Genomic DNA, 72089 nt, shown 5'->3' with positions numbered 1-72089 from the left:
ATCGATTTGCCAGAAATAATCTCTGACTTTGAGTTAAAGTATAGACAGGTAAAGTATGATTAGTCAAACGTAAATGCACGCGTAATAAATAAAAATGGTAACAATAAGTGGTATCGTTCATTTATTTTATTCTTATTTGAAGGATTTTGATTCGCGATGACTACATTCTCTTGTTTCTTAGATACAACACATTTTAGTTGCAATTGAATGTCACATGATCGTTCAAATGAGAAAGAAAGTAGCTAAAGATCACAGTTTCGTTTTAACTGAGAAAGTTAAAATCGATCATACCCTTCCTAATGATTTATGGCAAAAGGAGGTAAGATTACAGATTACTTATCTTGTAAATCCTGTATTATTGTTAAAGATTGAATTATTACTAAAAACTAGTATTGATATCACAAGATGTAACTTGATACTTATTAGTTAAGAAATTCACGAATTTATTAGGCATAGTATAGTGCATAATTTCTCATCTGATATTCCATTACGCTATAAATAGGGAACAGCTGAAACGATCATAATTGATCGACCTTACTTAGCCGATGACTTTGTTCGATGTTTATCCAAGAATATTAAAGATTCAGGCGATAATATCATCATTAGCAAAACCTATCTTTCTGACTGTTTAAGAAAGTTAGATTGTAAAGTAATGGAAAGAGAACGAATCTGCTACGAAAAGTATGTTTTGTTATTTAATTTTTAATGTAAAGTCAAAGTAAAATTAAAATTGGTTAGCAATGATACAAAGTCTACAGCATCTATATAATGCTATAGATAGTAAAGAATTAATTCTAGACACTTTGTAAACCAATTTTTACGTTTAATATTTTTGTTTATTAGCTATAGTTCATTTTATGAGGGACTGTTAAAACATCTCCGCTACCTATGTCATATAAGAGAACAGGTCAAAAATTTGATGTTATCACGTATTACCCTTAAATAGCCAATTGTCATTCGTTAATGACGTCAGCTGATATATATTATATTTTATCTATAGGAAGTAAAGAATCTCCAATCTACAGTAGGACAAATATCAGAAGAAAATTTTGCTAACGCTCACTTTCAGTTAGCAGATAAATTTTATCAGCTAGTATTAGGTACTTGCGTCTCTATCTGTAGAAAAATTTGGTTCTCTATTATACCAACTATATTAAAATTATCGATTTTTTAATAGAAATTACTGCGCTAAGAGCAAAAATTGCTGATATGAGAGATTACAGCTTAGATCAGGTCAGTATAAAAATGAAAATATCCGCAACCTCGGATAAAGTACTTGTTTTAGGTTGTAAGCCTCTATTTAGGGTTCAGCATTTACCGTTACCCTCCTAACAATTAAATAATAAACGGATTAAGTATAAAATCTTCCTCAATTTTAGGAACAATTCATCCGGAAAAACATTAAAAATTCGTTTGATAATCTGGTAAAAAATTTATATCATTCGTCTACCACACTAAAAAGTCGATTTAATGATTATAGGTAAGATTCTCGATCATTTAAATCTGAAGTTTATAATTGTTGGCGTAAATGTTTCAGCTTTTAAATATAGTTAAGCATTAGTTTTTTTGTAACGGCTCGTAATTTTTAAACCACTCTATCTTCTGATTAAGATGGTTTGTTTAAATCGTGCAGCTACTGTACATACTATGTTATATCGGTTACCGACATAATCTCTTCTATTTATGATTGTAATCATACTTTATTAAATAGCTGTTCCAGAATAATCGTTATGGAATATACCGCATTAAAATAGCAATTTAATGATTAGACATAAGTAGGGCTAAAAATATTACTAAGTCCATGCACTAAGAAATATGCTAAGATAACTAATTGACCATTTAACTGAATTTAGTAGCTATTCTTGTCAATAACACGTAATGCATGTTGCATATGTGAAATTATACCAGCAAATATAGGGTTTATTACTACATAATCATTATTATCTAAAGTAAGCTCTTGGAAGAGATACCAATCTAAGTAGAAAATTGTAACATGAAATAATTTCGTATTTTACTAGAATGGAATATTTCAATCGTGTAGGTTTACTACTTCTTCCCTAATACAATCTGTCTCATATTTTAAATTGCGGAGCTAGCTTCACTATAATTTTCGTAAACATTAAAGTAGTTTATTTTCGTACACTTTACATTTATGACATTAATTGTGTAATAGTTAACTAATTTTGATTATTTTCGTGATATAATCCTTTTAGACTACAAAATCTTATAGTAGGAAATCCTATCATAATATAGTTAAATAGAATTTAGATATCTAGTTGTAAATTTCATAAAGATTACGAAATAAGCTATTGCATATTTACCTGCATTGTGTTCTCTATTGCTTTATTTGTATTCGAAATCTTCGGTGAGGTCTAAAGCTTATTGCATTATCGGGCATTACTATAAGTTTAAAGTGAGCCAGTAAACAAAGCTATTATCATACAAGTTACAAAAGCGAGTCTATAATTATAATCGTTCGTTTATAAATACAATTGTAGTGCGATAAAAAATTACCTACTATATTTATCCTATATTAGTATATTAAACCAACCGATACATTATATGCAGATGCCACTTCTACAATGACATCCAACAAAATATTCAAGAGACCAGGAAAAAAACCATTCAAAAATTAAAAACCGTAAAAGATCAATCAATCATAAGTAAAGGTACATTCTATTACTATCATAGTAAAGTATTAATTTATGACATACTCGTAATTACGATATATGAAGCTGATTAATTAATTATCTCATTTAAATTCGTATTTACCTCTGTTTATGTCAAATGGCATATTAAGTAATAGTTCAAATTAAATTACGTTAGTGATTAATTTATAATTACTTTAAAAATGCTTATCAGCTCCATTTTTAAAACAATATAGATGGATATAAAAAACTAGATGCTATTTTGGAAAAATCGCAAAAATTTCGCGAATTGCATAAGGAAAATATTTATTTAAATCAATATGTAAGCTGAGAAACCTACAATTAAGGATAGGAAATAATTGTAGCATTTTAATTATTTGGTTATCTATTCATTTGCAAACTTTTGATAAGTTTATTATTATCACAGCTAGCTAAATTGAGAACGATGAATGAATGGAAGATTGCAAAGGATAAATTAAGCTTCACAAAAAACGTAAATCCTTGAAATGATCTAGATTTATAATTGTACTTAGAGAGATTAATTAGCTTTAGTAGAAAGTGTACATATTAATAGGTTCCTAATTTAATACGGCTGGCATATTTTCAACAGGAAGAACAATTGAAAGAAAAGGTTAATAAGATGCAAAAGGGAAATTTACAAATAAAGATGAAAGCTGACGAAGAAATTACATTGCTAAGACAGCAGCTGGAAGCTTTACGGAAGGTGTAGTATAGTTAGTTTTTACAGAAAACATAAAATTTAACAGTTGCAGAAGTAAATAAATCTATTATTATCCCTTATTATATATTGTCATACATAAATTTTATAAAATCTTGTATTTCCAATACGGTTACTTATTCAAGCTTAAATTTACTGCTTGTAGATGTATAGTTTTATGAGCACGTAGAGTAATAACGATTGCGTTGCTAATAGATTAACAAACTTTTGTTTTTTAAGTGCATCAGATAGATTATGAATAGTATAAACTGAAATCATATAGAGCCTTGTCTTACGTACACTTACTTTCTATTTTAATTGCTTTTGCAGTGTATAGAGCATTTGGAAAAGGATAGAGAATCGTTACAGAAGAAATTAGCTGCAGAGGTAAAATTTATAGTTACTTCACGTTTGCAAATACGCAGACTAGAAAGTAAAATTATTACTTGATTGTTGCTAACTTAAAACAAAATCTGGAAATTTTTTTAGGAATATGAAAAAGTACAAAAAACTCATGTTGCTCAACAGGTACATACAACACTTATGATGACTTCGATATGAATTTATTTACAAAGTAACATTAGATTAATTTCCTAAATATTTCATTACAGCAAGCTCAGAATAGGAAACAATTGGAACTTGCAAAAAGAGAAAATTTCCTGCAGCTGGTAATACGTTTATGATATACAGTATAATCATATTTTGCTAAATCCATCTTTAGATGCTCTCTATTAATCTACTCACACGATAACAAAATGGAAACATCTCACACTTAGATCGATGACTTAAAAACTAAGGACGTCTTATTGCAAGAAGTTACCGGTTAATTATAGCAGCCTAACTTTCAGTATTGCTAACTAATCAACTTACAATAGCGTACCTTTTGGTAACAGCGTTCTATTAATTTTCTTACTTTATAGGGAAATTCGAAAAGAATCAAAAGGAAGTTGCCGTAGTTGAAGCTAAAGGCAGAAAGGTTCTTAGTGTTAAATTTAAAGCTGTTGCTATATGTAAATGACATAGAAATGTAAGCTAACTAAAGGCTTTATTGCATATAATGCTTTGTTAGGCTGTAGAACATTTACAGAAGAAAATAGCGCACGAAAGATCTCTCAAACTTAATGCTTTCCATAAAGTAGACGATCTTCAAGTTCAAATTAACGAATTTGAAGAGAAGCAATACAGCCTCTTAAACTCTAGTGGTATACTATCATTAAAGATTGATTGACTCTCTGTATCTATTAATTTTTATTGTGTCAGTTGAACAATAATAATTATACAGCGTGATTAACGACAGTGTACTTTATATATCATGCACAGGTCGGGCACAACCATTAAAAGACATTAAACTTAAAACACGTTGTTTTAGCGCTATTCCAAGGGGACCCGGCAGTTCTCACATACAAGCAGGTTAGATCACCGTATCCTATTTATGTCCATTTAAAATTTCGGATTGTTATGAATACATGGAATTTGATTTCTAATATTAAAAATTTTTCACTATATTAGCAAATAACGATCGCATTAAAAGGATGACAAGGCCCAAAACTGTAAGTTAATTTGCTCAAACTACTATTAAGCTAATTATCAATAAATAAGTGTTTTGTCTTAGTTTAATGCATACCATATGTACTATGCGAGTATAGCTAACTGTTACCATAGATTCAGTATTGGTTAACTCTACTTCATATACAAGTAAATTTTAATAATGTGAATTCTTCAATCTTGGGTTAGTGTAATGCTCGTTTGCGAACTAGTCGATCTACTCGCGAAGAAAGCATTGAAGGAGTGGAGATACAAGAATTATAGTACCTAGGTGACTTTAAAAGATGATTACGGATAAACTTTGCCATGATACCCAATTTTTGAATGAAATTTATTAAAGCCATAGAATCTTTCTATGTGATTTTGATTTGTAGCCTACGTGCAATTATTACTTAAATCCTTCGAGTTTCTAGTATTTTATTATATTTCCGTATTACATTTTACGCTATCACTAACATTTTTAATCTGTATGTAAAAACATTTTAAGCACTTGTTGATAATAGTATTTTTTGAAAGCTAATTCCTAGTTAACTTGAAAGGGTTAATGGAAATCTATTTATTAAATAAACTTGATCTAAATTCTTTTGATGTGATACCGTGTTACGAAAATAATATTATTGAAGCATTAGGCATACTAAAATAAATTATGCTAATGAATTGCTACCCAATAAAATACTTGATCATTCCTTAGCCTTATTCCTTTCAGAAGACTAATTTTGTATTTATTTCACATTAATGTAGGTATAGTGCACAACATACTGATAAAAGATAGTTAATTGAGTAAATAATTAACACAAAAAATAATCGCAAGGTTAATTAGCTAGTATAAAATCCTCCATCAAATTTCCGAGAAAATCCATTATTTGTAACCGCATTGTGGTGGCCCTCTATATATAATACAAGTTATACACAATGTTATACAAATCATAGTAATTATACGAAAGTGCTGTAAAGTATGCTAGATATTTTATTTTAATTTCAACAAAACTATTTATAATACCAATTGCTCCTTTGACCCTATTCGGATTTTCTTTTGTACTGGATTGATACGTTTTAATCGGTAACTTCTTCAAGTCAATTTTAGCAGGTGTTGTTTTAGGGCGATTTCGTAATATTCGTCTATAGTGGAGTCGGATTGTATTAGCTAGTACTATTATAATTTTAAGAACTCAAACTAATAGCTATATTGTTACAAGGAACTCTTAAGAATATTCTATATAAATATTACTTGTGCGGTTTGTTAAGTGTCTCAGCTTGTAGTAATGTCTCATTTGTGTCTTTTAGAAATTCGCTGTGGTGATCATAATAGGATTTCAATGCGAAATCTAAGCTATCTTTTGGTTCCTAGAGAGAGATAGAAGTTGCAATATAAGAGTTTCGCTCAAAGCTAGCAAAGAAAGCATTCGAATTTAAATGTTTTTATTAATAAAATAACCTCCTCATCGTAACTGAAATAACTTCTTCTCATGCTTTGAAGGGTATGAGTTTGATGAAGCCGATCCCACGTCACATTATCGACAGGCTTGAAGTTTCTTGGAAATGTTTGCTGTAGGCGTAAATTTTATAGAAGTAGCATCGTTAAAAACTCATTAATATCTAATTTGAAAACTTTTAGAAAAGAAATGCTATATCACAACGTATTTACAGTCAAATTCTTTAAGACTGCGTATTAAATTAAATTAATTTTATAATTAAATGAGGTGCTAAAGCGCAGTTATTATCACAGCAGTTGGTATCATTATAATACATGAATAAACGTCAGTTCAGAAACCATAATAAGTTCTCCTATATACATACATGCGATGGTTCGTTGCCGTTAAAACTACGTTCGTTTTCATAGCAAGGAAATGGAAAAGGATTTCTAGGCATGGTATACAGTTTGCGACATTCAATATTAATGAATCTTAAAAATTATAATCTAGCAAGAGTCTCAAAGCAGCAAGAATGCATTAAAGTTTTCGGTCTTGTAAATTAATGATTTAATTAGTTGACCCAATATGTCAATTATCGTACTGTATTTTCTATAATATCAATCCAGCATAACAGGGTCCTACACCAAACTTAAAAGGCAGCATTGCTTTTCATTTGTTACTATGGCTATTAGTTACCATAGTAACGTGCATAAACCGGCAAAATACAGTACATTGATGATGATGTTGGTTTAGTATCCTTTTCAATTGTTCTTTGATACATTACGGTATACAGTACAGTATCCTGTATAAATTACATATATAAATTATATTATATTATTAGACTGCCCTCTGTTTGTGCAAAGGCAAAGTAATAAATATCAATAAATAATAATTTTCCAATTATTGTATACGCGTATACTTTTTTTGGATATATACTCGTATACATATTTCTAGTAATCTACGTAATACATTACGTTTTTTTAATTTTTGCAAATCTACAATCGTATGCGTTGTTTGCATATGATAAATCAATGTATTTGATAGATAATAAAGTTTGATGTAACTAAGTATCATTCATAGTTAACAAACGCAGTAGATATATGGAATACTTTGAAATATAAATCATTAGTATCTATATGTTAAAAGTCAACGTAATCTGCAAAGACTAGACTAGAGAGTAGATTCAATTTGTTAGATATAAAGGTCACAAGACAAGCATAATCATTCATTCCGTCTAAATTAATTCACTTCAGCATATGCCTGGGTATTACTATTATTAATTTGATTTAATTACTTGATCATAATATTACATTTCCCTGTTATAATATCAGGCTAAGACAGATTACTATAAAGCTATGATTAAGACATTATATTTTCAGAACTATCCCTTAAGATATTCACATATCAAGCTTATCCAATTTTTTTACATATATACAAGTAGATAAAGATCTTGCATTAAAAAGTATCTGGCCGCTCTACCTAAAGCTAAGGTAATCTATCTCAAAACTCAATAGTGTAGATTTAAATAGAAGTTAAAGGCTTTTATTAAGTATTTATAATAATAGTTACATAGTTACTACTAACAAGAATCTAAAGTAATATCCTAAACCGGAATGAATCAAAAACGGCTCCTATCCGTAGGTCTTATTAATCGTATTTACAGTAGCTCGCTCAATCCATTTATGGCAACCAAGCTGCCTACAATCACCACTGAATCATCCATCGGCAGAAGCAATTTTCCCAAATAGGCAATCTATCGTAATATCGCCCTCGCTGTAATTCAATGTCATTCGTAGCTTGTTACCTTGTATTGTAAGCGTCGTAGAACTAAGAAATTTCAGAGATTGTACTGTTTAAGTTATAGTTATAAAACATGGGGCATTTCATTCGTCTTATCTACACTTTAGCTACCGCATTAAAATCACATGCTACAAATATTCTTATGTGTTAGAATACAGTATACGTACTACAAGTAGTTAAGTTCATATTAGATCATTTTCAATTATTATGATTTCTTTGTGTTGTGTTGTTATCGTACGCGATGGCATATCTAGTTTGAGTGAACGAAATAAAGAGCAATTCAAAAACTCAATTATGAACTGGTAGTTTCGTTACATGATCAACAGGTAGATGTGCTAAGGGTTCGGCTCATAATCGGTATATAGTGCAAGTCTATCTACTTGATTTACGATTAGTTTTCCTTTAAAGTCTAACACAGTAAAGTAAAGTGTTGGATTTCTTCATAACTGGGGTATATTTGATTCACACAAGGTAATAACACCATGTCCCATACTTACACAGTATAATCAACTACCATTAGTAATTTAGAAATATCTAACATTAGTAGTCAACTGTTATCTAATAAGGAAATCCTGAGAATACCTAAATGTTAGCAATTTAACTACGCCAAACATGTAATCAACGTTATCGAATATGGACGCATGACTACAGATCTAGTCATTGCAATCTTCTTAAGGGCTATTGCTTTTCTAAACCAACTGTTAAGCAGTAGTAATGTATTACTGTAGTGCAGCATGAAAGTCGACCAACTTGGCCATATATGTACTGTACAATGTAGACCTTTTTCTTTTACCACTATCATAGAGGCTCTATGGACTGGACATTATAGTATCTACTGTAAATTATTTTGCATACGATCCCCCTTAAAGTCTAAATCTATCTATAGTTGGCTTAATTATATTTAGTCAAGCTATAGAGCTGAAACTTGGATCTAAACCTGATATGACTATATGTCTTTTCTGACTGTGTTCTCTTCTTATGCATCAACAAATCCCGTATCCTGATTTTACTCCCTTAAATAAAACTACGTTTCCTTCTCAACAATCATCGGTGTCGTCTATTCTACTGCGAGTCTTAGCTAATTATAATTCATAATTCTGAACGCATATTGCAAATACATTGCACACAGTACTGTTTTGACACTTGCAGATCTACTATAAATCACGTATATTCACTCACCAACAATCAAAACGCGTCAAGGGTTTCTTTACAGATGTGGGTACGTGAATTATGGATCACTTGTATATTCAGAACAATTATAAACTGTACTGATTACATGTCATAGTTCTGCATGGCACTAGCTACGCATTTGACAACAAAAAGGAGACCTCATAATTTCGTTAACAAATATCTATTGTACAGTATTTGCAACTCTTTTATTTTACCGCAAATCGCTCAAGATTACCACTGTCCATAACTGCATACGTACCCTAAAACATCTTTGAGCTGCGCTCTGAATTGACGTAAAGACATAATATGTAATCTCTTCAGATACTGTATACTGAATGTTCAATTTATGCTTGCATAGAATTCTGCGTACTGTCCTTGACGATTTGTGCGTTGTTTTACTTTAGTGTTCTACGTAGAGTAATGCAAATTTTTCTACTTCTATGGACATACGCGGCTATAAAAACAACGTGATTAAAATTTTAAAATGAGCCAATAATTATAATTAGACCAAAAAAGAGAATATTCCACTTCTTATAGCTTCCATATTCTTATTTAAGCGACTATTCGGATCGTAGTTCTAGTACTGCATCACAATATTTTATTTGAAAAAGTGATTTTACATTGAATTGCTATAAGTAGTCATTTCAAGAATCTCCGAGGCAAAACACAAGATTTAAGTAATTCATGATATTTATTATTATAAATAAGAATTCATCTACACTTTTAAGCTAGAGAGAACTATCTCGTAATATTTCGATTTGTTTACTATTAGTTACACCAGTATCGATAATATACCTTACGATCATTAAATCAATTTTTGGATCTTTCAGGGCACAAATGGCAGTATATGCAATGTAACTTTAAATTTTAAAACACAGATTATGGGGTAATGACTAACTAATCCAAACTGTCGTGGTGCCACATAGTTTAAACATGTGTATTTTTCTATCTTGACTAGGCGTTACATAGTGAACTGCTAAAATAACATGACAGTATTATTTATACTAGCTTGCTAGGTTATAGCAAAGAGTTTGAGCTGATCATGTGGCCGATATATTGTATTAGTTAAGATATTAATCACTTATTAGTATCTACGTTTAAGTCTAATTAATACTAAATAGCATAATTTAGGCTAGTAAATAAGCAGATAATCATAGGAGAGTGGCAACATAGAATGACGCTTACTTTTTGCCAGATTTCTTAAGTCCAGGTCCACCTAAAATCATGAAGAATCTATTAGATAGCAGTATCAAAATGGCTCTCTGATAATTTATAATTACAGTAGATATAAATTCTATTCTAAAATCTACATGTATACATTGTATAGTATGTGCACCACAAGATAACATGCCAATTTAATATTTTAGACAATGTTTATAGACTTGCTAGTTCATCTAATGTATACAATATTGTATTACATTATACAGTACATTTAACAGGAGCATTACAACACGTGAAGTAATTTTATAGTTAGCCAATTGATAAAGTAGTGAATTTAGTAGATAAAATTACGTATTCAGAAGAACTATCAATTTGTAAAATTTCACTTTATAGTCTTCAACGAAATAAAACAGGCAGAACTATTTGTGATATCAATCGAATTACCGAAAGGTCCCCGTTGGGACGCCTTTGCTTTTGCCTCATCTAATTTCTTCTTTTCTTCTCGTAGTTGTTGCTTGCGAGCTGCTTCATCCTAAATTATGATCAATATACGTACTGTATTTAGAGGGTAGGCTACATTGTAAAATATGATTTATTGAGCGAACTCTACAAGAACCGGCTGCTGGATGTACAAGTAGCTTTATACTTAAATTAATTACGTTATTTCATTTTTAGTTAATAACGAATATATCACGTACAACAATACTTTACATTATCTGCAGGATAATACGTTACTAGTAATATTTACGTATCAGCATAACGTAATATAATATACGAGTATTTAGACATTCGGTAATAATCTTATGATGATACAAGTTGAAACCGAATGATGTTGTCGTTAGTTTGCGTATGAGCTTTTAATTAATGTACATTTTCGAAGCAATAAGGTGAAACAGTATTGCTACTAATTGTTGATGCTGAAAGATTGTACTACAGTAGTTTCTTAAGCACAGAAAATGTAGATGAATTGTATTTTAAATTTTGTTGCAACTTAGCAGCCTAATACATTACTGTACTTGTAATTATAATTATCTTGTAAGATTGTTTAGTACTTACTTCGTCCATATCTTTGGAGTCTTTCTTTGGCTGTTTGAGCGGTTTTTTTTTCCCTCCTACAGTATAAAGTCAAAAGATTTTTACTTCATGATCATACTGTATGATGTGACAATTATTTTAATCAATTGCACCAGCATGATGGGATTAAAAGAAGAGAGGAGCATAAAGTCATACAGGAACTCTACTAGGATAGCAGGGCTGTGGCGGTTACATGTTCAAGGCCGGGATAGCCTGGACTGTATGTAGTATCTTATTTGTTAGTAACTTGGTATTACTGACATTTACTGTACTTACAATTTAAAGTTATAATTATTACTTGTGTATATTATATGTATTATAAAGTAAAGTAAAGTCATGATCGTATAGTAGAAGCTCTTTAGCATGCTTAAAATGCGATATATTGCGAAAATTGATAGGTGTACCTTCTCTTCCAGGCATTTTTTAGATTTCTACCAGCCTTGTGCGGAGTTGTGCGTCGACTTTTCAGTAATGGTTGTTAAATGATGATTGTTAGCAGCAGTAAGTGTTTACTATGGAGTCCAGTACAGTATAGCACACGTGCTACAGTACAATATTACAGTAGAAATTACTCGTGTACTGTACTGTATTTTTTTGACTGGTTATTGAAACTGCACAGTACGGTTACTACCGTACGCAATCGTACTGTACGCTGTACAGCACGTCTATTAACTTTAGTTATTACTGAATATACGAGTACAGTATACGAGATTAGTGTTATAATTGTTTATATGTATATATATATATATACAGTATATTGCATTATAGTTATCAAAAAACCTCTGCCGCATAAACTGGACCGTATGGGATGATACACGAGTGCAGTATAGCATACGAGATTAGTGTTATAATTATATGTATACTTCATTATAATTATCAAAAAACTTCTTCATTACAGGTTTGTCTGATCAGTCTCTGCCGCATAAACTGGACCGTATGGGATACACGAGTACAGTATAGTATACGAGATTAGTGTTATAATTATATATATATATATATATATTATTGCATGATAGTTATCAAAAAACTTCGTCATTACAGGTTTGTCTGATCAGTCTCTGCCGCATAAACTGGACCGTATGGGATACACAAGTGCACTATAGCATACGAGATTAGTGTTATAATTATATGTATATATATATACAGTATATTGTATTATAATTATCAAAAAACTTCTTCATTACAGGTTTGTCTGATCAGTCTCTGCCGCATAAACTGGACCGTATGGGATACACGAGTGCAGTATAGCATACGAGATTAGTGTTATAATTATATATATATTTCATTATAATTATCAAAAAACTTCTTCATTACAGGTTTGTCTGATCAGTCTCTGCCGCATAAACTGGACCGTATGGGATACATGAGTACAGTATAGTATATGAGATTAGTGTTATAATTATATATATATATATATATTATTGCATTATAGTTATCAAAAAACTTCGTCATTATAGGTTTGTCAGATCAGTCTCTGTCGCATAAACTGGACCGTATGGGATACACGAGTACAGTAGAGCATACGAAATTAGTGTTATAATTATATATATATATATATATATATTGCATTATAGTTATCAAAAACTTCGTTATTACAGGTTTGTCTGATCAGTCTCTGCCGCATAAACTGGACCGTATGGGATACACGAGTGCAGTATAGCATACGAGATTAGTGTTATAATTATATATATATTTCATTATAATTATCAAAAAACGTCTTCATTACAGGTTTGTCTGATCAGTTTCTGCCGCATAAACTGGACCGTATGGGATACACGAGCGCAGTGTAGTATACGAGATTAGTGTTATAATTAGATATATATATTTCATTATAATTATCAAAAAAACTTCTTCGTTACAGGTTTGTCTGATCAGTCTCTGGCGCGTAAACTGGACCGAGTACAGTGTACCTACCTCAGAGTTTAGGCTGAAGTTCAGTTTGACCAGGTTCTTAACCTTAACTCAGCGACTCAGTTAACATACATTATTTCGTAAAGCCTGATACACATCATAAATATATTTTAAATAAAAGAACTACAGTTATTAATTACAGTAAATAAATTAACTGTAAATTAACTTCTTCCTCAGTTGTGGAATCTCGTATCAATATATCAATTGCTTAATTAGTTTCATTTAGTGCTGTACAGTGTACAGTACGATTATGTACCGAAGCGTAGACTTTCAAGTCCTAAACGCATAATCTGCACGCAGAAAATCATAATTAGAGATCGCTATGTGAAGTACTATAATTATACATAGCGACGGAAAACAGATTTTATGCTTTACGATGGCAGTGTTGTCCACGTCTAGATCTGCAATCAACCTAAGTTTACAGCAAGTAAATTTTCGGACAATCTGGGTACTTTAGAGTCTGCAAGCAACAATAAATTCGCCCGGGCTACCAGAAATTGACCAAATCATTTCCTGTGCATCGCTATCACTTCGGTAAACTGAACGGGTGCCTACTGTAGACTGATTGCAAGGAGTACTTACGGCAACGAGTTCTACGGCGTTCTACTACTGCTTCACAATTAGTTATAACTAATCACTTAAATAAGCCTTTGCGGTAAGTGGTAAAGGTACATACCGTTCCATTACGTGCAAATGAACTCGACAAGTACAGTACTGTACATTGTACAACAGTCAATAGTATATCGAAATACTGAAAAAGGCCTTGCACATTAATTTACCACACACTCTACTGTAAATAAACCAAGGTGCTAAGGCCTAAGGGCATGCAAGAAATTAGTCACAGCATCTTGCGAATGAAACCATTCTCTTCAAGTAATAAATATATAATTTTAATTGAAGAAATCTTTCTGAAATTATTTATGTCAAACATAATACAAAAGCAAGCACCTCCGGCTTCATTTTATCCACGAAAATAATTAATTAAACGAACATTTCTTTCAAATATTAATAGAACAGGCATTTGATTCCTGTAGTCAAATAGACGATTGTTGCTATCATATATAATCAAGGTTGTCATGAATTAGTAGAAGTTCACCGCTAACCGTGACCAGCGATTTCACTTTCTTATTAAATATACAGTGAAATATTTATGGTACTGTATACGGGTGTAACCGTATGCTTAAACTTGATTGAAAAGTTTGTTGTACCGGACATATTTGAAGCAGTGGTACAGAGTAAAATATATCTGGTATTTTACGTTAGATAGCATCATAGTACTAATACAATAGCGTGCTAAAGCGTTAACTGGATCAAAAGTACTGTACCAAAGTATACATGATAATACATAAATACCAAATATTACAGCTGATAAATATTGATACCAATAATTACGTATATATTATATATACAATGGAGATAAATTACAAGAGCAGTGCAAAGGGTAGGAAAAATAAAGAGATATAAGAGAAAATCAAATTTCTTTTCTTAGATTGAAGGAAATTATATCTTTACCATCCAATGGTGAGAAGCAATATACAACAATCTATATTCACAACAGACGTAGCTAAAAATTTTACAGTCTTCTAAATCGTTCTACAGTAAAAAGCAATATCGTTATAATCGCTTGGCAAAGAAGTAGATTCGATTTGCCTTAGCGATAACGAGTAATTCTTAACGATCTCGGTTATCTAACAGATCATAAAATATTATCTTAGAATACTACCGTTCCTTAAAACTTTGATATTAGCGACAAAGAATATGTTAACTTTAAAGAGACAGCGGCAAGAAGATAGTATTGCGATTCAAAGATGACAGCACAAGTATCAAGACGCTATTCTCGTAAAATATGTTCAAATTAAAATATATTCATCAATCAAGTAAGTCAATTTGTCAGTGCGATACATTGAGTAAAATTTCTAACCAACATGGACATGACGTAATAAACTGCCTAGTATAATTACGACCCCAACCTTTCACAAAACTAATACGTATCGAATAAGGGTATCTTGGACCAACGTATGGCCTTATCTGCTGAGGCATATCAACTCTAGCATAGTTAAATACCTTTAATGAGTATCCAGGTTGGACCTTTTTAACTTCCGTGTTATGAGTCGATTGAATATTTTTATTATACAATGGGCTATTAACATATAAAGGATGCTCACTGCGGTTATAAATCCATACAGAATCATCTTCACGCGATAGTTGCAATCCGTAGCCGATACGGTGGAATACTCGGCTATCACACTGATTCGAATCAGTATTGGAAATATTTCCAGAAACACCATCACGGTTTAGGGCACCTAACCAAAATCCTTCTCCTTCAGGCAGTTGTTGAAAAATATTGACGGTTGAACTTTTAACATCAAATATTCTACCAACACGTTCACGAAATTCCCAATACGCGATAGCACACCAACTGCTATCGAAAGAAGCTTTACATATTGACGAATACGATGAATGATCATCTTTATATAGAAATAGAAACAAAAACGTCAAATATATACTACTACAACAAGATCATAATGCGAACATTATAAAACATGAAGTAGTACGAGTGCTGATCAGATCATGTCGGCAACAACCACCCTTTATTAGTCCATTAATTAAAGAATTCAAGGATTTACGGCCAAATCAAATACTAAAAATTAGGCAAATTTTATCACTAGTTTGTATCACAAAGACCTTAAAATGTCATGTATTATATGTTAATAAATTTCGTTCCATACAAATTCGATGAATAGAAGTTATCTTAGATTAGCTCTACTACAGTATAAGAATAAACCGCTGATAATGCTACATCAGATTTAAAAAGTAGAGCGTATGGTGCCTAAGTAATGGAGCTAGCAGCCGCTAGACATACTCTTTCCGCTACATTGATTGTTTGATGAATAGCAATTAAACACAGGAGACAGATCGATCTCAATACTGTAAACATCAATTTTGTCATAGACTCTTCTACGACTAGGTAACTGACTACATTACAGTCAGGAATAAAAATATCGTCGAGATCAGAAAAAGTTTTTAGATCTATCCCAACAGTTGGTAGGTGAGCTTGCATTAAAGATAATTCATAGTACCTGTAAGGTTTTATTTAGGCTAGCAGCACTAACGCTGATCTAAATGTTCAGTTGATTGATTTTATTTTATTTATTTATTGTTTTATTATTAATTCTAATTATTTATTAGAACGTTATAAAGTAAGCATTTGATTCTATGAAATAGTATGTACAGTGGTGTACTGTACCGCGCACTTAACTTTCAATCTCGATGTTATCAAAAAAGAATTTCTAGAGTAGAAGATCACATAATACAGTACTCAGTACTCTACCGTATAGTATGGTACTGTACGGTACATATCACTGTGTTATTTTGGTACGCTTTCAGAACTGTCCAGTACAGTATTTCGTATGGTGTTATTTATTAACTGGAAAGAGTTTTATCAGCGTAAAGTCCGTATAAAAAAAATATAATATAAAATGAAATCAAATATAGAAAAAATTGCGATGTTCTCAGACGGTATTTACAAGAAAATTGAAGGCGTTTTGTAGTTCCACGACACAATATCATCAAACGTAGTCTACTTAAACGTTTATTTCATAAACTGTAGAAGAATTATATAATTAGAATTAGGAATATGTTCACGTCTTATTTACTCTACGTACCGAAACTTTTACCAGCAGAATCAAATGATATTGACGGATTGCTCGAATCTAAAATAAGAAAATTATCTAAAATTAAATTCTGTAACACAAAATTTTGTTTTTAAAGCCGACGCGATAAACGGAGAAGTATTATCAAGCACTGGAAGATTAAAATTTAAAAGCAAATTTTAATTATAGCGCAATTCTTAAAATTTTCCCTTATACTAGACAAGACATTACTACACTTAGCCACTTCTTTTCAATCATTGCTACGTTCATTATTATATTTACGCTCTTTGAATTTTTTATCAAGTCTAACAGTAAATTAATTTAATGTTTACTGTCTGCAGCAGTACTGTAGTTCACTAACCACAGTATCAATGAGGTCTGTCGAGTACTACGGTACCATAACTTGTGTAACATGGCTATAATTCATTCGTAACATTAATAAACGCTTAAGCGCATTCTACACCGACTGTTCATATTAAGACAATGTGTCGGCAACAAGGTAAATCACAGCCATTATTCATCATGTTATGCTGAAATTAACTAACGGTGAAACTTTCATTCTTAAAATTGAATAAACGGTACCTAGCTAACTGCTAGACAAACAGAACAGAAGGTGTCGCTACTTAGAGAGAATATACCGGACGCTTAATTATCTCAATGAACGCTTACCTGCTTCAGTAGAATCACAGGGTAAATCATTTAATTGGTAGATAACGTAAGGTGATGGCACAGATTCTAAGAAATTAGAAAAGATAAGTAACGTAAGAGGTTGCATTCTTGTACCATCTTACATTTTTTAAAACTGTTGCAATTACTGTATGAAACAGAAAATAGCACAGTAAGGATAAGAGACGAAGATATTGTAAATTAAATTTACAAATCAACCAAAGTTGACGCTTACGAGAGCCTTCCATCATACCTTGTAGATTTATACGGCCATAATGGTGTGGGTTTATACAAACTAAGTGAAGATCTGAAGGTGCTGGAGTAATACCAGTTATTTCATCTAAATCGTTTTCAATGCAGGTGGTACATGTTGCCAATCTCTTTAGTTCATAATCCTCTCCTATCATATCGGGCCAACGAAAAAGACAAGACAGTAATACATGAAACTTTACGTCCATAGTTGTACCATCGCTGTGTCTAATTTGGACCTTGCTTGTCGTTACTATACAGTTCGACTTGATACCACCGCGGGATTCGATACATTTTACTAAATTCTCGAACTGCTTGATGGAAATACTTTTCAATAAGCCATAGACAGTGCGTTTCAGTTGTTCATCATTGAAATTTTTTAATAAGAAATTATTGATAGATTCCGAATTAATCGATGCCGAAGGTGATTGAAGTTGTGATGATGGCGAACGGGCGGTGTCATGATCACTATTCGTCGGGTCATTCACAATTTTGCTTGCCCGACACCGCCACAATCGCCTGAACAAGTTGTTCCGCTTTCTCCTAAACATTCATTTATTAATATCCAGAAAAATCGTCATGAAGACTTGACGGTAGCTTTAAGCGCGTTTCATCCGCTACAGAGTTGGAGACCAAATGTACAGCGTGCCTTCTTAACACGTCTATATTCCCAAACAATAATGCACACTTTTTCCGATAGACGTAAAAAAAAATGGCAATACACTTAGAATCTAAACCGTCGATTTGTTTCTCGCTACCCTACTGGTAACCTTGAATAAAAAAGCCAGCAGTCACTTCGGTCAGACAGTCTCCTGACAGGCACAGCTTTGATGAAGGTTACTCGTTAAATTTATTGGTTAATTGAATCACGTGGGGTGTCTAGACGCTAAGACGCAGTCTTCAAAGTGGTTTGTAGACAATGATTGGCACTTAAAGATGATGATTGGCTAGCTCTAGCCATTCAACAGAAATAGCACATCGTTGTCATTGTAGTACTGTACTGCATGCTGTAGCGCATAGTAATATAGCCTACTTCTGCTGATGAGTAGTACAGTCTGATAAAAACAGTAAATAAAGTACAATACTGTACACAGTGTAAAATTGGATCTATACGTTACATTATAGCAGAATATGACATCTGTAACTGTGTCAATTAGTCTGTGACTCCTTAGCCCTACGTCAAGTACAGCGGAGACTCCTAAAATAAAGTTCACAGTTATGGAAGACAAAGATCTACCTTGCACCTGGACAGAATACTCTTCGGATGGACAGACTTTTCTGAACAACTGTACCGTACACTGTACTCTACTGTACAGTACATACAGTAAATAACGCCAACAACTACTTTATTGAGTAACGACAACGGGTAATTGGTATGGATCTTCTGTGTCTACTTTTCTTTAATTGCTTCTACCAATTCAAAAAGCATTTATAACGCTATATAACTTCTTTCAAGCACAATTTAGTAAAATAGAATAATATTACTTCACTTTTGTTAGAAAAATAAGTGATATACTGTACTTAAGATAGAATTCGACTTAATGAATGTTACAGTATAACCATAAAGGTACAGTACTGTACAGTACAGTATGTCTAAGATATTTTAGCCGATAAATTTTAACGAGCAAAATCAAGGAACCCCTTTATTCTGCACAAATTATACATCAATCGGTAGAGAAAAGCTAAATAACATAGTTCATCAATTAAAATCTGCGTGCGACGTCTATTTTCTTCATAATAACTAGTTAAAGTCTTTGAACAAGGCGATATAAGGTCCAAATATCCGACCGTCCGAGACGAGACAATACAATACTGCAGAAAGAAGCGCGACTGCCAACGTTTGTTGACTGCTGTCTACACCAGTACTAATAATGTGGAAGCTGATTATTTTACTAGCCATTTCAATTGAATTCGTATATCTGTAAACGGCATACATACTATGCTGTCTGGGATTGATAACCAAATAAGCTGCTAGGTTGGTTTTGTGCAGTATGGTATACAGTTTTATTGGTACCGTATAGTAGAATGAGGGGAAAAATGCTAAGCCTCCGCAGTATTTTGCACTGGTGGCAGTCCCGTTTCTTTCTTATTTAGTAGTCCCTGGCAGTGCACTATGCAAAAAGAAAGGAAGGGACGAGAAACTACTTTCACTACAAAATAATGTGGAGGTTTATCATCTTTGCGATCATTCTACTATACTGTGTCAATGAAACCGTATACCATACTGCACAAAACCAACTCAGGAGCATGTTTGCAGCTAATTTGGATGTCAATTGAAGACATGCAATACAGTTGAAATGACCAGTAAAATAATCAGCCTTCACATTATTAGGATAGTGAACGACCGTTTTCTGTCCGCCTCTTTCTTTTTAATAGTTTATGATAGAGCACAGATGAGCACTGTGTACTTACTTACTCTGTGAACATTAAACAAATAAAAAAATGAAAAAGAGAAGTACAGTATACTAAAGTACATATGACATAAGACCACGAGTAAAAAAGTACGCTGTGCAAAGAAGCGCGGAGGCCTATCATTTTTCTGCTCATTCTACAGTACTGTACTGTACTGTACCACTGAAAGCGTACAGTATTCTCGTATGGTCTACAGTGTACAGTACAGGCTGGAAACGACTGTACTGTACACAGGTCTCTTGAAGTGATCATTCAAATGGTCGACCAGTCGATCTCCACATACAGTACAGTACAGTACGGTATTACCGTAGTACAGTATACGCACAGTATTAAATGATTATTTCCGGCCACCTCTATCTTTTTAATACTGTAATTCCTATAACAGTTAGCGTTGTGCACAATATACTGTACTATGCATAAATTTATCAATAACTAGCTTAAAGTTAACCGGCCACACGATGTCGTGCAAATGAATATAATATTGCCTCTCAGCTATCTCACCACATTCAGTAGAAATTTATCAACACGCTAATACACACCTATTATTCGACCGATTACCTGTTATTATTACAGAACATACATGAACTAGTCTTAATACCAGCGTACTGTATACTGTACGTACCTCTGCCACTGCCAGCGAAGTGAGCCAAGACCCTAGATGTACAGTACGGTGTACAGTACATTGTACAGTACATTATAGTACTGTACAGTACTGTACAGTACTGTAACGGAGAACTTCTCAAACTGTAAATAGCTAATACGCATGTCAGCGCAGAGTAACGAAGGCTTACTAGTTGAGTGTCGAGAGCAGACAGCAACTTGATACGATAGAAAGTTGTTTTACATGTACCACAGGTATAGTTAGTTTATTCGTACTATAGTTTACGAAAGAGTATTTGGAATTTTGGTGTCGATGTTTACTGTTAAAAACGTAAAAGTTTAAAAAATGGGAGCCAGTTGGTCAGGTAGTCTTAACGATTTGGATAGTAATCCCTGTATTCAAAGATTAATAGGCCAAGTTTCGATTGACCTTCATGATGGCTTTTGGTTGGAATTCCTAACGTTTCATTGGATATCACCAAGCTCAAGGTAACACATTGCGAGTGCACAGGTTTTCACTTAAATGCTGAATGATGACAATCTACCAATGTTATTTGTTAACTATAAAAGTAAATTGAAAACTGAGCCTTCGGTTGCACCTCGTAGCTTTCTTACCAGAAATATGCTACATTTTACCCTTAAAAAATATTACAGAAAATGGTCAGCATCTGAAAGTAGCCGAATCATCTGCACCTGGTGCTATCATAATCATGAATACGTTATGACACGTCCTCATCCATTTTTGCTCGAATGACACCTTCGTATCATATCATTATTCCCAAGTATTGGTCTTCAATTCCTTAGTATTATTAATTACAAACGTTTTTATATCTCTTCTTCTTCTGCACGAATAGTTAGTGGATAAGTAGAGCTACTGTATGATAGTGAGCTGTACAATGTACATTGTACACGGCAGTATTACAATATTCTACTAGTAAACAATTATACTATATGCTACTGCACTCTACACATATTGCATACTGTAAGTTAGTGCATACCGCAAAATACGAGCTTCAAACAAATATACGAGTACATTTCGAACCTGCGATATAGCGTAGACTACAGTGATTCCTTCCAGTGATCCATGGTTAAGGTCTTATCGATGCAATATAGTAATGTTACTAATGTGGGCTTAATTAATGGTCGAACCTAAACGTATGTTCGCCATTTCACAAATTTTGCATGCAGTACCACTGACTTAAATTAAATACGGTTTTGTAGCTTTGCATGCCAATATGACTGGTAAGACCTTTATTTAATACAATAGCCAATCACAATCTCATAGCTATATTAGAATCAAAAACACAATTGCAAGCACAGCGATTAAGCTACATTACTGACTTTTTGTTTAAATAGCTGTGCAGAAAAGAACGTGGAGGAGTCAATTCGATCGATCAACATTGTTTTTGGTAAGCTACGCTACCTTCACCTTATTAATTATACTTAGAGGACTCGCACCGACTACGTAATAGAATTGACTATAATAAATTCATTCAACTCAGCGCTACATTTGCTAATATTGCATATTGCACTTTATAGCAAGGAATAATCTGTCGACTGGCAACTTTGGTACGATGATTCGTTTCTTACTGAACCACATCCAGGAATGGATAAAAGTCGATAGATACGTCGAGTTAGTTTATTAGCTTAAAATATATACTTTATGGTAGTTGATAGCGTTGTTATTTCGTACTGCAAAGTACTGTAGTACTGTATACGCATGAATACTTCATTATTGGGTAGTTTCTACTTTCGTAGTTTACAATAATTGTGGACAAGTTAGACATTTCCATTACAGTACCATGCATTTTAAAATATCACAAGTTATATCATTGACCTATTTTTTTATTCTTGATTAAAAGTATCACGCGGGTATTGTAATGTAATGAATATAATTATTATTTTACTGTGCTATCTGTCATCATATCCAATTAACAATACTAAAAGAATAGTTACTAAACAGTGTATGGTGTGTTTTTAATCATTTTCTATACAGTACCTTTTAACTTTTATAAAAGTACGCAAAAGTTTACTGCATAAGATATACTGATTGTCTTCATATAAAACCATTTAAATGATATCACTATGTGTTCCATAACAGGATGCAACCATAATGAAATCATTTTCTCTATTACAGTAACCATAGCGCTTTAATTACGTACAACTGCTTGTTGATAATTCGGTTCGTCTGCAAGTATCAGTTTGAAGTATTACGGGAAGAAACAATTGTCAGGCAATTCTTATCCAGTCCGCGTAATCCTCAAATTAGATTCATTCATGAGGTAAATTTATGAATGATGGTTTCGTTACAATTGGAACTTCATGACTTCTATACTGTAATATTTGTGGATAGCTAAAATAGATATTTATCATTAATGATGTAATTAAACTTTTTAAATGCTTTTAGATGATTGCTTTAACTTTTAGTTTTACATCTACTGAAATGACAGATTTATTATGATTATCAAAATTTAATTTCCTTTAACTTAATTAGACTAAGGAAGATTCCGTTAATAAAAAGAAAGTATCTGAATGTGATGACGAAAGAAAGAAAGAAACTAACGTAGCCAAATTGACAGATACAATAATATCTGTAAATAGCGAGATCAGAGACCAAAATTTAAATGACGATGAGAAAGACTTGCAATCAAATAATGATATTAGACTGATACCAGAAGAAAGTAAGTATAACGATAAGGTTTGGATTTAATGCCATGCAGCATTAGGTTTTATTACCTTGACATATCGTAAATTATATGATAAGGAAGATTGATACTAGTTATCATAAATTTTTTAGAGTTACTGAGGGTCTTTATTAGGGAATTAATGAATATAATTATAACTTTTCCGATCATGTAAGAAAACACTGAATAAAACATTAATTCTTTGCTTTTAACGTATGGGTATGTCGTATCCTCACATTTGATTCTAATATAACACATAGAAAAAATACCTACTACATCCATTACGAAGCCATCAATATTATATTAAGTTTACTTTCGGCCGAAATCTATAATCCAAAAACATCGTGCAATAGCCCGTTTCATAAAGTAATCATGGCTCAAAAGAGGTAAACTTTTACGAAAATTCGTGGGTATAAGAAGCTATAAACTGATAAACTCTCTATTGCCTGTTTTTATTATTGTAGTGTGCTTAAAATCTGCTTGCATTTCTACTTTTTAGCGTCGCTCAAAATGTTGTACGGTCTTTACTTGATAACTTTACTCAGCAAGTACCTCCGCCAAAGAAGATATCCTTGTATCTTAATACAGGATTATTTTACAACATTGGATCAGCTGTAGCCTGTACGTATGTGGTAAAGCGGTGCTAACCCGGTACTTTTAGTAAATTGTAATATGGTGAATATTTTATGTTCTTAGCTGGTCTTTGGTCGATGGTATCTAAGACAAATGCAATTCCTGAAGATAATCGCAAATCACCTTTGGGAGTACAGTCTTTGCTACTATTATTAGCTTTATCTAGCCATCATATACAAGATGAAGGAAAATTTAATCCTTTCAGGCATTCATTATTTCGGCTTGGAGCTAAGGAATCTGATGGTACAGTAGTTACATTTCATTCCTCTGTATTATCTCTTTTATTTAGGAATGCATAAAATTTAAAGTAACTTTGCTTATATATATATATTTCAGTTAATGTTGAGATCGAATCTGCACATTCTGATGACACTCCTTCCAGCTCTCCGCACGATTCATCATTCAATATGAGTCAACTGTACAATACTATATGCAAGTAATTTTAAATCTAAACCTTGAAGCCGGTGTTTTTAAGATATTATCTTCTACTAAATTTATGTGAATGACTTTTTAGAGAATTACATGCCGATGAAACGACCCTTTTGTTGTATTTATTATTACATCGAAATCCCAGTTTTGCTTCGTATGTGCTTTCACGCGTTGATATAGATTCTCTGGTAAGTGACGTTGTATTTGGATTACTACAAATTTCGGACAGTTGATTTTGTGTGATTTGTTTAAAGGTAATACCTATACTAAAGTTACTCTACGAAGCGGAGGAAAAGAATTCACATCACATCTATATGGCTTTAATTATACTACTTATTTTGAGCCAAGATAGTGGGTTTAACAATTCTATTCATATTCTGGTAACTTGCGAGTATATAACAATCATTAACTTTACGTTGTGATATCAATTATTTGAAGTATTGGAGAATTCATAAAGAATCATGTCTTTTACTATAGGATTTACGATCGGTAGCGTGGTTTACTGAAAGGTCTTTGAATGATATAACGCTTGGAGGACTGTTAGTTTTGATTGTAATTAGAACAATTCAGTTCAACATGGCAAAAATGAGAGTTAGTAAAGTTTCCAGTACAAGTGTAGAATATGCAACTGTACTGACTTGCATGGTATTTATGTAGGACAAGTACCTTCATACTAATTGCTTGGCTGCTTTGGCGAATATGTCCGCTCACTTTCGAGCTCTTCATCCATACGTTGCTCAGAGACTCTTAAGGTGATTGAGCTATTATTATTAGGTCATCTACAGTACGTGGCACCTTTAAAACAAAAAGATTTAACTGATACTTTTCTTTTTAATATACATTGTGGTTTTTAGTTTATACGGAATCCTTTCTAAGAAGCACGCTAAAGTTAGCGAAAAGATGAGACAGTACGCAAGCCAGCAAAAGAATGATAATAAATCACATGAAGAATCAGAATCAATTTTAGAAGAATATCAGGAATCTAGCGATTATGTAAGAAATATAAATTAATTACATTTATTATGTACAATTAAATATAATCATAATCATATAATTGATAATAGGCTGCAGATTTAGCAATCCTTGAAGAAGTCATCCGAATGGTTTTAGAAATCATTAACAGCTGTTTAACGCACTCCTTGAAATATAATCCACATCTAATTTACGCAATGCTACATCAAAAGGAATTATTCATTCAGTTCCGAACTCATCCTATATTTCAAGATATCATACAAAATATAGAAACGGTATAAAAAGATGTAACAGTTTTTGTTATTTTTAAATACTCATAGCGATATTCTTCGTAGGTTTTAACCTATTTTAATACGCGCTTGGAAGAAACGGGCGAATCAAACTTATCTGTAGAAACGGTATTTAGAGTTATTAATGAAGGGGCTCAGTTGTGGCCTGGTGATAGATTAAAGGTAACAGTTTTAAGCTATGAAAGTCGAAGATTATTCTTATCATTATTAGAGTGATACATTGCCAATGGATTTGGATAATTTTGTTATTGTGAATCTTTCCAGAAATTTCCTGATCTTCGTTTCAAATATGTCGAAGAGGACCGTCCTGAAGAATTTTTTATTCCTTATGTTTGGTCATTGGTGTATAATTCGTCCAATCTCTATTTCAATTCTGAAAGGATTAAATTATTTTAACAAAGAATTGTTACTTATAACGTATCACTACCTTGCCTTGACTGTTGCGATGATTCTAGAATGAGCTACTATTTTTTACGTTGCATTCTATGTTTGATATACTCGTAAGCATGGTAGTATCACTAGGGCTGATTATAATCGTAATTCTGAAGATTGTAATTATTCCCATTAGTACGTCAATAAAGACAATGCCGACAAAGTCAACTCTATTTGATATTCTAAAGAATTGAAGATCTACTTTCTAAACTTTCGTGCTCTGTAGACTATTATCAGCAATGTAACACAAGGAATAAATCTTTCGTCATTAGGATTTCGTTACATTTCTGAGTAATTTATGAGTACTTGATTACGTTCAACTGGTATCTTTATTCTATGCTTCATTTATTAAATAATAACAAAATCTTAGTTATATACAAAACGTAATTGAAGTAGCTATACCTAGTCAAACTCGATATCAAACTGACTATCTTCAATCCTCTTTATCTGTCCAATTGGTAGGTAACTCTGAAGTAGTTCTGGTGTTTCTGTCGAACACAGTCGTCATTATTACTATATAGATGATACTTTCTGTGATCTTTCAAAGAAATTGTTAATTATTTTGGTAACAGTATTACTACAGTATATTTATTCATCATGCATTAGCATTAGCTCATTTTACGCAGGTGTTTTCCCGTAGAGTATGGTCACACGTTACGATGTACAATTGCTTTCGGAAGTATTTCTTGGTAGATATCCGTTTTATACCCGCATAAAACAGTTATCACTATATTTGTAATATGCGATCATAAATGTTACGGTACATCACCCAACTAGTAGCTTTCTTGAAGTAGTTACATTAATGAAGTGTAGTAAGTCGCACTTTGCAGCAATCACAATTCTATCAAGTAGAGTGACCAGGAAGGTCATTGATTAAATTATAAATAACAATCTGTTGTAAGTTGTTGCAAATTTTCTTCAATTCTAAAAGGTCCAATTCTGTTTATTTCAGTGCATAGCTTACCAAAACAACGTAAAAATTTCTTTATTAATCTTACTGTTAAGAAGAATATTATAATGACTGTATCTAATAATTAGATTTCTTTCTTTTAACTCATATTCTATATATATTTTTATAATGCTTAACGTGGTCGTATTTCCATGTAATCAATAATTCTAGATTGCAGCATTATGCCAATCTAAATAGTTAAGTGCTGATTTACATCAATCGGTTGCTACTCTAAAAATATTTCAATGATATGTTTATGCCCATACAAGTATACACAACGTAGCATCGTAAAAAATTACGCAATTCTGGCCTTTACATATGTAGTTATTGCTGTTATATGAAGTATTTTTGTCATAACTAGTGTCATGAAAGGTAAATTGAACTCTTGAATTATTAAAATCCTGAGATATCTACAGTTATAATAAGTAATCAGATGATATTAATTTGGGTATCTAAATGAAAAGTAACGAAGATTAACGGGTGCAGTAGCAGCCGATGATATAACTAATCAAGCGAGTTCTAACTTAAAATGTGAAATTGGCGCCACGCCCTATACCATATCGCCATTCATTACTCATATTTGACCAGGCCTAGGCAATTAATAATTAACTGGTTAATCAGTTAATATCCCACACCTATACTTGATTTTGACAAGTGTTATATGGAAGAGTATCTCAGGTATCATACGTATGGTTATATTATGCGCGATTATCACATTGGATCTACTCATCGGGTTACCATGGTTTTGATTTCGTCATGCACTAAAGCTATCAATCGGTTCTTCCTTACAGTTAAATAATGAATAAATTTATGACGTATTACAATGGTACTGATAATGTGCATGTAACTGATCCATGAAGTTGTAATCAATTTGATTCCAGGGTGTGGAGTGACAGAAGTCAATAAACAGGTGGTTACGGCTGTATTACATAGCGTAATCTTGCCAAGGGCTTGTACTTATTTTAGTTTCACTGTTACCTTGATTTTTCATTGACAATATACCGACATTCTATCTCATATAACGAGGCTGAGAAGTTTTACTAATCAAATAGAATAAAAGTAAAATGTAGCATATTTTGATCTTGAAAATATTGATAACCGTGTTTTGTATGCCTATTTAATAATTTTGATCAAAATACGTATCATAGAAATCGAATCTTGATAGAAAGGGTTATGGAAAATAAAGTTACACCTTCAGTCCTATTTCTTCTATTGGCCTGTTACGTCGATGGAGCTTGGGCTTATTTAAAGTAAGGAACTGTAACAAACAAATAGCTATTATTAATGCGAAAAATAACATTTAGAAGACCACATTAATCTAAATTAATCGCACAAGAATGAAATTAAACCTACCGTATGGTCTTCAAACAATTTTCTGTTTAACTTTTGTAAATTTCATTAAACCTTAAAAATTCTAAATATACTGACATGAAGCATGGGTAAAAGTTCAAGCTTTAATTAATTCAATACATGTACTTAATGCCAATTATTTTCACAATGTAACAAAGTAAGCAATTTTAGAATGGGATTTTTGAGCTTTAATATTACTGTAGTTGCCATTGCGTCTATATTTACCCGGTACCTAGGCGCACGCTTAGTGTAGTATACTAAGTAAGATTTGCATGCGATAGTAAGAAAATTGAAGAAACTGAGAACTAAAATAGGAAGATGTTTTTAAGTTTTTTCTTGGATATAATTGCTTGATTTATCATTTTTTCTTATATTCTTCGTTCCTCAATCGAAGACCAGAATTCTTTTACGAATATAAACTACATGCTTAATTATTAGCAGCATTAACATTACTGTTATAACAGCATAAATTTAGTTAAACGGAAACATAGAATCTGCTGTGTGACCACACTAGTCATTTACTCGCTAACATCCAATGGTGGCAATACTTACTGCTACAAGATTCATTATTGAGATTGGACTGTGAATGAATAACGTATAATATCCGTAAGAAATACCTTACTCTTGTACATGTCCGTAATCTCTTTGGCGCGAATCTAATTTATCCCTTGTCGTCCCCTAACTCTAGCTGTCAATAGACGCCATCTACTCTCATCTATCTTGTTTTCGTTTCCTTCTAAAATATATAACACTACAAAATCTATTAGGGGTAGTAGCTAATTAATTAATATTAAAATTATAAGTGTGGTGCGTAAATGGAAGGTATGTAAACTGAAACACAATTTAAAATACTGCTTGAAGATTGAGTATACCTATTCAAAGATTTTTAGATCATTATTTAAACTGCCGATTATGCACCATATTTGATATCATCTTAGTCTTATACGACTGTTTTTTTTTCTCTAGCGTTGGTGGTATCATTGGTATTGCCATTGGCTGTTTCATTGTAATTATCGTTATCCCAGTTTTAATTTGTGTCTGCTGTGCAGGCGCGATAGGATGCGCTGCCGCTTCTACAGGCCCACCAACAACTGTTGCCGTCAGTAAGTCCTTCATATCAGATAATTATTCTGTATATGTTGCTTTAACAAAATTTTGAACCTACTGAAATTATTTAACATTAAAATTTTCTACTTTATATTCTAACATGACAATTTTTTACGCTGTATATCTGTAGTTCCGGCTACTCACACTACCACAACTGTAAACTATCCGCCAATGTATAATCCCGGAATGCAGACTGCACCGCAGAATTTCGGCATGGCCCAACCGATGGGTACGTTTCAACAGCCGCCGCCGCCACCCTATACTTCTACTTATATAAATCAACCCGCTAATACCGTTATTATCAGGTAAAATTAAATTAACGTAGAAATCTCAGATATTTCATTTTACAAGCAACACTAGTTAGTACGGTACCATTGATCACAACCCATGACTTTATATTATATTAGCAAACAGTTCAAAGCTTAAGATAATTGTATCTATATTTAGCTTATATATTGCCATTAAAGCAATATTCTTAGCTTACAAATTGTGTTCAGTAATAAATAGGCTACATTTAAATTTATTTTGTACGAGATGGGTATGATATAAGCACTAAAGAGTATGCTGTGCACCAAATTGTCATCATATTCACTTTATTTCTCATTCTATAGCAGTTAATTTTAAAATTTTATAGATTGGAGTTCACTGTATAGATATTATATCTGCTTTGATAGATATTTTACAGATGTAGAGACATTGATTCGGCCAATTAATGATACATAATACTTTAGCCTGATATTATACAGGAGTTTACCATCAGATGCATTTTAAGTGTTAGATTTCATAATTCGATTATATTTCTAGTAACAATTCATGTAATCGGTAAAATTTTTATCGTGGTTATGCAGATCTCATAAATTGAATAAGAATGCATTTTTATTAGAGAGCTATTCATTTAATTAGTCCAATGTATAAGTTCTGATATGGATCATGATATGGATCATTATGTGCTGTATAATACTTTAAAAATGTATAATTATGCAATTATAATTAAAATTACGATTGTCTTCAAATATGAGAATTTATATAGAAAGGTTTAATATGCGTGTGGAATATTAAAAAAAAGAAAACCATTATAGATTATTTAGTACTTGCAAGAATCTCACCAGTTATTGCAACATAAACGCTAATGTGTGCTTGGGTATATTGAATTAGACCCACAAAACTTTTTCAAAAGTAATGTAAAATATGGTACATTATTAATATACTCTACGCATATCAGGCATATTATGTCAATGTCATACGTATTTTAATTGGATGCTCTAAATTGTATTTACAAGAGTTCATGGTTCGATTCTTTGATACTGTACAATACACACTATACACATCTCAGTAAATGTAGAGGATAAGGTTTAAATAGATGTACAATCCATACTCACGAGACTAGTGTACGGTAATCTGTCCTCACAAACTAATACATCGAATACTGTAGTTATGTATATATACACTGAAATCGTATTTTATTCGGTACCATCTAGATTATTAGTGCGCTACCTGGATTTTATGGACTGTTAAATCCAGCTCTCCAATATATGTATAATATAGGGTAAACTGTATCTTTTCGATGTTAGTACTCATGTTAGGACCGTACTTCGATTCGGTTTTGATCCATCATTAGTACACGTATCGCCCAGATAGTTCAGCTCTTAAGTGATGCACATTCAAAAAGTGGTGATACTTATCATCCATGCTTACTATTAGCCTCGAAATCTCTTTGATATAGATAGTTAATACAAATCAAGCCCTCCGAATATCGGTAGTAAGCATACGTCCATGTTTTTTTTATTAATGTACACCCGTGGCCGTGAAGTTTCTTTCTGAATGAGGTGCGTCTAAAAGCGTACATATGTAGAAAGGAGTCAGTGCGAGGAGTGTTGGGTTTGGAGTAGAAAGAAATAAATGTTAAAGTTTATAAAATTCATTTTACTGTAAATAAAGGATACAATTATGACTATCTGAATTAGAAAATTTCTCTTGGATTCGATTCCTTACAAATCATGTTAATGATACAGTGAAAGAGCAGGTTAAGAGTTATTTATCAAACATTTGATATCAAATAATCGATTGTCTTTAACCTAGATAGTTGGGAAGATGCTACACTATATCATAGAATTTATTATTGACAACACATAGCTGAGTGTGTGCGATCAGCTAGTTAGGGTATATAGACCTGGTCCTGTAATATATTGGTTCTTGATTATATCGTTGTGAATAGGAATTCTATCGTACAGTATTATCTAGTACACTTTCCAGTTGCTACATGGTGATAATTATCTAATATGCATATATGAAAGTATCTATGAAAAGTTTAAAATTAACTTACATTAGTAATTATTCTATCATGCTATAACCATATGAAAATAAGAATGATCTTAGGTACTGCACCCTACTTCTACACGGTCATGCTTTTTAGAAGTTTAGCTCTTGTACCGCAGTCTAGTAGCAGAGTTATGATCAAAATATATAGACATAATATTATTGGAGATAATATGTTTATGCCTTTGAGGTATAATTTTATAGCAGATATGAAGCTTTACATGTAGGGATGGCTTCGAAAGATGCAGTAGGAAATAATTCTACTTTATCGATGTTATTCTTTAATTTTTTCGCTTATAGCTACCTGATATAGTATATCACAAAGTGTGTAGTGTTTACTTCTAAATACGGTACAGTCTATTTTTAGTAAAAGTATTAGTTTCACTAGACTGTAGCATAACTCTAAGACTGTAATATAACTCTAATCATGTACTGTATGATCAATATTCAACAATTTACTCCGTGGAAATATCTTGTACTCTAGCTAACTTACCGTAGCACTAGCTTAACATAGAAGTAACTTACTGTATTTTCATGAATCCTTCGCGCCTGTAAATAATTTCCTCCTACTGTGCTCCTAACATTATAAAAGCTATCTTCTTTCACCTATCTTGTTAGTTAGTTCTGGTGGTTACATGGTAAGCTTATACGCTTTACCTATTCTACACCACTATAGTTATTCAACTAGTCACGTCGTTACTCACACGATTATTCTCTTACACTAGCTCAATAAAGGTTACTCTTCCGTTAACTATTCTATTGTACTTATTGCGACTAATGCCGAACTCTCAACCTTCCGAAACATCACAAAGTGCATGCTTTTGTATTATACTTTTAGTCTAATTTAACTTTAATTCGTAATTAGAATTTGAGCTTATAACTTGTATATTTATCGGCTAGCCTTGATTGCTTTAAAATTTCGGAATATGCAATAGACAGTGGAGTACACTAATGTACAGTACCATACCACTTTGGGTTAAATAAAAATGAATTTTGCACAACGCAATAATCACATTTCACACGTCCCAATTTTTTAGTCTAGATATACAGTAGTAATAGATGAATAAGGAGTGGGGTATCGTAGATTTACGCTTTTGAAATTAAAGATACACTTATTAACTCAAAGCAAATAAAAAATTCATAGATCTCCAGAGCGGTGGGAGGCTAAAGCGTAAAGCTATAATTTATTGGAGCATATACCGGTTCATCAGAGATTACCGACAATAATCGCAACAGAATAGAGAACAGCACCATAATATGAGGTGTAAAATAAAACTTATCATATAAGGGCATAATTATATTATTTTACAGTTAATTAATTAAATATGTTTATATATACACAGTTGTGCGAGTTATTTTTTTGGTCTATATTTGTGACGAGAGTTTCTAAAAAAGAAAGGTACTCATCCTTATTGCATACTCTCTATATCGTATGTGGTTACTCCTCAGTATCGATGACCTTCTTACTATACGTCATTATTGTTGAATTTTTGACTTCACAACTAGAAGTTCTAGAACTTTGATCCGCGGTGCAAATACTGGTAGTGTACAATACGTGAACAACGAGTGTACATTACGGTAAATGGTGTCGTCAAAATTATATCATGCTATGTACCACGTTAATAAAGGCACATGTATTACTATAGATTTTACTAGTTTATAAAAATTGATTTAATTATCTGAATCTACTGTATGGTTATCATGTATTCAGAGGATGTTATATCGTTTTATCTTCTCACGTACATGAGGGCCATGGTGTAGCCAGTTTTAGTAAAATCTTGCAATAAGTTGTGTCTCTTCCAATTGCAGCAATTTGTTAGTATTATCTTCTCTTGTCATGAATGATTCATGATATTCTGTATTCTTATGAGTTATTTTTCAATTAATTAACCATGTAATAGAAATAATAAATTACCCAGATTCCTGTCGGTATAGCAGCCTTAATTATAAACGGCTTATTTCGAATTTTATGCCTGAAGACTATCATTGCTAACCACCCTCCAATGATACCAGAAGCCCATAGTAATAAAAGCAAGTTAAATTCTTTTACTTGTTTCCAATTGTATATTAGGGATACTTGATCAAACCAGAAAACTATAAAAGTAAAAAAATTGATGGCTAAAATAATGTGATAGATCCAGTCTTCCATAACACCGTATGTTGCATCTGATTAACCTGTATATTGTTACGTCGCGCGTTCTACAGTATATACATATATATATATATATATGTATATGTATACCGTATATACGCGTATACGTGTGCCTATACGTGCGATTGAGCAAAGTATAACTGTAGTGTAAACTTTTACAATACTAGCTAGTCGAACGCCCTACTCGCGTACCAGTTTTGAAAGTGAGTATAATATATTTCACAATCAGTAAATACGCGTATACATATATACCCGTATATATATTTTATAGCTTTGTATACTTAACTACCTACTTGACTGTGTACACCGCATATACGAGTCGTTTTGCATACAGGACTCTATTATGCCGCATGTATCGTTGTACAATAAGTACTGTCTTTAGTCCCAGCTATTTTGCAAGCCAGATATGAACTCATAGCATAATATTAAAGGGATATCGAGTAACCGGACCATGGTCCATAAGACAGTTAATCAAGTTGTAATGTGCTATATTTTACAGTCTATCTCAAGGATTAGAATCACACTTAGTACCAAAAATAAAGTTCTTAAGAGGCAAAGGAAGAACTATACAAAGTAACTTAGCAGAGGTTGCCAAGGGCGTGCCTATCAACGTAACGTTTGGACTATCCACTAGAGAGGTCTGTCAGGATCTCCAGTGGACACTTGTGCGAACTTGGGATACTGTCCAGTATTCAAATTTTGCTAATTCCTTCTATTACCATATACACTAAATGCAGGCGAATTGAGCGATGTAAGACTACCTTGTGAAAGTAGCTGCGCTAAAATAATACTGTATTGAAAACATTCGGTATATATAGTGTCTCATAGTAATCCTTCATATCGTACATCGCCATTTGTAATTTAATTGATTTGAAAGTCTTTGGGTCACAAGTTTTCTTCAAGTTTTTTAAGTGGTATACACTGTGCAGGCTCTACTAATTATTATTAATTTGCTGATTTGTTACAGCTATCGGCCTATCACACTATCATCGCAGTAGCAAAAACGAGTTCATTTAAAATTGCTGATTATTAGTTAAGAGTGCTTTATTGAGCCTTAATAACGTAATGATTTTCCATCCTTTCGCTGCAGTTGAAAAAGCGAGTTCATTTGTAGTTGCTAATTATTAGTTAAGATTGTTTTACTAAGCGTACAGTATATGATATAATGTAATTATGTTCAATCAAAGCGAAATTCTTCCGTGCACTAATCGATGGTCAAATAAATTAGAGAATAAAAGAAATCTACCGTTGTTACTGCATATGAGTATATCATCCGATCGTTTGATTTTGTGAACCTGCATGAATTCATGTGCAATTGATATTCTTTTCAATACAAAACAGTTCCCTACAGTGCTTTGGAAGTCTTGATAACACAGGTTTAGGATTTGTGTTTACCTTCCATGAATCAGTTAAGGTAACCGTTTCATTTAAACTACTAGTGCTAATCATTCTTTATCGTCATGGTTAAGTTGTACAATGCTATATAGTATACGCGTATATGTTTGTGGTAAGAATAGGCATCATGTTTGACGATAATTATAATTCTTAAAGTAATCCTTCCTATCAGATAATAAATAGATGGAGTCCTGTAATCTGCAATTTCCTAAATATACAGTTCTAATTCTTAAATATGCATTCTTGGAATATACCAATTGACAAATGCTCCTAGTCATAGAGCACCTGTCGCCCAAGATATTTTACAAGTTTCGATTAGCATTTGTTTAAGCATTATTAGGATAGAATTGATTTCGGGACTAAGTTTTACTATTTGTTATTCCTAGACCACTTACGGTATGTTGCCAAGATATGCTGAACGAAATTGCTACTATTAAATGACTAGTTGAAACAAGAGACATTGTATAAAGATCCTTTATTACACCTAAAGCCTAAGGTTTCAACCCGGATTTGCATTTTATAGCAGCTTAAGCCTTTGCTGAACAATGATGCATATCATTCCTCCTTTGAAGACGTTATATCATAAAGTTTATTTTAAGTTTCATATGTGTAAATAGTTCACGCTTCCATTAAGTGATGACATTGCGTAATTTTATATCTTAATAAAATTGAATTACATAATCCTTTACTTTTACTCTAAAGCTGCAGCTCCAGAAATAATTTCAATTAGCTCTCTGGTAATAACGGCTTGACGAGTTCTATTGTAAGTCAGAGTGAGGCTGTCGATCATTTCACCTACGTAAGAAAACGAAACTTTTTCAGTAGATGTTTCAGTTTATTTATAACGAAGAAATAGTTTACGTACCTGCATTCTTGCTAGCGTTATCCATAGCTGTCATACGTGCACTTTGTTCGCTTGCGGCGCCATCTTTCATAGCAGCGTATATTGAATTAGCTAAAGCAAATTCTTGATAACTTCTGACGACTTCGTGATCTACGTCGTCGTAGCTCAAAATCTTTTCGCTATTAGCTATTACATCAACAGAACGTAGAGGTTCTTTGATCGTTTCATAGGAAATGACGCTCCTATAAATAAGATATTGAATCATAAATAAGGGACGCTTACTTCTCGATAGTTAAATATCTGGGTTTGTAATTAGTATTCCGTGACATAAGAGATATTAACGAAGATTTACTAAATAAGCTACAACCTAAATTTGTTATAAAGCAGGTCAGCCGTTTCAAATTGAAAGTCGTTGTTAAGGATTTCTCTAGCAATATGTGCAGCTTCAATGAATTGGGGAGGTTTCCTTCCGTAGTCAGTGAAAACAAGCAGAAAGCGTGAGCGATGAAGGCGTTGAAGCTGAGCACGGGCTTTATCTCCAACCAGAATTAATTTAGTGTTGCTTTCTAAGAAGGGAGAATATGATATGTTAATTGCATTTTTAAATAAGTAGAGATTTCTGATAATTTACCAGGAGCTTCAGCTAAATCTGCTTTTATGGTACGGCAAATGCTACTGTGCACAGCGCCACAAAGACCACGGTCGGAACATAAAGCTATCATCATATGATTAGGTTTTTTTTCTTCACTATCCAATTCCATAGACTTGTAGAGTGCTGCAGCTCCTTCACCATAACTTCTGGCACTTTTAAGATCACGTTCGGCCCTGGCAAATTTGGCAGCTGAAACCATCTTCATTGATTTGGTGATTTTTTGAATATTTTTTACAGATCTCAGGCGCAGGGCAACTAGAAAATCATACAGTTATAATGAAATAAAAGTATAACGGAAATTATCCTTTTTACAACATTTGAATTATTAGACTGGACTAGTAATTATACAACAGACGAAGGAATCTAGTATAGCGAATTGAGAGGTTCATTAAAAAAAGAAGCGATTGTATAGACGTTTACTTTACGTGCATGAATACGGTGCAGTACCGTAGATCAAATTTGGTTCTCATGAAATCTAAAGCCGTATGATTTCACATACTATGTGGTCATATTGTATAATTTAGAGTAACGTCTTCACTATAATTATAGTATACGTCCTACAACTATGACGTAAATCGCATATGTGGGGCGGGTGTATGATGCCATACAGATTCAATTCGTATACGACTACTGGATGGAGTGTGATTTGCAAAAGTGCCGTTGAACGGCATTATTGAACCTTTAAAATGGAGATGATGAAATGCAAAATTATTTATATAATCAATATTATGCTAGCCACTTCTTCATTCACTGTCGTATATCTTAATCATTTTAAATATTATAGGATTATGTAGTGGCTATAATAGTATGTAATAAGCGAATTTTAGAGTATTATCACGACATAGGTTAATCACCAACCGTCTTTCAGGGTGGCCATATTGCGGATTCCAGATAATCTAAATATTATAAGGAAATCATTGAGAATTTAGCCTGGTAAAAATTAAATTTGAGTAACTTGGGTTAAAGTGTATGTTGGTTGTATTTTTAATACTATAGGTTAATTTCAACAGGGATAATTATCTGGCAGCTTACGATTCTGGGTGAAAGTTGATAACACGTCGTCTCAACAAATTGGTCGCCATTTTTCGCTGCTGGATCTACCGTGCTTTTAGCGGTGCGCATGCTCGCTACAGTACAACGCTGCTCAAGCGATCTAGGGCCCGGCACTGTACAGTACTTTATGTACAGTGTACAGTGTACTGTACTGTAAATTCCTTACAGCTGCCAGTTTAATTTTCAAGTGCAGTTGTAGTAAAGTACAGTGCGATGTACTGTACTGGTTCAGCGACAGGCCGACAGCTGCTGTAATCGTTGTCGTGGTTGTTACATGTTAGGCCGATCGGAAATGCACAAAGTGAAAGAAAAAACCATGCTTAGACAATTTCATATCATGGCATTATTATCGCATGATATAGAATTATCTAAAGCACGTTTTACTAACTTCAATAAGTGCAATTTCAAGTGATTACAGAGAGTAAACTTTAGATAAATACTCGGATGCCCGACAAAGGGACCTTACAGTGTACAGTACGCGCATCAGTACTGTACAGTCAAGCAGCAGACTGACGATGATGATGATCGGTTGCGTCACATGGATTCACGCGGGGATGGGTGGTATGGATTTAATTTTAGTCTATACATCTGTACGTCTGAGCACGTTACGATTCGATTTTATTTATTTATTTGTTGTTGAATAAATGATTTATTAGAGCTGACCCTACGTTAGTTGCATGCTTTGACAGTAAGTTTATGCATCATCTCGCTAGTCACTCAGCGAAATGAACCGCTTTTACGGTCAAAATGTGAAATGCATGCTCATAATGCTACTTTATATAGGTAATGTCAAGAAAAAGGTGCAAGTATGCAGTAGTACTAAGCCAAGTATGGCCGACATTACCGTACAGTATACTGTACTCAGCTTTGAACTTCGTTTGTACAGTACATGTACAGTACTGCTGCGTACTGTACTGTATAGTGTACACTGTACAGTACAGTACGTAGCTGATGGTACTGTAAAGTACTGTACACAGTACTGTGACTGTACTGTAGTGTACAGTACAACTGCGTACAGTGTACAGTACTGTACAGTACTGTACAGTACAGTACAGTATACAGTATACTGTAGTACTGTACGTCGCTGATGGTACTGTAAAGTACTTACTGCGACTATAGTGTCCAACTGCGTATAGTGTACTGTACTGTACTGTACGTCGCTGATGGTACTGTAAAGTACTGTACTGTGACTGTAGGGTACAACTGCGTACAGTTTACAGTACGTCGCTGATGGTACTGTAAAGTACATACTGTGACTGTACAGTACAGTGTACAGTACGTCGCTGATGGTACTGTACTGTACTATACTGTGACTGTATCGTATTTACGGCGCCTTCTCTCTAAATTCAAAATCTCATAACATTACAGTACTGTTCGGGTACGCAGTAGTAGAAAGCTCAAGCTGAAGTGGAGAGCAGACATGGAAAGTTGCAAAGTCAACGTTTGATTCTCTGATTATATTTTCAATTTGAATGTTGTCATGTCGAACACAAGTGTTTACCAGTTATTCTATCAACTCTGCGATATCTTTGCCGGCGATACCATCACTCAAGGTGTCACTTTACGTAAAGAACGTAGTAGCCACGACAGAAAAATCCTCAATAAGCAACTACTTGCGATCGCTTACCAACAATTGCTATTTGGAGGATTGAATAGCTGGGCCAATGGGGATCATGCTAACGAAAGCTTTCACCACAATTCATCAAATCACTGGCGTTTTATAGCGTATGGGATGTATTTAAGTTATGCTAAAAGACAACAAGATGCTGTAAAGTTGGATACATTACTAAATCAACTTTTAGACCGCGGTTAGTAATTTGGTTTATAAGTTTACGTACCTCAGTAAAACAATCTTCAGTAGGATAGCATGGATCTTGAGCTGATCTTCATTGAGTACATCAATGCAATTTCTACAATTGTTTCTTCGCATTTATGTGGCTACAGTAACTGACATCATAATTAATTAGTGACCATTGGTATAGCTCTCATATCTTAGTTAGCAAATAGAGTTATTGCTGTGAATAAATAGAATTACGAATATAGGTATGTAACTGATGCAAAAATTATAATTGTAGTAAAACGTTTAAGCGTATGCTTTTAAATAATGATACAGTACAGTATACTGCTTGAATATTACCATGAAAAAGGAAAATTCTTGTAGATTCAGAACCTGCAAAACCTTATGATACATATTATTTATTATCAAGAAGATTTGTTCTTTTTTTCTCATTGTGCCAGTAGGTGATACACAACAAATTCTTTCCTTTTTATTACTTATGGCCGGTAATACAATTGAATCCGACTTTGCTATGGAAGATTTCGGATCAAAGCAAAAGGTAAAAATATTCCTGCGTACCTTCATTATACAGTATCTATTAGTTTTATGAGGGTAGAATTAGAAACATACGTGGATGCGGATTACACGTATTCTGTTGCTCCTTTTTTAATCAGCGGTACAGTCGTCACTGTTTGTATAAATAAAAAAACAGAATAATGGATAATAAACGATAACTAGCCTCAACTTAGTGATTAGTCATGTAACTATTACTTCATATACCTAATTCAACGACCTTAACTTATGCTCTACAAGGTTACACAAAAGATTCCGACCGAGCCGAGATTATGCGGAACTCCTCTCCAATTAACGAATTGCAAGTTAGGGATATAACGTTATGAATAGCATTGTTTACTATTAGCTGTAGTTAGGAGATATTCTTTTTGTATACAGCACCTTTAGAATTCATTAATCGGTTGAATACCTAGCATTCTTAACTTAGCATGAATATTAAGTGTTAGTAGCTTGCTCTGTTGTACTGTATTAGACTACGAATATTCTACAGATATTAATATACACAGGAGCAGCGACTTTTAAAATCTTGAATGCTTTGTGAAGCGGTTGTTTCTTATTCAGCAGTGGTACTAAATTCCTCATTCTGCTTTTATAGTCAATTTTTTGCGCCAGATTATGATATAATATGTGATCCCAGCAAGTATCCTTTTCTTACGGTATTGTCGTAAGCTATTTTAATGAAACAAACTGAAATTATGGAAAAGATAGTTTTAACGCATATTCTTTTATTTAGAAATTTAACATGTTACCGAATAATCAATTTAAGCAACCGGTAATCCGTAGAACTTAGAATTTGTGATAATTATTTATTTTTATTCGTATGCTGCGTTAAAGATACTAGAAATAATATATATAATTAATAAATGTTTGTAACCAATACTTTGTCACTATACTGCTTATTATGACAGAAAACTTTCACTCAATTTACAGTAACTGCTTACTGAATGTTACTATACGGTATTTTTATTTTTTATAGAGCAACGTAGAATGGAATAAAGCTGGATCTAACCTTTTCGGAGGGATAGTTCACTCTAATGTCTATCACTTAAATGAACGTTTAAATTTTCCCAGGCTTTATCAAGATGAATATCAAAACTTGTAAGATTTAATATTTCGTATTTTTTCTGATTTTATATGAAATACTGAATATAGTACCCCAATGTAGTAATGCCGAAAGATATCTAGTTGCCCGAAAAAATGTAAGTTAAGCAAACTATTAATTATTAAATAAAGAAAACTTTCCAAGTAGCTAGCTGATATCATTCATGTCATGTTTGTTTCTCTAGCATAATAAAACTTCGAGTTCATCTTTACCGATCATGGTTGCAGATAGAACAAAAGAGTTAAACGAGAGCCATGAATCTTATCTCAACTGGGACGACACATTTATCGTTGGCGAAGCTCTCTGCAGCCATTATTATGAATGGGAAATTCGTGGAAGGTGCTGAATGATAGATTTTATTTATAATTTCTGTATATAATTAAATAGATAAAAGAAGGCTAACGATCAAAAATTGATTTACAGGAAATCATGTAGTCGAAAATTTTACATGTCTGAGTCAGGACATAATAGTCTGGAACTAGCACTGCTGAATAGACTAAAATATGCAACTAAGGCATTTAGATTAGATTGTCCAGCTACATATATGACGGAAGAACAGTTAGTTAAAGATGCTGTCAATGTTTTGCTTGGCATTCCTAGTAGAACATTTATGTTTCAAAACGATAAAAATGTAAATCATTCTCTCTAACAGTCAGTTTGTGGCATTTTAATTGATGTAAAGTAGTTCTAAAAATGTTATATCTTTAATCGTTTACTGAGATTATAGGCAGTCGGTAAATTTTATGTTCGGGCTGATGTCTACCTTTCCGGTAGAAGTTCTTCCAGTTTGGTTAAGCTTCTAAAAGAAATTGGTGATATAGGAACCTGTTATGTGCACTTACGAGATTTTATGAGATCAGGCACAAATACTGCTGGATTAGTTGTGAATGCTTTCGTAAAAGCTATAGATATATACTTGAATTATTATTCAGCAATCATAATTTCAGTAGCAGGCAAGCGACAAATATAATGTTAATATAATGTTTTCTTAGTCTGAAATTGGAATAATTTTCTAATAAAACATTGTACGTAATATCCCAAAATGCAGAACATCGACTCAAATCGCTTCAACAAGTATTGTACGTGATTCGACGAATTAGTGTGCAACTTCGGTAATAATTTTTACGATTTTGTGATTTTTCAGGTTTTAACTGCAGTTACGAATGACGGATTATATCAATTATAGTATTAGCTCTTATTATTTTCAAGCTGCTTTTTAATCGATTTCATTATTATAGACTATTGGCTGCTGTTTGCTTTGCACTGCACGGTCCACGTGAAGATAATGACCAAACAAGATTGTTAACGGTATACCCTTCCTACTGTACAGTATACAGTATATGACATTGCGTGATAGTCTTTATTTTTTTATAAAATGTGCGCTTACAAGTGCTTTACTGTTTGATGTACTTTTAGGGTGTCAAATTAATAGATACCATATATCACATGGCATTGGATGCAGAAGATACACATAATTATATGCTACTGGTCTATATCCTCGTTAATATCTGTCAGCCGTACCTTGAGTAAGGATCAGTAATGTTACACTTTATTGTATCTGAAATTGGAAGTTACGCGTATTATAGTACAGTATCCATCTATATCTCTAGTTATATTCGAAATTGGGTAACGAAAGGCCTTCATACGGATTACTACGACGAATTTGTTCTTGAAGTGGATTCTACTTACTTATCGGTTCAAGGTGATATGATGTGAATAATGATTATGTTAACTTGATTGATATTGAAATTAATGTTTATATTCTAATAATTTATTAGATCGATCGTTTTGGAATAATGGCTTTAAAATACGGAAAGGCATTATAGATGATACTGTACCAATTCTATCACATGATTGTTTGCAAGATATCCTTGTTTGTGGCAAGTCGTTATACTTACTACGGCAATGTTGTCCCAACGTAAGTCAAATTTTTAATAACTTTGTTTTGAGTATGTTATAATAAAACGCCTATTAATTACGTACCCTAGATGACTGTTTAGACAATATAGTGTGTTCAAATTATTAAGTGATTTCGAATTGTGCTACAGCATATAATTCTAGCGACTGATCCTCCTTTATTTAAATTCGTACTAAATGAGGAAGACATCAATACGGCTATGACTGCACTAATGGTACCTAGCTAACTTAAAGTTTTTTAAATAAGTTGAAATTTAAGTCCATAGATTTATGTTTATCTAAAGGATCTATTTTTATATTACAGGAGTATAAGGAAAAAATCCGAAATCTTCAAGAGTTTGAGGATAAGAAACGAAAAGAGGAGGTAAATTATCACATGATACATACAATTTATTCTCGATATGTTACTAACCGAAAATACCAAGATTATGAACAAAGAAAAGGTCAAGCGGGCCATATTACTGGAAGAGCAAGCTGTTATAGCTGAGAAGATTAAGAAAAGGAAACGTACGTATATGTATGTTAGTATTATCTACATTGTTACCAGTATAAAAAGTTGAGCTTCTTCCGTATGTATGCGGTTTGTGTCTGCGTACAGTGTACAATATATGGTAAAACAGTGGTCTGAGTACAGTAAAATTTCATATATTACTGCACGTACGATATTGGGGTACGATGGGATACGAATAAAATGCTTAAAAAATTACCGCAACAGAACAACCCCAAGCGTACGCATTTATATGTTTGAGTAAAATGGTGTATATAAATATTTAAATTTTAATTTGTTATGTCTGAAAGATTTACCACTGATAATATTATTTTAATAAAAGGAATGCAACTAGAAGAAAGGCGTTTGCTCCAAGCCTCGAAAGAGAATCAACTTAATCAGATTAAGCGACAAATAGAGGATCATCAACAGGTAACATGTTGTTGGTTATTATTTCCTTACAGAGATTTATTTATTTTTATCAATGAGCTCTCGAATGCACTGCTTAAGGGGTTACGATTTTTCAAAGTAATAAAGAATTTAAATATTGCAATTTAAAAAGAAACAAAAAATTAGGGTTACAGAAGAAATGTTATCGGAACAGCAAGAAATATCGGTTAATCAACAACACCAATTTACAACGGCTTCTATAGCGCCAAAGTTGAAAGACGACGTTAGGTATAAAGTTATAGATAGTGTACGAGTATATGATAACTTAATCGAAGTGTTTCATTAATTTAAAATTTGTACAATATCTCTAATTAAGGGAAGCGTTAGAGTCTCATTACGAAGAGTTGTCTTTGGAAGCTAGTAAAAGGGAGTTCTTGGCTCGATGGCAAAGCTCTCGATTTCAACTGCACGAAAAGAGAAAAAAATTTTATGACGATTCTATAGTGAAACTTCAGGGAGCTCTGCAAAGTTATGGTCATCAAGATAGTGCTACAGCAGACGTTGCTATGCATGACGGAATAATTAAAGAATCCTCCTCTAGTGTAAAGTCTCAGTATTCAGAAGAAGAAAGCTCTAGTATTCAAGACTTACGGGATTCTCCCGTTAATCCAGAATTAATATCTGTTGCAGTTAGTGATTACGAATCTCCGAATTCATATGCTAAGGATGCGATAACCAGTTCATTAAAACCTAAAAATAATAACTATGAGGCGCTCGTTACCAATAACGTGACTCCAGAAAATACCATCTCAAAAGCAGATACTATAATTAGGCCTTTAAAAAGTAATACCATCGAATTAAATGTGGAATCCGATGAACTTGATCAGATGAGGAGAACATCATCAAAAAATTCGGTTGTTTCTGGGAAGATTGCATTAATAGAAGATAAGGGGAAACCTTTATCCAATGGAGCGCAGGAAATAAAATCTCAAATTTCGAGCAAACAGCAATATTTACAAAATGATCCTGGCAATCAGGACCTGTTACGAACCAATAGCTATAGTCCACTTGAAATAGCTAAGAGTCTTTCAATTCAAAAAGAGGAAACGGTAGTAATCAATGATAGTTTTATGACAGATTGTCTAGGAAGTCTCCCTAACAATGCTGTGAATCAAAGCCGCATACTTGGCGATGACTGTATTAATAATTCTAACAATTCTATGCAATCAAATAGTGGTAAGTAGTGGATAGTTGTAACGGGTTTACTAACTATAGTTAATGCATACAGTAAATACGAGCAACTGTTATGTATTTCAGTAATTTTGTAACTTACTAGATAGCATAGAAAACAGTAGATTATCAATTAAATATTATGTAGATAAAAATTTTAAGTGAAAATTAGAGATCTTTTAGTAGTTCCCACAAAATACTTCATGTACATTTTATCATTAATTTCATTGAATTAACTGTAAAGTCAGCGCATTTTTTGTACTTTGAAGAATCTTTACTGAATGTGAAGTTAACAAAAAGAACAAGAGGGGAATTGACACTAGATAATAGAACAGGTTAATTCTAAGTCCATTATCAATCTATCTTTTATCAAAATATAACTAAGTACCTTGGCATTTATATTTCTGAAGCGGAAAATCCTAAATCTATTCCAACGTTGTCATTGGAAACAGTAATGAGAAAAGCCGTTGTTCCACAATTACGGCTACAGTAAGAATGCAAAATTTATTTATAGAAATTCTATTCGTAAATAATTCAAAATTTTGTTATTTTTAAGTTTTAATCGGTAATCATATATATATAAATTAGAATCTCGCTTGTTAACGATGCGGTACTCAGATACTTCAAGGATGACTTAGATATTTACCGGCATATTGAAATTTTAAGAAGTTTACTGTTAATGGCGGATTCAGAATTTTCAATGTCATTGACAAGCCAGTTATTTGACAAGGTTTAGTTTTATTGTTTTTTTTTATACTGTAATTGCTATTGATATGATAAAGTTAGTAAGATTTTTTATGTGTATACAATGTAATCAAGTTTTTACGGATTCTATTAGCTGGCTTCCGGTAAATCAGTGCACGTAATCTATACGGTTACTGAACTAACAGAAATTCTCAACACGGCCATATCGCAGTCTGGATTTAAGGAAATTGAATTGATCTCTCGAAATACAACCTTAGTGATGAAACCTATGACAGAAGTCTTCCAATCGACTTCTATTCATGCGTTAAATTTCTTAGATCTAAAGTATAAGGTGGAGATCTTTATGTCGTTGTTATTAAGCTTTTAACACACTCTAAGCTAATAATTAATCTCTGTGTTAGGTTCCTTGGCCTTGCAATATTATTATTACTGACTCTTGTTTAACAGTATACAGCAAGATTTGGTCTTTTTTACTACAACTCAAACGTGTTGCTTGGGCTTTAAGAGATTGCTGGTTAAGACTGAAGTGTGCCCTACATGGCAGACAAGTTGGAAGCTTTCAATATTCTCGATTACAACACTTTCGTTACGAAATGTTGCATTTTGTTAATGTTATACAAAGTTATTTTGAAAATCAAATAATCACTGTCTGCTGGGAAGAATTTAAACAGTGCGTTGCAAAGGTATATCAATAATATCAAAATGGGTTATTAGATGGATTTATGCTTAGCTACAATCTTATAATCTGACAGGCTCGTAACTTGGACGAATTATATAGTTATCATATGGAGTATCTAAAAAAGGGAGAGTACCGGTAAAGTTTCTGTTAATCATATTGTAGAGTTATTGCTGTTAATTGCAGGCTAATATTGTAACACTTAATGGGCTTTTCATCAGGTCATTACTAGGATCTAAAGCAAAACCGGTCATGCAAATCATTTCATCTATCTTTGGGGTTATTATCAATTTTCACTTTAATTTGACTATGGGTTCATGGATCGTTGATCTAAATGGAGAATTAATACATACCTCTTTTGTGAAACTGGAAGAGTTTTATGAAAGATTTAGAGAGTACTGCAAATTTTTGTTTCTAGGTAAGTGTATTGCAAGATGATGTTATGTACATTGTAAGCTAAATACGTAGGCACTGTAGCTATATTACGAAGTTTTAACCATTTCACTAATATAATCAAATGTCCTAAAACGACATTCGTAACATTTATCGCTTTCTATTATTGTAGTCGTTCATAAGCTCATCAGGCGCGGCTATCAAGCATATCTGGAGGATTTCGTACTGAGAATTAATTTTAACTCAATTTACTCAGGAGAAAATTCTATTTAAAATTCCGTTTCAAAAAGTAAACCACTTTAATAGTGTCGTAATGAATTGTAAATATTTCAGCTTTGCTTAAGAAATATCACCCGTTATGATAAGGTATATTCGATAAACCTATTTTTACTCTGTATTGGTAGAGATGTTTTGCAGTAAGAAGCCAAACATTATATTTAATTTGATTTATTATTGTAATGAATAGGTATTAAAATTGTTGTTACTAACTGATCAGAAACAGATTACACGTATACGTAGCACTGGTAGTGTTGAATTAAAAAGCAATATTTTTAGACGTACTTACTTGGTCATATACGCATATTTTGTTAGTACATTCATGCTGTATTTATTAGCAATTTATCGATTACTAAATTATAATTTTCTTTCGTATATTTTATATTTACATATGAGATTTTCATTATAATTAACTTATTTTTAGTTCATAATTATAATCATTATCTATTACTGGCCGTAATTTGTTAGCTGTATCGTTACTGTAATAATAATTATAATCATGCAGCAGCTAAAGATTCTTAATTACAATTGATGTCTGTAAATGAATTCTTAGCATCTGTTATAATATCAATTATTGTATACTTCTTAGACTAGAAGTGGCTTTCATTGGCATTTTGGTGCACTTTTACTTCATAGTAGTTTTGTTTTATAATTTACTGTTAATAGTACTGTACTGATTGACATGCGTACACTTTAAAGCTGAATTTATATAGATCAGATATTATCTCGGGTCATTCGATCACACAAATTATATGTAGAATAGTTTCAAATATTGCTTTAAACAGAGGTTTCTTTATAATTTTTAAGATTCTTTTGTTCATTATGAGAAAAATGCTTGACATTAAATTCACTATTTAAATAATCAATAACCGCTGCTGTTGAGGTATTACTTGCAATTTTTGGTGAAGTGATAACTACTTTTTCCGATGGCGATACTATAGTAGAAATGGCTCTCATGTCCTCCATACTGTCAGTTGCTATTTTACATAAAGAACTGTTTGCTGAGCTACCAACCCCACTTGAATAACTTTCATATTTTATGTCGTTGTGGCTATGACGTATAAAAAGATCATCTTGAAAGTTTATGTCGCTGCACTCAACTTTGCATGAAGACGTTTGCGTACAGTTGTCAACCATACCTCCTGATTGCGTCTCTCTCTTCTTGCAAAAGAAGTTTTTTAGAATGCGTGAGAATGTTCTCCAGCATTTACAAGATCCACATGCCATTATGGTTAGTGGACTATCTTCGGCTAGTGGTGGATAACTATCAGCTCCTATCCAGCTTAATAGTACAGGCAGGAAACAAAGACCATGAAATAGTCCAAAAACCACAACTCCAAAAAACATCTACAAAAAGTTTAAGAAGCATCAGAATAATATATGCGACTTATAGTGTCATATAATAGATATCACAGTAACTAACTTTAAAGAAGGTTAAGAATCCGTAATTAGTTGAGCCGGCTAGTAGTATGAATGCCAAAAAAGTACTAAAGCCTCCATTAAATACGGCCGGGGCCATATCTCCCATTGTAGCTAAAACTCTCTCTATTTTAATTCAAATCTGATTAGTAAGTCTACAGTAAAAGTAAAGCGATAGTAAATTAATTCGACGCTAACTTATAACGTACCTTTTCTTGTTCCTTGGTACCTCATAAATGTATGGGCCATGTGGGCTGCGTAGTCTACAGATAAACCAACAACTAATACCAGTACGATCGTTGTTACAGTGTTAATTGATAACTCCCAAAAATACATAAGTCCACCCATGTCAATCTATAAAAAAGGGATTGCAATGAATGAGAACAGTTTTTTTATTGAATTCCGATAATAGTCAATAACCAATTTATTATATTTACAAGAGTCAGTGTGACACAAATAATAACGAAGATCGTGGTTCGAAAATCAGCAACAAGGATTAGTGTGATAATGAATACGCATCCTATCGCCAAGCCGATGTTTCTGAACATTTCCATCGTTAATACCTGAACCAAATTAGTAAATATCTTCAGAAGAAACTCAAGTCAATACTTTTAAAAAAGCCTCGGTACTTTACCCTATTAGTTTCCCATAGATGATAATATTTGGAGAAAGCAAATGCGCTATTGGGACTAAATGGAACCGCGCTAACATGCGTTCGAATGCTGTCAAGAGCTTTCAGTTCTTCGGAAGTATCAGACAGTAACTTATGAACAGCGTGGAAACGGGATGCCTAAATTGATATCCAATTGTTGAGTAACTGTTACCATTTTAGCATAGTATAGATTAATAAGCTTTTACTTTAGATACATCTTAAGCTAATAATTGAGAAATACAGTGCAATATTATGCTGAATATCAGACCGTGATAATTTGCGGATCACTATCATTGAAAACGATATCTTGAGAGTAATGGCGGCCAACGGTGTTGAGAAAGGAGTGCAATTTCTCATAGAATATTGTCTTGTTCTTTACGTAACCATCTTACAATTAATTATATGGATAGTGAGTCAGTGTTCGAGGAATTAGTAAACTACTTTGGTGAAAGCCTCACAACTCAAAACAGAACAATGAAATTTACCTTTGTTGAGAAAATCATTCTTTCCGCTAGTACTTTTCATCCATAAAATATAGTCATCAAACCAGCTGGAAACGCTTTTATTTTGAATTGACTTCTCTTTTTTAATAACACTGCTCAAATTAGCTAGTTCTTGCTGTTGTGTAAAGTAGTCCATTTTTCCGAGATACACTGACAATGGAGCTCCTTCATCTGGAAAGTACTAAATGTATGTACAAAATAGTTTTTCAATACTGCTCCCTATTTCATTTATCATAGGCGATCTCTGAATTAAAACCGGTGGCTACCTTTTCTTGATACTGAACAAATTTTTTTCCATAAGAATCTGGAGCCAGAAACCACCGAGGATCAAATGACACCTTTAATTCAATACTTCCATATATACTCACTGCTACTAAGTCCAACGTTATGAGAACTACAAAGAACTATGAGTAAAAATTAATTAATAAAAAGTCTAGACTTAATTCGGATTACGATTTCAACTACTCACTTTGTTAGGTCCTTTTAATAAAAACGGAGCAAATTTACTACCGAAGAACCATCTTAGAATTCCGCCATCAAAGATCTTTGAAGACCATGACTTTTCAGTTTTCTTTGAGCCTGAATGTTTCTTTACTTTTAGACATGGCAAGCAAGCGTCACGACCAGCGTTTCTCCTGTAGAGTATGCGTACGTTGTTGAAAATTTAACTGTTAGTAGTAAATCAAAGCTTGCTATAATTAACAAGAAAAATGTAGTAGAACAATACCTTCTGCTGTCTAAGACGATACAGGCAGTAAAAAATGTTATTTGCAGAATAAAAACAGCAAGAATCCCTAATGGTTAAGAGAAGATAAAAATTTATTCATTGATCAACTGTACTAGTTATTTACTAGTTAATACATGTTTTACTTACCTATTCCGGCGAATATTGAGAAAGAAGATAAGGCAGGCAAAACTGTTGATGCTCCAATCGTAAATGCTACTACATCAGTTAGTGAAGTTACAGTTATGGAGACACCCTGGATTGACAGATACGAAGCCCATTAATTACCATCTAGAGATTACAGTTGGTAATAATACGTTATGCTTACAGCTTTTTTTAAGCATTGACCAGCATGCTCCGCGATGTCTACCGTCCTATCACCAGCGTGGTGTTTAAAATTGTCCCAAGCAGTAGCAATTACAAACATATCGTCCACTCCGATACCTTTCCAGAAAGTAAAGAATGCATGTGTTGTGAATATATTGTATATGTTTATGCCACCGAATCTTGAATAGGTTAAGAATATTATTATGTCAAGATAAGCACTGTAGTAGTCAGTATACTAGGTCATCAAATAAATACGATATTATAGACACTATTAAATTTGATCCAACATATGTATTTTACCGTAGATAAGAGGAAAAACTTAAGTATAAAACTATGGTCTGAAGAAGCGATTCTCTATACGCTCTCATTTTCAAATATTACGCATATATCAAATCTATCGATTTTTAAATGCATGCGTACGTCTATTTCAACGAACATGAATACATTACCACTGGTACTCGTTGACCACTTCAACCGTTGTAGTATGGATTGTAATACTTAATTTAAGTTTAAAATTGAATGGGCTAAAATCATGTACAGAAACATTACCTAGTAGCAGAAACGGTAAAACTGCATGTAAAGGACCATACAGTAAGCCAAACAAACTTGATATTCCAACAGCAGCAGCATAGGCCATAGCAATACATATCATTCCCATTGCCGCTACGATATTCTAGATGATAAGTAATACAGTACATGCTACTTAATTACAACTTTACATGCAATAGAATGACGTAAATATCGAAGGCATGAATTACTATTTATACTCTCTCTGTCATTCACATACCCGATTTTCTAACCGATTTAAGCGTCCCAAAGCACAACTAACAAATATTAGTATTATGACATAACCAATAGATAAAAGTACAGAATCCGCCGCAAAAGACTTAGCAGTTTCACTTTCTACGCTAGAATTGTAGAAAATCCAAGGTTAGAACTATAGTTTTTAACTACAGAAGATAAACAACATATAAGTTACTAATAATTTCGCTTAAAAAAGTTGTTTACGTTTTCGTAGTGTAAACTGAACAGCTAATATTCTGGTGAGTACGGTGACCAATTTGAACGAACCGACTTTCCCATTCGTCAGCAATTTCGTCAACCTAAAGCGAAATGAATACAAATGGGTGGCACGAATAATGAAATCTCACAATATAATTTACAGTTTACACATGCATTTTAAATAGCAATGAGTTTTCATTACATATCCGTAACACGAAAATCTGGCGGTGTAATGAATACCTTTGCTCCACGCTTTAAAATTGAATTATCTTTGATACGATAAATACTAAGAAATGCGGAAGCGCTTTCAATGTGTCCGTCGAGCTCTGTTGTATTACCAAGTAAGCGTTTTATATATTTTTTAGGGATGTACATATTATTCCTGTAATTGGAATATGTATTATAATCAAACGAACCAGGAAGAAACCAGAACAATATTTAAAATTAAGAAATTCAATAGCAAACATTTATTCATACGCTGACTGCATCGACAGTTAATACACTTACTAGTATGAAAATTACTTCAAATCATAAATACTACATGGCAAAAAATGGAATTACTTACTTGTTGAGATCATATTCAATTTGATGATCAGATATGGAAGCTATTATATCACTGTTAAAATTCCATACGGATAACACACTATCAACCCAACATTTGCCTCCGCGCCTAATTAACAATTTATTTCATTTAATTGCACAAAAATTAGAACTTCAATTGTTTTAGTCCATTATTACTGGTAAAAGTGCATTTAAGGTTTTTAAAATGCATTACTAGGTATAAAGATTCTAAGTAATTACACTATCGTTAAGACCGATTAACACTCGCAATTAAAGCTAAATGCTGATCGTGGGATACAAAGTTTTAAATAAGTTCTGAGTAATCAGTAATTATTGAATATAGAAGTGAAAGTATTTGCAAACTACGTCCTGCATCTTGCAGAGGAATAAGACAGATGCTTCTTCTTTGGTTAATAAATCTATGAGTCTTTTATAAACTAAAGTTAATACCGCTTAGTGCACTATATTAAAATGGAGAGATCTCCTATTTATCGCTAGATGATAACATATAGCAAGGTCTAACTTAGTGCCTATACGGTACAAAATTAAATCGAAATATTATATTATAATATTAATCTCAGCGTTCATCTTAAAAGATTTAAACATTATTAACCATCGTTATAATAATTTAAAATTAAGATTTATAACACTTACTTATAACACAAGTCTTCAAATTTGTACTCTGTGCCGTTGGAGTTGACCGTAATGTTGTTAATGGCTTCATGCATTAATAAAAACTGTGATTACAATAAATAAAAATCATTAGGTCTAAAATTTGTACACAGGTCTCACAAGAGTCTTGAAATGCTGATTATCATTATCGTATTCTATAATTTAACATGCTAAAAAAAGGGACAGATATTAGATGGTGACTTTGGTGTTAACTAAATACACAAGGTATACAAAGTAAATTTATGATACCTTAAGATACGTATTACCAAAATCAAAAATATCTGGTGGTACTTTTTAAAATTACAGCATACGTATGATTAAGCTATGGTAGTGCTGCGTGCAACTGTGCTACGGTCATATTAGATATAATACAGTATCGCTCTAGTAACATTGCCGTTACAACATGAGTTGATCGCTATGTCTCTTTGGTTAATTCTATAGATTATACGCGTATATAATTACCGGTAATTATATTCGTATACTAATAAGCACAATCGATTATATACTGTAATACTTGATACGTCCGTATGCTGTGCATTTGAAATTGACTGCAGAGATCTTCATCTTTGAATGTTCGTATTATAATTAATCGTAGTCTCGTATTTATTATACGCTGGGGGTACTCGTATATGAGAATCTTGGGAATTTAATCGAATATAATTTAGGAAGTTGTAGTGACTAGAAAACGGCCGTGATCCGTAGTAATTAACTTTAACGCTCTACATGTAAACTTTTACAGTAGCAAAAGCCTTCAGTTTCTAGCATCTGATTGCTGATGTAGACAGCTGCATTTATAACTTACGGCCTTGAATGTAACTTAATACTGTATCGAAGCTATTCTATTCTCTACATATATTTATTTGTTATTGCTAGTAGAACCCATGGTCGTTATACAGTACATGCGTGCTGTATGTGCTTGTACTTTTTACTTCACAATTTACAAATTGCAAACAGCATCATCAACTTTAGTAATATCAAGGATAACGTATGCTCCAATACAGTTCTATGCGCCTATTGCTGTACTCTAAAGCATACGGCCATGGTTTTGTGTGGGTATTCATTCATTCAATCGCGCTTACTGAACTAATGTACAGTACATATTTACTTTACAGTACATACAGTACAGTAGTACCAGTAAGTCATCAGTAAAATTAGTCAGTATAAAGTACTTTCCACAGTCATTGGTAGACTACAGTATTGTAATGTCCATATACCTGGTGCAAAGGTTCCATCTTGATAACATTGGTTGATTTGGTGTTTGCCACACAAACCAGACTCTCTATGTGATAGTTTGAAGGGAAGTTCTTATCCACCCATTCCATATGCACCAGAGAATCCGCAGTAGATGGAACCCATAACTTTTCGATTCTATTTTCTTCAGTAAATCGTAAGAAACCAAGAGAACAAAAAGCAACGCATACGATTGATGTCACGACGACGTGATAAGGATGGCGGCCAATGAGTAAGCCAATCCTAATATTATTAAGAATAAGTCAAGGCTAGTGAATTCACTACCTAAAATGCTATCTATGGTTGCGGTTCCTTAAAATTAACATTTTATTTATTTTCCCTTTTACTTTTTCGGTACTCAGTCTTCCTCACTGAGTACGTACAGTACAGTACAGTACAGTAGTTCTGCGTGTAACGTATCGTAGCGTAGTGCTGTCTGTACAATACTGTACAGTATAACAAATTCACAGTACTGGTACTGTAATATTATTATGCACGGTAAAATAATTTTTTTTTTTTTTTTACCGGTAAAATAGAGTCTCCAGTAAATGTACAATTAAAGCGCTAATTTTTAATAAGGAAAGCGATGAAGTTTTATTTTTCCTTTCGTGGCCTTGCGTATTTTCATTGCTATCAACATCACCAGTTTGATTTGAACTGGTAGTAAACATTGAATCACTGCCGTTTGACATGGTAAATACGTTTAATTGGACTTTTTCGCTGCTCGCGCACTAACGATGTTGAGTTGAGTCTTGCTTTACCAACTTTGACTAGAAGTTCAAAGAAGATATCCACTTTCTTAGAGCACTATAATTATTCAAAAAGGATAAACAAGTTAGCAGTGCTGAAGTTTGTGAAATAAAATGACGCTACACGGACCTTTTCGTCACTTCACAGCCTAATGCTGGAGTATATTCAAGGTGTCCATATACTGTCTATGTAATGGAATAAAATTGTCCAATGTCCAAAATTGTCCAATGTCCAGCGTTGAAATTGCGATGACAAAAATAATATGTACCAACAGGGGTAAATAAATGAATATGAAACTTGTTTTATATTATAATAGGAATTATTGCGCAACTGCGCGTTTACCGCCATTGATTGAGTACTGTAGATAGTGTACTGTAGAGACCCTCATACTGTACTACTCTCTAGTGATATATACAGTACAGTACAGTACAGTACAGTATTTGTCAAGTTTTTCCACACGACCGTATACTGTATGCACAAGAACTCATTCTCGAATTTTGATATTAAAAAAACAGTTTTTGGTTTTTCAATAAATATTTTGTATCAGTCCATAGAGTAAATCTGGAATTACAAGATTCCATGATTAAAATTGATATACGACGCCTAATTTCTTGGAAATTATTCATTAAAGTACAGTACATAAGCTGCTACAGTAGGAAGTAAAAGAAAGGATTTAGTAGAAGTACAGTACAGTACTGTATGTCTTTTCCATTTTCAAAGTACTGTACTGTACAGTACAGTAGTCCCAGGCAGAGTCCTGCAAAATGTACTGTACAGTACTGTACTGTACACTGAGTGTACAGTGTACCGTCGTGTCTACAGTACTAGCTACGAAAGCGTACAGTACTGTACAGTACAGTACCAATCAACAACCAGATTGTACTGTACAGTATGGAGCACTGTTGTACTGTACAGTATTGAGCTCTGTTGTACTGTACAGTACTGTACAGTACAGTGTACAGTCGTGGTTTTCAATTTATAGTACCTATTTTACAGTACACTGTACTGTACACTGACGAAGGTGCTAAAAACAGATTGAGAATGACGTCACGGTAAAAAGAATGATTTGTTTACGACACCAGTGTTTACGTATAGAGAAAATGAGACGTTTGAGACGGTGATACTGCAGTGATACTTGAGTCAGTCTAGCTTACAGTGAGGAGTCAGTACTGTACTGTCAGGTCTAACTGTACTACAACTTGTAGTCTACAAGTGGAAACAGTTTTCTTCCTAGTAGTTGCTAGTCGAAGTCACCTGCCATAGCGCGATTTCGTCCCTTATGGAAGCCGTAAAAACGCGAAAGAAGAAAGGAAAACGGAAGAGTAAAGCCGGAGAGAATAGAAAGAATGATTGTCCAGACACAAATTTAGTAACTGAAAATTGTAAAGGTTCGGAATAATTATCATAATTGCATGATAGATAGGATAGCAATTACAGCGCTGGGTTATATTGCTTGTTAGAGGAGTACAGTACAGTACTTGTCTACTGCAAGGATGGTGAGAAATCAAATATTGTCGGTCTCGTTGCATTTGGATGTTGCACTTATTGCGGTGCATGTGCTGATGGCATGATTAATTAATTCATTAATTATATAATGGATAAAATACCATGCTATTAATGATATATTTGTAATACGATATGGAGACAAAGTAATGCTAAATTGCAAGTGGCCTACTGGCTTTGCTGTAGAGTCTACACGTACACGTATAGCATCTGTCTATCGTACAGTCAATTACAGACAAATCGATTTAAACTTCTTGGACATAGGAACAGTTCAATAGTTTCAATAGCTTGGCTTAATGAAGAAAAATCTTCAGTGATATTCTGCTGTATCATTCCTATTATTCATTGTAATCATTCTTTCCATGTCATATTGTTGGCACGCTACACCCAGTCAACTAATCATTGATTATGTTGTATTATACAAGTGTAGTGTACAATTAAAGGACTTGATATAGTGATAGACTACAACGTGCAGTAGATACGCTTAGATCTATATCGTTCAGTACATTAATAGGATTGTAAATTGATCTCGCCACTTCATTGGTTTACAACATTGTTCTTACACTTACTGTACTGTTTGTTCATCATGTAGATGATACGCGAGCATACTCGTATTAATTCTATCATTACCACTTTATGCAATAATTCATGATGCCGTCACCCCAGCATATTCGGTGCAAACGCGTTTAGTAAAAATGAATGATTATCAAAAATGAGTTACTTGAATATACGTACATATGCACTACGCACTATGAATTCGCTAATCTGTCATTTCGAGTAGTTAGTTACTTGAGATAAGTTAGGATAGTACCGATTTTCTATTAAAAATAGTATGACGACAATGTAAGTGCAAGCTTAGTAAATACATCTTTCCTTATCTAGAGAATACGCCGGCCACGACTTCCAATTTATTGGTCGCCGGTGAACAAAGTGGAACTGGTGCTACTGCAGTTAATGAAAATTCCAAAAGCTGTAATGAAGTAGAAAATTCAGAAACATTTGGAAACCAGGGTATACCTGACGTAGGACTCTCTAGTCCGCCATGCAATAACTACGGAGATGATAGCGTTACTGTAGATACTGTATCTCAGGAAGAGGACTCTTTGCAAGCTAAAGCAGAAAATAAGCCATTACTAGCTGATAGCTCCCATAAACTGGACGTCTCTTCTGATGTCTTGCAGCCTGGAAGTACCGAGGATGAAGCTGTTATTTTGAAGTTAGAGGAGGACAAGAATGATGTAGATGTAAGCTCTGCTGATGTCTTGCAGCCTCGAAGTACCGAGGACGAAGCTGTTATTTTGAAGTTAGAGGAGGACAAGAATGATGTAGATGTAAGCTCTGCTGATGTCTTGCTGCCTCAAAGTACCGAGGACGAAGCTGTTATTTTGAAGTTAGAGGAGGATAAGAATGATGTAGATGTAAGCTCTGTAGGTCATGGCTCCAGCAACATTGAAACTAAGACATTTGTTAAGGATGACGGAAACGAAAATTTTATCCATGAAGAGACATTAAATGCAGCGTCATATGTTCATGAAAGTATCAAACATAGGCAACATGATGAAAGTGTTGAGGCACCCGATGTACTTCATCGCGAAAGAGCGTCAACTGCTCCTCCACTAGAAAGAGAAGACTCTGTAGTTGATCAGGATAATATAAATGAGGAGATTATGGAGGAAGAAAAATCTGGGGCAATGCCATGTATTCCTGAAAGCACTAAATCTATAAGCCTTACTGAAAACATTATGGCACGCGATGTAATTCATCGCGAAAGAGCATCAACTGCTCCCCCTCTAGAAAGGGAGAATTCCACACAGCATCAGCTAACAGATACTGAGAATGCACAGTTGATGATGCCAGCTACTGCCAGCTCGCTTTATCCGACATTACAAGCTATTAAGGAACCAGGTATGGTTTAAATTAGTAATTAAAAGATGTCTAAAAACATATGATAACTGTTTTCATGTGTATGTATGAGGTAGTATAAGGAGCTGTATGACTATTGACTAAACCGTACATTTCGTAGTTATAGCAATGTAGCGAAATAGCAAATGTAAAATGATATACTGTATGTTTTACAGTACGTTAATTTCATGTGATATTTCTCGGTTAGAGTTGCAGCCTTACACGGAAGAGCGACTGAAGGAATTCTATTATAATCCGCAGTTAGCCCAATTTAATCAATCTGTGGATACCTTCCTTGGAGTAATAGCACTTAGAATACATATTATATTAGTCGTATGGATAATGACTTAGTTCTAAACGCGCATTTTTATGTATTATAGATAGCAAAACAAGAAGATCATATTTTGTATAAACTTGTACTTGGATACTTTCAATCAAGTTCTACTCTGATATCCTCATTCAAAGATAATCAGGCATGGTTTAATTAAAAAATACCGAGATATTGATTTACATAATTGTTCTTTATTACTTTTGTCTCATATTTAATACGTTTGCATAGAGTCTGAAGTCTCAGTGTAACAATTACCAGAATTCGCTATGGATTAGCACCCAACATCAATTAACACAAAATGTACGTGATAAAAAAGTTAGGTACCTTTTATAGATCTTTACAGTTAAAGTTTAATTGGTAATTGTTACAGGGACATTGTGAAGATGACCATCGTGTTAGCCATACATACACTTTTGAAACAGTACAATTAAACTCGGATGCTTTAACATTTCTTCATGATGTTCTTGGGAAAATACGATGTGGTTTGCAGGAGGTTACAATTTAAATTCTCATTCAATATCTTGTTATATCTTTATGGCTTATATAACTAGTCACTATGTTTTAGTTATTCTTTTTTCTTTGATCTTGCTTATAGTCCCTAAGTATGAACCAATATCTTTGTCAGCTTTACAAATTGCATATCGATGTTTATTTATACGATATGATAAATGGCAGTTCGGTACTAAAACATTTAGCAACGCAAACTCCATTTTCAAGTAAGCTTCTGAACGACTACTACATATACAGATTTTATTACATGTATCTTTTACATAATAAATTAACTGATGATCATATTTTAGGTGCAATAACGCCTCAGATACTAAATGAACATACGGATACCCTTAGACAATGTATTAGTGTATTTTTTGCCTTCATGCGGCGCCACTCGGAAGATGAAAAGTTTATTCAAGATATAAAGTGCTGGCTAAATCATTTAATCAGCTTACTGCTTAATGTTCAAAGCTATGATGACAGCTTTTTTATTCTTAATCATCTTATTCGATGTCCGGGAGGAATTGGTAGTTGGGCATCTCAGTTCGTCCAGCCCATTGTTTCTGGTTTACACAGCAGTGATTGCAAATGGAATGATACTGCACTTGATCATTTTATTGTCTCGTTGGGTGCTACAGTGTTTCCGATAAAGTTAGACTCAATTATTGTTACGATTTTTTTAGTGTGTAATTCATACGATTCATAAACCTTTTTGTTGGTACTATTAGGTGTCGTGATGAATTTTTATCTTTCATACCGCAAGATAATAGTTCTGGTATGCGATATGATCTAGTCTCGACAATCTTATAAAATTTTTCGATCCTTTTATGCTATTGATTGAATGTCGATATAATCGCTGCATGTTTATAGGTTCTAGAGATAGTTGGACGTTAGTTACTGAGGAGGGATTAGAAGTTAGTATTTAATTAACACTTATTCTTTCAGTACTATGCAAACTAACGATCTATATTTGCTTTTAGGACGACAGTGTAGAAAATTATTTTCTACGTTTACGAGAAAGTGACTTAATTTCAATATATTCGCAGTTTGCATTCGATAAATTGTTCTGCTATCTTTTACGCCTTTCTAATTCAGGTTAGTGCACTAAATATTTGTTTGAAAAGTGTATGTAGAAGTCCTATCAGAATTGCTAATGTCACATTAATAAAGTATGTTCGATAATACAACAGTTCTTTAATCTATTAACTGTACAGGTACTGAGGATTTGTATCTCATTCAACAACCGATTGACAGTCATTACGTAATGAAGGTCTTCGTAGTTACCTCGACAATTATCAAACTACTGTCAAGCGCATTTTCTACCTATAATTCTATTCATTATAATCAGTACGTTAAGACCATATGTAAAACAATCAGGTTAGTAGACGCTGTTCGCACTGTAACAGAAATACTTATGAAGAAATCTGATTGACTACTTTTCTTTGTTCCAGAGAAATAATCCATTTCATTTCTGACTTCTGGCAACATTACCAAGCAACTCGTGCAATTACCGAAAATGACTGGAATGAAGTTCCTATCGAGAGATTAGTTACAGAATATGATCAGTTCTTCATGAAAGCTACCCACGCTGTTTGGATAGGGAGGGAGTGAGTTATGCATTATATTTTGTCGCTTAAAGATAAGTTAAATTTATGACTACTCTAATAGTGCTTTATAACTGCCAAGCTTACAAACTTGGCAGTACCTAGTTGACCTCCCTTATCACTGCGTATCAAGCAAGATGTTGTGGAAATTATTTTGGCTTTTTCACCTTGAATTCGACAGTCAGGAAGTTGAGGTTACCATGTGTACCGAAAGAGATTATCAGGATGATTGGAAAGGAGTACTATATGGTAATTCGACCTGCTGTAGTTGCGAGATTACAGTATCAGTAATTCTTCGAGTGGTTTAACTAAATTAATCTACAATTTTTTATACAGAAGAAGATAGGTTGTCGAAATTTGCGAATAATCTGAAATCTGTTTCTCTATCTGACGGGATACATTTGCTTACGATTTTTTCTACTATGACTGAGGCTTGTGAGACAAATTCTAATTTTATTCAGATGGTTACACTAGAATTATTTGAGGTATTATATTCTCAGTCTAATTAACAATACTATTAATTTTTTTCACTCACTGGGTGTCACATTTGTTACGCTTATATTGTTATTAGATATGCTACGTTTATGAAAGCACTCGCGAGTTGTATTACAAAACTGGCCGTGAATTACTGAATTATATATCGCTGCGAAATCCTAGTATTGTTACGTTGCTTCTACATCGCGTGGAGTTTATGTTCAACGAGGTCGGTAATATGGCTTTATATTTATTTAAAGGCCTACCAATAATATGCTGGACTCCTGAAGAGGAAGACTTCAATTTGATTAGAAACTGGCTTGTCCAGTGCAACATTTCATCATTAAAGAACCAATTAGCTCGATTTATAATTAGTGAGCTTAACTGGAGTACATGTAAGCGGACGGATTTACTGGCCTTAAGTAGACCAGTTCATAATGAGACAGCCTCAATGATTGTGGAGGTGTATACGGAAAAAATTAAGGGTTCTGATTTCGAAAATAATGATTTTGGACGGCAAATAGCCAGTATCTTGCCAGCAAATAGTACCATAGCGTTGTATGGCCCACAAAGCGAAGTCTTGGCGTGGTGCTGGGATACGGCAACGCATCTGAAACTACATGGTACTAGCCTTCAGACACTTAGTCTAATATTTTCATATGCGTGTGCTTCAAAAAATGTACAGGTTGATATCCACAATTTAGAAGCCGTTCCTCTCACGGCTACTTTAACTGGTACCTATGATCAAATGCCCAGTGCCTATGAAAATCCGATGTTATTACCATTGCGTCAATGTGCAGATGATCATATCCCTCTAGGGTGTTATCTTTTACTTTCAATGACGTCAGTAGGGCATTTTCCTTCAGATTTTTTGGCGCATGGCCTTAGATACTTCGAATGCATAATAGATTCTGGCTATTATAAGGCGTCGTTATGCGTATTGTATAATGTGATTCCAGCTTTTTTTGAACATGATGAAAACGAATCTTTACTTGAGAGCCCTATCTTTTTAAAAGCTATAGAAAGTGTGCTTGCCGCTGATATTAAATACGGGCCACTACAGTTCATACCGAAATTTATCTACGATAAAAATAATGAGATTACAGGGTCTATTGCATCGTTAATTCAGACGCATTGTTTTCATTATGCCAACCATTTATCACCGATAGAATTTTGGACAAGAGTATTCCTAAATATTTATGACTGGGCCAAAAATGAATGTATTCAGTTAATTTTTGATGAATTGGCTAAAGTAGCGTTCTTAATACCAGATGGGCTTGAGATAATGTCTAAAATTATTGCAGAAAAGTACGACAAGGGCGAAGTAGTAAAGGATCAGCAAAGCGGTATTTTGCAGTCATTTTTCTCATGGGTTGCTTCTGGATTTCAAGGATCTACAACGCGACAGTCGTTTCTGGATGAGGCCGGAAATGGTGAATACCCTTGGTTCGCTTTTGTAATTTTATGTGCTGATCAGGAATATGAGATTCAATCAGGGATACTTAGACAAATGACTTTAGAACTGCTACAGAACGCTTCCATTGGTATAGATGCCGCCTTAAAAAAATCTATTTCACGACTTGATATCCATGCACCATATTCATCTACTAACCTATGTATATATAGATGGGTGCAGCAAGCTTTGACTACAGATATGAGTCATCCTATTCTCCCGCTTATATGGCAGAAATTCTTTTCGTTGTATTTATCGCAAAGCGATTGCGGGTAATAGTGCTATAGGAATAGGTAGCAGTAATATCGATTGTGGCTGACAATTACTCACGTACTTTTTTTACCTTAAAACTAGGCTAGGAATTCGAGGAAGTGTTGGTCATAGATATTTCAAAAACATGTCATCTTTAATACATCGCGTTAAAGAACGCCTGTTAGCAACTTCTGCATATTTTCGTTCTCTTATGGACAGTAATACAGAAGGTTCATATTTATAACATGATAATTTAGTTTTCTTATGTGTATGCCCGACTGCAATGATAATTTAAAAATTCGTCATACTATAGATGAGAATGAATCGAATGACAGAAACTCGTCGAAAAAGCTACTGTTGAACAAATTAAAGCAGTAAAAACTTAATGTCACCATTAAATGAAATTTAAGATTAATGTCGTAGTTTATTTCTAGGACCTAATTATATATCATTTTAATCATTTAGATTTTACCAAACGTTGGCGCTCTGGTTAGAAGAACCCAGGTTACACGATACTTCACTATATTTACCTTCATTACCTATACAATACAATCCGGAACTACTTGGTCGGCTTTATAATAAAACTGGGGTATTTTATTAATAGTAATATTATAGTGAAAGTTATCGGTTTAGGAAAGGTGCGTTGTATTAATGTATGTGTTGTTGTTAACCAGGAATTGTGGCTAGAATATGTCGATCTAACAGCTATTTACGAGGACGTATATAATAACATTCGCAGTTGGCTCTTACAGTATGCACCTTTTACGCTTGCTTCCAAATTTGAATTGTCTTCATCTTCTCATTCGGGTCGTGAAGGTAAATTTTTTATATAATATTTATTTAATTACAAACTTACTGCATGCAGTGTGAAAACTAACATCAAATTTTTTTGAAGAACCCCTAACTAGAATAAATCTTAGACTCCGGTGCTACGAAGCTTCTCAGCCTCCACCAGAGGTGAAAGAAACTATAGAACCATTCGCAGTTTTGCCAAGAAATTTATTCGAAAATGATCAACAACTACTCTCCGCCCTAAAATCTGACTTCAGAATTATAGTAGAATCTTCTCAGGAATTCTCCACACGAGTAGCAGCACTTAATTCTTCCGATATTGAATATTTGAATCTGTTGCCGAATGTTTATCATAATGCTCCGTCTACGGTAATTAGCAATCGCATATGGGGTAGATGAGAAAATGTTGCTAATTTACTATAACTTCATGATTTTTGAAGGTGACTGTCAACGTGCCGTGCAATAATTGGTTGAGAGGAACGGCGGATTGCAAGGGACCTGCTCAGTTAACTTTTGATTTCCAAGCAAAGCACGAGAGAGAGGAGGTTTCGAGGCAAATACAGGCGAATAGGGAAGGATATGAACGCTTATCCAAGTTTTTTGTTACTCCGGTATCTGAAATTTTATGCCATGCGGCAGCCCGGATCGAACTAGTAATATCAAATTTGGTTAAGGAATTCAGCATTGCTAATACTGATACTGGTCGTAGGAAAATATGTTCTTCCGCGTCATCCGTCTTTTATGCTATTGTTGCTATGTTAGATAATGATACGAAAACATATTTGCCAATTGAACGCTTTTTGAATTCATGTATACAGACTCTAGGAATGGTAAGTTATTATGATCCTTAGAATTTAATCTAATATGCACATGTGCATAATAAAAATCTTTAGACGATTATTTACGCTCTTTCTCATATTTGTATGGGTCTTGTCTTAACTTTGTATCTATAAATATGTTTCCATCTATACTTGTTTTATACTATAGCAATTCATACACAATAATCCTGCCGAAATGGAATCCCTCTTGTCCTTCGCGATTCAGCATCCTGGCAAAGCTTCTGCTGTAGCTGCCTATTTTTCACCGAATGTGTTACCTAATCGAATCGTTGCAATGTATTCATCAATATTACAAATGGTCAATGCTATTGGAAGTTCAGAAGCTGAATTATTTTTGGCTAGATTCGACATTTCAAAATGGCTCAGTGGCCACCCGATGCTTTCGGAAAGATCACGTCTCCTAGAAGTTATAGTTAATGGTCTAGTGGCTTGTGGTGTGAATCCTTCTGAAAGAGATATTGGTCTGTTTCGATATCACAGCATGAATTTTAAGTTCATGCTAGAACACCAATTTCCGGATCATTTCGCAGAATCGTTAAAATTGGTTCTTGCTAACTGCAAGGTAAAAAAATTAAATCCCCATTGTTTATCTGACTTTATTGATACAATTGTTATGGAAGTTGATTCCAAAAGCTTTCTGTCGTGTTTACGATGGGACGAACTTAAGCAAGTAATCGACTGGCTTGCTGTGTTTTTTTTGGACATTCGCCTTAATACTCCAATGGTATTAGTAAATGCTGATTCTCACCGTATCATTACTTGTAATAGCTTTTACGATAATTGGACTATTTATTTAAACCTACTGCAAAAATTTTTTGAGAATCTCTTTAGCACATTCATTTCAAAATCTGCGAGGCAAGATGGTGCATCAAATTCAGTAATTTCAATTACAGACACCTGGTCTTGTCTAACCATGTTCTTTGAACCATGGATCTGTGTAATTAAAAATTCTGAAGATACCAAGTTAGCATGTCCATGGAACAATACCAGTTTGGTACCAGGGTTAACAATGACTCGATTGTTCTTGACTCTAACTCGACTACTTCTTGACGAATACCAGGACAGACCATTCGGACAAGAAGCTATTATCAATCTGCTTTGGAAGTTCTATTACATTAATTCTTCTCCGTGTACTCCAGATTTGGTTTTGAATGTGTACCATGAGACCTTTATTAATGTGCAGTGGTCCATATTTAAACCTGATTTATCTGTTATGGAATCTATGTTGTCAGTTTCACGTACACTTGAAAGGCAATCAATTACATTTGTCGGAAGCATTTGCTCCGAAATCAATTGGTCGACTGTGATTGAGAGAGCGAGGGGAAATTTAAATACTAGCGATTTCATTAAATTACACGAACAACTATTAAAGATTTTGATTCTTTACTCTCTGGATAAGGGTACTTTAGCCAGTAAAAGAGGTGAAATGACTCGACTACTACAAACTGCTGAAAATTATGACTGGCACCTAATTAACTTTCAAACTTACAGTGACATTATTAAAATATTTCACTCTCGCTGTTCACCTATTGAAATTTTGGATGAGTTATCTGGTATTCATTTAACAACAAGATTAATGCAAATTGTTGCTGGTTTTTATAAGGATAGTTGCAATGAATCTCTTGAAGAAATTTCTGAGAAACGGGTTTCTTATATTCGTTGTATTATTAAATTATTATGCACTTGCACCATGCAAGATGTAATGCCAGCAAAGAAATACAATAACGCTATAATAGCTTTACTTTCCACTATCGAAAGAATTACGGGAGTATCTAACGCTCGAAGTGATTTTAGTTGGGAATTGACAACGCTATTAAGTGAATTTTTAAGGCTATTTAATCAGTGCTCTTCAAAAAATGACTACTCTATAGGATTTTCCGAACAGGTGTTAAAGTTTATGAATAACAGTTGCTACCTTGATTTACAGCTAGCCTGTATTACTGCCGCAACGCAGACTTTAGCGTCTGTACGTTTAATGGTAGGAATGGTGGAGTCATTAATTGGGGGCTATTTTAACCAACTAAAGATTGCTATTGACAGCGGTAACGATTTAATTGGAGGATGGTCTTTGGTGTATAGGCATTTGATTGTCCCGGAGCTTAATCTTGATGAATTTATTTCTCAGTGCCTCAAAAACTGTGCTTTTTTAACCCTTTATGGGCATATCTTGCAGCAGCTACCACTTTGTCGAAACATTCAAGATGAGCGGCTTCGTCTAGAAATATTGACAAATTGGAATGGGAATACGAAATTAACGTGAATCTCATAGTCCAATAGTTATAATTCTAAACGAATTTGCTAAGTCACTTTATCGAAATTTATACTGATATAACTTGTCTTTATTTAATGTTGTTTAGAAAGGAGATTGAATCCAAAGGTTTACTTATTTGGGCAAAAATTTTGGAATTAATTATTCGTCAAATACAATATGGTGGTGATGAGCCTGAGGTTATCGCTATTTTGCGAAAATTTATCTCTCAATTGTACAGTGTTGCCGAAGATCGATCATCGTCTGGCATTTTAGGGGCAATTGGATTAGGGAAAAAATCAAACTTATCGTTAAGGTAAGGCTATAATATATGCGATATATTTGATTTTCGGATCATATGATGACGTTGTTACTTTGTTTTAGTTTTCGTTTAACAGCAAAAGCACTCGCAATTTACTTAGAATCACAAATGCCTGTTAGTGCAGTAACAAAAACGGTTGTTTTGAGAAAGGAACCAACCGGTGAAGGTGCTATTGGAGATTCTGTGAGATATCGAACGGGTAAAAATAGCAAGCAAGTAATGCAAACTGGAGCGGTTGAACCAAGCACTCATGCGGTGCAAATGCTCAGAAAATTTGAGGCTTTACAGAAGAATAAGGAATATACTACTGTAAAAAATATTGTATGCGATACAAGTAAATACATACTAGATTCCAAAAATGCTTTGCCCCAGTGTTATGAACTTTTAACAAAACTGGTCAAGAAATTTTATCCTGATAATTTATACTTGGGTATAATTCAGCAATATTCATATGCTTCGTGATATTAATTTCGCTCTATTTAAGTCGGTTGATTCATTTTTTCTCTTATATTTTGTACTACTAAAGTAGCAACAATTTTTAATGTTTGTAACAATTTCTACTCGTTTGTAAAGTTTATAATAAGAATAATATCAATAATATCGGAATTTAATTGTACAGGAAATTAATTTTAGTTAAGATAAATTTATACCTAATTAAGTGGTCTTGTAAAGTTATCTCAGCTTGCCATCAATTCTACCAATGCTTAGATAAGTCACTATTCGAACGTGTGCGAAATTTCCTAACGATACAGATATGGACTACGTCCTGTATATTGCCTGCGATTTAAATCATTTATGCTATATGAGAGATTTCCTAGCGACATACACTATAGATTACAGGATATGTGAAATATTCAAAAATGTAAATTTCGAAAACATTCAAAACGTGTATACTGTATGTCATTGATATCCGGCATAATATTGTACTCTATTAACTGGTCATAACATCAATCAAATTAAAGTGGTTTAATGTTTACATTGTATTATCGGATACACTCATTGATACAGTCTAGATGTCAAAAGGTCTATTTAAGTACAATAACGCATACTCTACATACTTATCATATAATCTTATTACATTCACGATATATTTACCATATTTTTAAATTTGGTGTTAATACTCTTAAATTTACTAAGTAGGTATAGTTTTATACGATTATCTATATTACAGCGCTTAATTAAACTAGAGATGAGCTAGTTATAATTTATCATTAGCATACTTACAAAAATACATATATCGACACATAGAATTATATTGAAGGAATCCGTCTATGCATGTTTCAGTAGGGTATTTAGGCACCATGTACTTCATTGATCAGTTGCTTTATAGTAATGAGAATAGTACCGTATCATGGAATTCTAACGACTACAAGATCATATGTCATGATAGTTTCTTTCGGTCGATGGTTATACATTTTTACAAATTGTGGCAAATACGTTAATCCGAACGCAACGTTATTTACTACGAATACAATGAACTACTACTTCGCTACGACACATCATCAAATACAGTACTAGCTTGATCGTAAACGAAATCCTAATCAAGAATCCATAACCTTGTGGATAAACTTATATTCATTATATAGTATTATATATATATAGTACAGGTTGTTAAGGTAAATTTCTAGCCATAATAAGTTAACTGTTAGAGAAACTTTTATTGAGCTTCAAATATTTATTATTCCATAGATCTGCATTTTGCAGTCGCCAGTTATTTTTATCGAAATTTATATGGCCGTATAAGGCCTCAGAAATACTGGTAAATAGTAGCTAAAGATCACCATATTGCATAGCCAATTGAAATTGATCATAGCTGGAAACAATTAATACTATCCAGTGATGCTTACATTTAAATATCTCTCTCAAGTACTGAGACTTAAATCTAGATACATTACTAGTTTGTTATTCAACGGTATCAGGAAACAAAAATCAATTACAATGGCACTTTTGTTAGCTGTCACGTAAATAATTATCGAAGAACAAAACTGTACATTCCATATAACAGTAAAGAGACTAAACTCTTCTGATTTACATAGGCTATAATATTTTCAAGCAAAATAGCGCCTCAAAAGTTTATAGAAATCGGAATTAATAATCGAGGAAATGTTTCTTGCGAACAGGATTTTTTAATATAACGAATACAATAGTGCATTAGAATATCTAATATTCTATCTTAAGGGCTTCAGAAAATTAAGAAGTATCCAATTTTATTTTTTTACTCTGTGGTTTACTGTACCCTTCTGATTCTTCCTTTAGTTCGTGTTCGCCGACAGAAACATACTTGAAGCCTAACCATTCACTACACTTTAACATGTCTTTCGTATTTGTTTTTTCACTATGCCATACATCCAACCATTTCTTAAATCTCAAAGATTGTCTCTGTTTTAAACTTTGGTTGACCTATAGTAATGAGAGAGATTTTAGAATTAATAAGTGAGCCCTAAAATTCAGAGTTGGTATACAAAATTTAAAAACAGAGGAATGTAATCGGATCCAGTACCTGACGAACTTTCGGTAAAGATCCATAACGATATAATAAATCACCAGTTCCACTTATATACGAAATTTGGTAAGAATTTATGTTGAAGGTATATTGTAAATTATATTTTTTGTAGAACATTAGCAAGAACTTCGCTAGTTGGTCTTCCGTTTCTTCTAAATAAAGGAAAGTTATATCAATACTAGGCTCCATCTTAGCTTATTGACATAACTATAGAAATTTAAAGTTAGTTTCGATACCCTTCTGAAGAGCAAGACCAGTGGCATTGCTGTCATCACCAACTCGTTTACTTAAACCTTGTACACAGGAGGAACTACGAACTCTACTTCTATTTCTTAGCAAAAAGACTTTTCTATCAGATATTTGGTTACTACTCGGAATGTTTGGACTGACTACGAATTTATTGACATAAGCTTGCCATTCCTATTTGATGGATATAAAAATGTTAAAGGAGAAGTACGGAAAGCACATATTGCATACTATAATACCTCTTCTGGCTCTGCTACTGCGGTATCAGTGTTTTCATCCGAATTGTCATTAATAGTATCTAACAACTCGATGGTTAAACGGTTACCATCACGCCACTATTAAATGAATAAGGTTTTAAAGAATTCTGTTTTAATAGTCCAATCAGGTATTAATACGATTGGAATATTTGTATCCATATAAGTGCTTGATTTAGAACAATACTACTAAGATTGCGGTCTGTAGATAATATGAAGATCTAACTTTTTGGCAATTACATTAAGCTACTTTGGTATTCTATAATAACGCCGTTTTGATGGAACGTACCAACATAATCCTGTAGCAGTTCGTATCTTCCCCAATAATTTGTTCGGCTTTCTTTTGGTAAGTCACTTCAGCCGTTGCATTTGCAGGAATATTTAATCTACTACCAATCGCACCACCATTAACTTGTTCCAAGGAAAATAACTGCTTGACTTTCATACAGGTCTCATCACCAACAATTGCGTGTAACTATGTTATAGAAATAAAGTTGTTAATCATATATAAAGAAAATACTAAATACGATAGTCTTACTTGTCGAACAAGACTTTGAATTAGTTTATCGACAGTAAAGCTAAGATATGCATGTGTCCCAAACATTTCTCGGCACTGATCTTCAAAGGCGCTTGAATCTAGATTGCCTATTTGATCCCGCGGAAAAGATTGATGTTCCGTATATGTCATAGTTATTAATACTCTTATTTAAAATAACACAACTACGTCAGGAACTAACCGTCTAACAAATTTCGAACCATATCGAGATAATGCGGATAATACTCTTCCATATCTACATCATCTGTTATTGTAATGAATTAAATTTATCAGCAGAACCACTTTCTTAATCTACTAATAGCAAAACTTACTTGACGGCTTTAATCGCAGAGCAACCGCAACAGCTTCCTTTCTATTATGTTTATTAGCAGCTTCCTCCTCTGCTAGAGCGATTGCTTGATGATAAATTTTACACAGACGTTCACAAAGAGTCTGGAAGTATGTATTGGAAATTGTTATAAAATGATATACAAAGGGCCTGTACAATAACAAACCATACCTGATGTAGGCGGAAAAAGACATACCATTGGTTATTAACAAAATATAGAGAATAAACGTCATCCTGTACGAAAAAAACAAATAGTCAATTCAACAGTACGAGCACCAATGTTAACTGTTGCTGCGCATAATACATTAGAAATAATTAAATACATTGACAATTGCTGTACGAGAAAT

At 33.3% G+C, this 72089-nt stretch overlaps 11 protein-coding genes across 11 annotated transcripts in view; 6 read left to right on the top strand and 5 right to left on the bottom strand.

Moving 5' to 3' along the window:
• Positions 1–5175, top strand: part of TRIADDRAFT_52370 (uncharacterized protein) — a gene marked incomplete at both ends in the record, with an annotated part of 5517 nt that extends 342 nt beyond the window's left edge. The window contains 19 exons of the mRNA XM_002108866.1: positions 1–48; positions 182–319; positions 503–681; positions 844–907; positions 1001–1100; positions 1178–1233; positions 1380–1480; positions 2569–2669; positions 2885–2970; positions 3259–3372; positions 3697–3753; positions 3856–3894; positions 3978–4034; positions 4143–4188; positions 4287–4342; positions 4436–4568; positions 4687–4776; positions 4876–4916; positions 5101–5175. The exon at positions 1–48 is cut by the window's left edge and continues 45 nt beyond it. Coding sequence (XP_002108902.1) covers positions 1–48; positions 182–319; positions 503–681; positions 844–907; positions 1001–1100; positions 1178–1233; positions 1380–1480; positions 2569–2669; positions 2885–2970; positions 3259–3372; positions 3697–3753; positions 3856–3894; positions 3978–4034; positions 4143–4188; positions 4287–4342; positions 4436–4568; positions 4687–4776; positions 4876–4916; positions 5101–5175 — 1581 coding nt within the window. The remainder of the gene's footprint in view (positions 49–181; positions 320–502; positions 682–843; positions 908–1000; positions 1101–1177; positions 1234–1379; positions 1481–2568; positions 2670–2884; positions 2971–3258; positions 3373–3696; positions 3754–3855; positions 3895–3977; positions 4035–4142; positions 4189–4286; positions 4343–4435; positions 4569–4686; positions 4777–4875; positions 4917–5100) is intronic.
• A 4807-nt stretch (positions 5176–9982) lies between these two features.
• On the bottom strand, positions 9983–11948 carry TRIADDRAFT_63539 (expressed hypothetical protein; the record flags this gene model as incomplete). Its single annotated transcript, XM_002108132.1, has 5 exons — positions 9983–10151; positions 10479–10509; positions 10899–10986; positions 11511–11566; positions 11933–11948. The coding sequence occupies 5 exons, from the start codon at positions 11946–11948 to the stop codon at positions 10022–10024; spliced, it is 321 nt and encodes a 106-aa protein (XP_002108168.1). The 3' UTR covers positions 9983–10021.
• Positions 11949–15329: 3381 nt separating this feature from the next.
• TRIADDRAFT_52368 (uncharacterized protein) lies at positions 15330–18216 on the bottom strand (the record flags this gene model as incomplete). The annotated part of the gene is made up of 4 exons (XM_002108131.1): positions 15330–15907; positions 17105–17152; positions 17762–17827; positions 18012–18216. The coding sequence occupies 4 exons, from the start codon at positions 18214–18216 to the stop codon at positions 15330–15332; spliced, it is 897 nt and encodes a 298-aa protein (XP_002108167.1).
• A 4038-nt stretch (positions 18217–22254) lies between these two features.
• Positions 22255–26637, top strand: TRIADDRAFT_52367 (uncharacterized protein; the record flags this gene model as incomplete). Its single annotated transcript, XM_002108865.1, has 16 exons — positions 22255–22261; positions 22376–22428; positions 23215–23301; positions 23514–23700; positions 23993–24089; positions 24203–24324; positions 24400–24579; positions 24673–24772; positions 24851–24953; positions 25020–25145; positions 25243–25356; positions 25423–25517; positions 25620–25758; positions 25830–26012; positions 26073–26189; positions 26596–26637. The coding sequence occupies 16 exons, from the start codon at positions 22255–22257 to the stop codon at positions 26635–26637; spliced, it is 1752 nt and encodes a 583-aa protein (XP_002108901.1).
• Positions 26638–28581: 1944 nt separating this feature from the next.
• Positions 28582–35366, top strand: TRIADDRAFT_52366 (uncharacterized protein; the record flags this gene model as incomplete). Its single annotated transcript, XM_002108864.1, has 8 exons — positions 28582–28658; positions 29725–29861; positions 29996–30170; positions 32774–32819; positions 33525–33580; positions 33688–33759; positions 34833–34971; positions 35301–35366. The coding sequence occupies 8 exons, from the start codon at positions 28582–28584 to the stop codon at positions 35364–35366; spliced, it is 768 nt and encodes a 255-aa protein (XP_002108900.1).
• A 949-nt stretch (positions 35367–36315) lies between these two features.
• Positions 36316–38101, bottom strand: TRIADDRAFT_63188 (expressed hypothetical protein; the record flags this gene model as incomplete). The annotated part of the gene is made up of 5 exons (XM_002108130.1): positions 36316–36523; positions 36594–36814; positions 36940–37138; positions 37204–37479; positions 38083–38101. The coding sequence occupies 5 exons, from the start codon at positions 38099–38101 to the stop codon at positions 36420–36422; spliced, it is 819 nt and encodes a 272-aa protein (XP_002108166.1). The 3' UTR covers positions 36316–36419.
• A 1656-nt stretch (positions 38102–39757) lies between these two features.
• Positions 39758–42699, top strand: TRIADDRAFT_52364 (uncharacterized protein; the record flags this gene model as incomplete). Its single annotated transcript, XM_002108863.1, has 9 exons — positions 39758–40085; positions 40516–40613; positions 40868–40932; positions 41223–41283; positions 41604–41725; positions 41793–41826; positions 41914–42068; positions 42153–42360; positions 42457–42699. The coding sequence occupies 9 exons, from the start codon at positions 39758–39760 to the stop codon at positions 42697–42699; spliced, it is 1314 nt and encodes a 437-aa protein (XP_002108899.1).
• A 476-nt stretch (positions 42700–43175) lies between these two features.
• Positions 43176–48019, top strand: TRIADDRAFT_52363 (uncharacterized protein; the record flags this gene model as incomplete). Its single annotated transcript, XM_002108862.1, has 15 exons — positions 43176–43255; positions 43340–43431; positions 43508–43647; positions 43778–43861; positions 43951–44010; positions 44072–44153; positions 44477–44565; positions 44696–44811; positions 44900–45759; positions 46164–46242; positions 46342–46483; positions 46860–47141; positions 47211–47272; positions 47356–47552; positions 47994–48019. The coding sequence occupies 15 exons, from the start codon at positions 43176–43178 to the stop codon at positions 48017–48019; spliced, it is 2391 nt and encodes a 796-aa protein (XP_002108898.1).
• Positions 48020–48580: 561 nt separating this feature from the next.
• Positions 48581–55585, bottom strand: TRIADDRAFT_52362 (uncharacterized protein; the record flags this gene model as incomplete). The annotated part of the gene is made up of 19 exons (XM_002108129.1): positions 48581–49150; positions 49227–49348; positions 49432–49576; positions 49857–50012; positions 50143–50261; positions 50360–50558; positions 50644–50781; positions 50847–51012; positions 51105–51171; positions 51252–51357; positions 51430–51545; positions 51978–52101; positions 52216–52336; positions 52500–52531; positions 52671–52812; positions 52996–53100; positions 53646–53728; positions 54878–55136; positions 55419–55585. 19 exons carry the CDS (start codon positions 55583–55585, stop codon positions 48581–48583), a joined length of 2937 nt encoding a protein of 978 aa, XP_002108165.1.
• A 1337-nt stretch (positions 55586–56922) lies between these two features.
• Positions 56923–65297, top strand: TRIADDRAFT_52361 (uncharacterized protein; the record flags this gene model as incomplete). Its single annotated transcript, XM_002108861.1, has 20 exons — positions 56923–57031; positions 58029–59051; positions 59257–59381; positions 59608–59679; positions 59750–59872; positions 59975–60095; positions 60180–60522; positions 60600–60646; positions 60742–60785; positions 60852–60966; positions 61086–61248; positions 61323–61478; positions 61657–61724; positions 61812–61960; positions 62047–63674; positions 63757–63834; positions 64120–64243; positions 64329–64470; positions 64550–64815; positions 64887–65297. 20 exons carry the CDS (start codon positions 56923–56925, stop codon positions 65295–65297), a joined length of 5307 nt encoding a protein of 1768 aa, XP_002108897.1.
• Positions 65298–70045: 4748 nt separating this feature from the next.
• The window catches only part of TRIADDRAFT_52359 (uncharacterized protein), a gene marked incomplete at both ends in the record, with an annotated part of 8640 nt that continues 6596 nt past the window's right edge, over positions 70046–72089 (bottom strand). The window contains 9 exons of the mRNA XM_002108128.1: positions 70046–70255; positions 70356–70510; positions 70595–70778; positions 70844–70939; positions 71148–71333; positions 71397–71503; positions 71596–71658; positions 71726–71846; positions 71914–71976. Of these exons, the coding sequence (XP_002108164.1) occupies positions 70046–70255; positions 70356–70510; positions 70595–70778; positions 70844–70939; positions 71148–71333; positions 71397–71503; positions 71596–71658; positions 71726–71846; positions 71914–71976 (1185 nt within the window). The remainder of the gene's footprint in view (positions 70256–70355; positions 70511–70594; positions 70779–70843; positions 70940–71147; positions 71334–71396; positions 71504–71595; positions 71659–71725; positions 71847–71913; positions 71977–72089) is intronic.

Source organism: Trichoplax adhaerens, genomic scaffold, assembly GCF_000150275.1.
Source record: "Trichoplax adhaerens TRIADscaffold_1 genomic scaffold, whole genome shotgun sequence".
In the NCBI taxonomy this organism is placed as follows: Eukaryota; Metazoa; Placozoa; class Uniplacotomia; order Trichoplacea; family Trichoplacidae; genus Trichoplax; species Trichoplax adhaerens.
Note: the sequence above shows the minus strand (reverse complement) of the source record. Positions and strands in the feature narration are given on the sequence as shown.